Consider the following 72089-nt stretch of genomic DNA (forward strand, 5'->3'; position numbering starts at 1 on the left):
TGTGTCTCCCCTTCCACAAGGGATAGGGGGGAGCAGAGGAGAAAAGAAAAGAAACGGCAGATCAACTGGTCTAAAAAAAGGGGGGCTATTCAAAGGCTAGAGTATACAAATGAGTTTTGAGATGGGACTTAAATGTTTCTACTGAGGTAGCATCTCTAACTGTTACCGGGAGGGCATTCCATAGTACTGGAGCCCGAATAGAAAACGCTCTACAGCCCGCAGACTTTTTTTGGGCTCTGGGAATCACTAATAAGCCGGAGTTCTTTGAACGCAGATTTCTTGCCGGGACATATGGTACAATACAATCGGCAAGATAGGCTGGAGCTAGACCGTGTAGTATTTTATACGTAAGTAGTAAAACCTTAAAGTCGCATCTTAAGTGCACAGGAAGCCAGTGCAGGTGAGCCAGTATAGGCGTAATATGATCAAACTTTCTTGTTCTTGTCAAAAGTCTAGCAGCCGCATTTTGTACCAACTGTAATCTTTTAATGCTAGACATAGGGAGACCCGAAAATAATACGTTACAGTAATCGAGACGAGACGTAACGAACGCATGAATAATGATCTCAGCGTCGCTAGTGGACAAAATGGAACGAATTTTAGCGATATTACGGAGATGAAAGAAGGCCGTTTTAGTAACACTCTTAATGTGTGACTCAAAGGAGAGAGTTGGGTCGAAGATAATACCCAGATTCTTTACTGAGTCGCTTTGTGTAATTGTTTGATTGTCAAATGTTAAGGTGGTATTATCAAATAAATGTCGGTGTTTAGCAGGACCGATAATCAGCATTTCCGTTTTCTTAGTGTTGAGTTGCAAGAAGTTAGCGGACATCCATTGTTTAATTTCATTAAGACACGCCTCCAGCTGACTACAATCCGGCGTGTTGGTCAGCTTTAGGGGCATGTAGAGTTGGGTGTCATCAGCATAACAATGAAAGCTAACACCGTATTTGCGTATGATGTCGCCTAGCGGCAACATGTAAATACTAAAGAGTGTAGGGCCAAGAACCGAACCCTGGGGGACTCCGCACGTTACCTTAACATAGTCCGAGGTCACATTGTTATGGGAGACGCACTGTATCCTGTCAGTAAGATAAGAGTTAAACCACGACAAGGCTAAGTCTGACATACCAATACGTGTTTTGATACGCTCTAATAAAATGTTATGATCGACGGTATCGAAAGCAGCGCTAAGATCAAGAAACAGCAACATAGATGACGCATCAGAATCCATCGTTAGCAATAGATCATTAGTCATTTTTGCGAGGGCTGTTCTCCGTAGAGTGATTTGCCCTGAAACCGGATTGAAAAGGTTCACAGAGATTGTTAGACACTAAGTGTTCATTTAGCTGCTGTGCGACAATTTTTTCGAGGATTTTCGAGATAAACGGAAGGTGGGACACCGGCCGGTAGTTTACCATGAGGTCAGGATCGAGGTTAGGTCTTTTGAGCAAAGGATGAATAACCGCTTTTTTGAATGCTAGTGGAACAATGCCAGAGGAAAGTGATAAGTTTATAATATTTAGCACTGATGGACCTAATAATAAAAAAAGCTCCTTAATAAGTTTCCCAGGAAATGGGTCAAGTAAACATGTTGTTTGTTTTGTCCCCTTAACACATCTTAACAATTCCTCTAATGTTATTTCATCAAAGAGAGAGAAACTATTTTGGAGGGCGGTATCCTTCGTAGATACAGTCGTATCTGTGTTAATAGAACCCAGTTGTAGCTGCGATGCATTGTCTTTAATCTCCTTTCTAATGAGTTCAATTTTTTTATTAAAGAAATTCATAAAATCATCTGCTGAGTGGGTGGAGCTACTGGGAAGAGTCCCTTGTTGGGTTAGCGATGCTACTGTACTAAACAAAAATTTCGGATCATTTTTGTTGAGGTGGATGAGATTTGAGTAATATTTAGCTTTAGCTAGGGTAAGCATGTGTTTATAAGTTATTAAACTATCACTCCATGCTTGATGGAAAACCTCAAGTTTAGTAGCGCGCCATTTGCGTTCCAGCTTTCTACATGATAATTTATGGGCTCTAGTTTCTTCTGTAAACCATGGGGTGCGCCTTTTAGGGGCTCTTTTAAGCTTTAGCGGTGCTATACTATCAATGGTGTCGCGCAGGGCGTCGTTAAAGTTGTTAGTGAGGTTATCAATAGAGCCGACATAATTTGGGAATGGTGCCATTACCGAAGGCAGTAGGCCAGCAAGAGTCATCGTTGTGGCAGCATTAATGTTGCGGCTGCTATAGTAGTTATTATTATTAGTTTGTTGACAATGAGTCAGAACTTCAAATTTTATAAGGTAATGATCGGACATTACTTTAGTATACGGGAGTATCGTAACTTTGGAGGTGGTGACACCCCTGACCAGCACTAGATCTATCGTATTACCGTTGCGATGCGTAGGTTCATTTATTATTTGTGTAAGACCACAGCTATCAATTATAGTCTGGAGCGCCATGCACTGAGGGTCCGATGGGGTATTCATATGGATATTAAAGTCCCCCATTATGATTATATTGTCGGCGTGCGTCACTAAATCAGCAACGAACTCTGAAAATTCACTGATGAAGTCCGAATTGGGTCCTGGGGGGCGGTAGATAACAGCCAGGTGGAGAGGCAGCGGTGTGACAAACCTCATAGTAAGCACCTCAAACGAGTTATATTCATTATTTAGGTTCGGGGTACGATTAAAGTTTTTGTTGTGTATGAGTGCTACTCCCCCACCCCTTTTAATGGGACGGGCAATATGCGCTCCCGCATAGCCAGGAGGAGACGCCTCACCCAGCGCAAAGAAATCGTCTGGTTTGAGCCAGGTCTCGGCGAGACCAATGACATCAAGATTATTGTCTCTAATGACTTCATTAACTAATAACGTTTTGGTAGATAATGATCTTATGTTTAAGAAGCCCATATTATAGGTAGTGGGCTGTTTTGAGGAGTTTTTGTTGAAATTATCCGTAGTAGCAATATTAATAATGTTGTGTTTATTATGTGTAGTGCCCTTTAAATAATTTCGACCATATCTAGGAATTGATATGACGGGAATTTTCCGATTGTTTGCTTGATGTTGTGATAAACCGAACGCATCATAACTTGCCACCTCAGTAGAGTGCATGTCTACTTCTGACACAGAAAAAACATTTTTTGAGTTGTGTATTGTTCTAAAATAGTTGCTATGTGTGCAGGTATTATCCAGCCTGGCGCTGGCTAGTTCTATTTTAACAAACTTCTCACCCGGACTAGCGCTTCTTTGAGGATTAGCCTTTCGCTTTGTTGTTAGCCCCGCTCGGCATCCCCGCTTCTGCTTCCGCTCACACCGCTTACGTGTCTTCCGTTGACGGTCCCCGCTGGCACTTAACTCCGCTGCTTCAGAGGCCGCTGGATGTAGCCAGCGAAGAATCCCCATGCTAGCGAGGAGGTCGAAAGTCCACGCATCTTTCAGCCTATAACGGCCCGATCTATCCACATCCAGAATCGTCTGTCGGTCGTATCTGATCACAAAGTGTCCACGCTGTGAGCCAGCCATGAAATAGACAGAATTGACGGGTATTTTTGCCAAATCGCTCTACACTTCCAAGAGCGTCTGCAAGCCGCTGCCATCAGGGCGCCGCCATCTTGTCCATCCATTTGTTGCAGGCATCAAATTCCAAATGAGCTAATATTTGCAAAAAATGACAGTTTTCCAGTTCCAACGTTAAGTATCTTGTCTTTGCAGTCTATTCAATTGAATATAGGTTGAAAAGGATTTGCAAATCATTGTATTCTGTTTTTATTTACCATTTACACAACGTGCCAACTTCACTGGTTTTGGGGTTTGTAAACAAGTTTCACTTTTTGAATGAAATTACTAAGATGAATCAACACTGAGGTCATGTTGTAATTTATTGAGCAGCACTTGTAAGTGTAACACAAAAATGAACCATTTTTAATATTAATGCATGTGGTGACATTCAAAGGGCCTGACAGAAATGTTTCCCCCTTTTAACAATAATGGACTGATCAGCCAGAGAGTTAGATGCAAGTTTGATTGATGTCCCCGTGGTTGTCATTAACCATGCTTTTTCTCTTCTCCATTACTAGTAATACCCTTGTGTAGTGCAAAATACAAACAAAAAAGCTATATGTCAATAAAGAGGTATTTTTCCCAGAAAATGTTGGTATAATCCAGATTTGAATGACTAAATATTTTAGGGTTTTCGAAAGGTTTTAGAAATATCCAACGGTGTTAGTGAAACAATTCTTAATTCCTTATTCCTGTAACTGGATGATTGATTTTGGATATGGTCTAAAAAATATGGTGTTATGTTTTATCTAAAGAACAAACACAGTCATACTAATTTATCTTAATACAACACACATCTTCACTGTCTTGATGATTTGTCCCAGATGCCTAATTAAGTCGCAATCCGGGCACAGTTAACACAAAGGTTCCTGTTGAGGCTGGGAAGTTTTTACTAGCACAATCCATCGAATCTGTATAAAATTATTTTTAAATGAATTGTCTGAGATAATGTTATTTTGTCTTTAAAGGTCAATTTTGGATGATGCTGGAATGGCTGCAAGTCATTAGATAAAGGTGTAGCCAAAGTTTAGAAGAAACTGGCCCCTGGAGGGTTGCCAGTTGTTTCATATCAGGGCGGCGTCCATGTATGCTCTTCAATATTTACGATAGTGAAGATTGATTTAATTAATTTTTCAAGTGAATCCAAAATACCTCACATTATCTCGACTGGGAGAGTATTCGGGGCAGGTCAAAGATTAGAGAAGATAACAAAATACCATTCTAGGCGTTATTTTGAATAGACCAAAAAGTTAGGGAGTAGAGGGCCCACGCTGAAAAAAAGCTAACTAAATGCAGTAATTAAAAAATGGAATAAAGTTATGTGAAAGTCTAAGTCAGGGATGCCAAAGTGGGGCCCCTGGGCCCAATTTGGCCCAACGTATCTTTTCGACTGGCCCGCAAAATGATGGATACCAAATGTATTACATATTTATACTGACCAATTTCAAGCTAAACAATCATTGATTGCATGTCCGCAAGGCTATACTGTAAAAAAATAAAATAAAATTAAAAAAAAGTCTGGTAAAATCATCACCTGTAGCATTTTCCCATTTACAGTATTGCACTGTAAAAACAATGGATGTAGATTTTACAGCAAAAAAAGTAGCTGCTCAATCACCAGAATTTTACGATAAAATTAACAGGGGTACTGTTTTTCAGTAAGGCACTGTAAAAAAAAAAAGATCCTGGATTTGCTGGGAAAAAAAACTGGCAGCTAAGTCGCCAAACTTTTACAGTAAAAAGAACAGTGGTACAGTTTTTTTATTTATACTATAACATTGTGATTTTTTCTTCCTCTCGATTTGATGATAAAACGCTGGCATTTCATTCACTTTAATGTAATACATCAGAGGTACAGTTTTTTTCAATTTACAGTAATTTGGTGTAAAGCCACTGAAAATTCCACTGTAAAATTCTGGTGACTGAGCTGCCAGTTGTTTACTGTAAAATGTATCGATTTTCCTTTTCCAGGCTAACTAATCGCTATTTATTGAACCTGACAATATTTACTAATTTATTCTTATTTATGAGGCTAAATTCCTCACTCCTGGTGCTGTTGCATGGTAAAAATCGCTGTTTGACTCTTGGACCATTAGCACATTTTCACTTTGACCCTTGGAGACAGAAAGTTTGGGCACCCCGGTCTAAATGAAACAAGAAAAAAGTTGGGGATGGTATGAGAAAGTCATTAGGTTACGAGAATAAGTTGTCAAAGGAGCTGTTTGCAATCTTTACGCAGATACTTAACTTCTTTATGTGTTTTTAAGCATTAAATTCCGCCCTTGCTCGACTTTTAGTACCTCATAAAGATCTTATATACAAAACCCAAAACCAGTGAGGTTGGCACGTTGTGTAATTCGTAAATAAAAACAGAATACAATGATTTGCAAATCCTTTTCAACCTAACTTCAATTGAATACACTGCAAAGACAAGATATTTAATGTTCGAACGGAGAAACCTATTTTTTTTTGCAAATAATCATTAACTTAGAATTTAATGGCAGCAACACATTGCAAAAACGTTGGCACAGGGGAATTTTTACCACTGTGTTACATGGCCTCTCCTTTTAACAACACTCAGTAAACGTTTGGGAACTGATGAGACCAATTTTTGAAGCTTTTCAGGTGAAATTATTTCCCATTCTTGCTTGTCCGGGGTCTCCGTTGTCGTATGTTACGCTTCATAATGCGCCCCACATTTTCAATGGGAGACAGGTCTGGACTACAGGCAGGCCATTCTAGTACCCACACTCTTATACTACGAAGCCACGCTGTTGTAACACGTGGCTTGGCATTGTCTAGCTGAAATAATCAGGGGTTCATGATAATGTTGCTTGGATGGCAACATATGTTGCTCCAAAACCTGTACTCGTCAGACCACAGAACACTTTTCCACTTTGCATCAGTCCATCTTCGATGAGCTCGGACCCAGCAAAGCCGGCGGCGTTTCTGGGTGTTGTTGATAAATGGCTTTCGCTTTGCATAGTAGAGTTTTAACTTGCACTTACAGATGTAGCGACGGACTGTAGTTACTGACAGTGGTTTTCTGAAGTGTTCCTGAGCCCATGTGGTGATATCCTTTACACACCGATGTCAGTTTTTGATGAAGTACCGCCTGAGGGATCAAAGGTCACGGGCTTAGCCGCTTACGTACAGTGACCTTTTGATGATATTCCGGACCGTAGATGGTGAAATCCCTAAATTCCTTGCAATAGCTCGTTGAGAAATGTTGTTCTTAAACTGTTCGACAATTTGCTCACGCATTTGTTCATAAAGTGGTGACCCTCGCCACATCCTCGTTTGTGAATGACTGAGCATTTCATGGAAGCTGCTTTTATACCCAATCATGGCACCCACCCGTTCCCAATGAGCCTGTTTACCTGTGGGATGTTCGACATAAGTGTTTGATGAGCATTCTTCAACTTTCTCAGTCTTTTTTGCCACTTGTGCCAGCTTTTTTGAAACATATTGCAGGCATCAAATGATCTAATATTTGCAAAAAATAACAAATTTTTCCAGTTCGAACGTGAAATATAATGTATTTGCAGTCTATTCAATTGAATATAGGTTGAAAATGATTAGCAAATCCTTGTATTCCGTTTTTATGTACCATTTACACAATGTGCCAACTTCACTGGTTTTAGGGTTTGTAGTTATGTTTCTGGGGTTTGAAAAATTTAACAATGAGCAAATGACAAGCAGCCCATTTAAGTTAGGAGATAACATTTCATTGAAAAATTAGACAACTTTTATGATGCCCTCATATTGATTTTATGTATTAATATTACCAGAGATTAACTTTTAATCTTATATTTGTTTGGCAGTTAAAGTACGAGGCGATGGTGTGTCAGAAAAGTTCCAGGAATGGTGTCACAAATCGAAGTAATCCCTATGGACTCCCAACGCTTTCCCTACTTACTGCGCCACGTCTTCATGTGCCCCCGGAGGGATTCTTCATGGATCCATGTTTGTTGACATCTTCAAAACGGGTCCACTTAATGACCATCCACCCCCTGAGCTTGGGATAGAGGAAAAAAAATCAACCGCAGCCGCGTCAGGTGAGTAGGGGGGAGTTGTCTTGTAGGCAGTCATGGTGAAGTCGTCTCGCCTCTTCTCGCACACTGAACATGCAAACGGCACGGGATCTCCTTTGTAGAGATACCGGCTGATGATTGTCTGGCCCCATGGCAGTGAATAATGCGATAAAAATCAGCAATGCTGCAACTTTTCTGACACATCTAGTTTCATTTAAAACTGTATCATTGACGATTTTAGCGTTCTGTAAACAATGACGTCAGACAGGGGTCCCCAAACTACGTCTCGTCCGCGTCCAAAATCCGGCTCGCGGGAAGTCTGAAGTTTTTTTTTTATTTGTCTGACCGCTTCTATGTTAGCTATACATCTCTCAGTGTTTATAGTGTCTATTTTCTGCTGAATCTACTCTCTATTTTATGCTGCCCCTTTTTTTTTGTGCTGCAGTTGTTACGTATACTGTACTGTACATCAGGGGTGTCCAACTCATTTTAGCTCAGGGGCCGCATGAAGGGATAAATCTGTGCACACTATTAAACTCATGGCATTAAAACTAAAACATAAAGACAACTTCAGATTGTTCTTCTTTATCTTACTTTGGCCAAAAATAGAACAAACACATTCTGAAAATTTTACAATAAAATTATTATTTTTTTAAATACTTGGCAGCGGTAAAGTTTAGATCAGCGATCCCCAAACATCACATGGACGAAGATAAGACCTTCTGGAGGAAAGTTCTGTAGTCAGATGAAACAAAAATTTAACTGTTTGGCCACAATACCCAGCAATATCTTTGGAGGAGAAAAGGTGAGGCCATTAATCCCAGGGAAACCACTCCTACCGTCAAGCATGGTGGTGATAGTATTATGCTCTGAGCCTGTTTTGCTGCCAATGGAACTGGTGCTTTACAGAGAGTAAATGGGACAATGAAAAAGGAGGATTACCTCCAAATTCTTCACGACAACCTAAAATCATCAGCCCGGAGGTTGGGTCTTGGGTGCAGTTGGGTGTTCCAACAGGACAATGACCCCAAACACACGTCAAAAGTGGTAAGGAATGGCTAAATCAAGCTAGAATTAAGGTATTAGAATGGCCAACCCAGAGTCCTGACTTAAACGTGTGGACAATGCTGAAGAAACAAGTCCATGTCAGAAAACCAACAAATTTAGCTGAACTGCACCAATTTTGTCAAGAGGAGTGCTCAAAAATTCAACCAGAAGCTTGTGGATGGCTACCAAAAGTGCCTTATTGCAGTGAAACTTGCCAATGGACATGTAACCAAATATTAACATTGCTGTATTTATACTTTTGACCCAGCAGATTTGGTCACATTCTCAGTAGACCCATAATAAATTCATAAAATAACCAAACTTCATGAATGTTTTTTGTGTTTTTGTGACCAACAAGTTTGTGCTCCAATCACTCTATCACAAAAAATAAGAGTTGTAGAAATAATTGGAAACTCAAGACAGCCGTGACATTATGTTCTTTACAAGTGTATGTAAACTTTTGACTTTTTGGAGGTGTTTGAAAAACACTACACACACACACACACACACACACATACACACACACACACACACACACACACAGCCCGGCCCCAGGCCATATTTTTTTAACCCAATGCGGCCCCCGAGTCAAAAAGTTTGGTGACCCTTGACCTAAGACAATCCACACTTAATAAATCTATGACTCTGCCTTCATAGTTTCGTATTCCCGTCCGTAAGTGAGAAAATAACCCAAAACAATGGGAACAGAACTTAACAGTTACATAGCTTCAGCATCTGCTAACATAAAAAAAACAAAAAACTGTTGCATTAACAAGCATAGCAATTAAACTAAACAATTTTAGTGCAATAACAAGCTGACTGCAATGTCCTTCCAAAGAAAACAAATGGAGTCCCACACTCAGTGTAGCCTACACAAGTACTGTATATTCCCAACAAAGCCTTTTGAGGACGTAATTCTCAAATGACCCCAATGAATAAACATTTGGGTTGTCATTTTGTGTGTGTGTGTGTGTGTGTGTGTGTGTGTGTGTGTGTGTGTGTGTGTGTGTGTGTGTGTGTGTGTGTGTGTGTGTGTGTGTGTGTGTGTGTGTGTGTGTGTGTGTGTGTGTAGTGTTTTTCAAACACCTCCAAAAGCAGTGCTTGGTTGACTTGCCCTGACATGGCGTTCTCTTCTTAAGAGGCTACCACCTCCATGCTTGGCCTGGCATGGCTCGGCCTGTCATGTGCTCCTCAACATTCCACCCCTTGAGACGGCAAAGCAGCACAGAGAGCATTACTTTTTTGTACCAATTGTATAATTTATTTAAATATATTTTGTTTTATCATATAGTACAAGCTGTATAACGCTGTGCCTCACTTAATTTATCGTAGATCTTATGGTTTTACACTATGTACAGAAACATGGTCGCGGTCTACTGTGGAGTGATGATTCAAATACATAAATAAAGGCTTTCTCGGGAGCGTCTGGGACTTCCCGCTGTCGTCATCTCCGTGTCGCCGATAAAACGTCTCGCTAGGCGATCAATAGTTTAGACACAGTTGTCCATTTGCAAGCCAAGCAGCAGCCTCATTTGACATTTAGAGGTTGGGAGGAGGAGGGGGGGGGGGGGTCCTTGCACCATCCATTATGATCCATGTCAAGAGTAGAGCCAACTTCAGTAGAAGGACGCTTGTGTGCTTGATCTCAATCAGAGCTGGTCTCAGTATTTTAGGGCGCTTTTCCAAGAAGTCCAAGCCACTTTTTCCCCCTTTTGAAAAACATTCTGGATAGCGGATGTTGAGGCGTCAACCTTTAAAAAAAAGAACAAAGGCAAATTCACTGCTTTTTTTCTTTGACTTGGCAGTGGATTTCAGAAAATTATTTGGTTTCCTTAGATAATTAAAAAAAAAAAACATAAATTTTCCAGGGATGTGCTATGCTGCTCCTCTACGCACATTGCTGCCTTGAAATATTTTATGCTTTTTTTCCCTTTTTTTTGTCCTGTCCAGCTACTCAGGCAAATCATACTGTTGATGTAGATGCCCATATCGGCTGTACAAATGTACTTTGCAAAAGAGAAGTGTGGGATACTTCTCTTGTTTCCTTATTTCTGTTTGACTTTATTAAAGGGATTTATATTATCATTTGGTGCAGGGGATAGGAAGACAGAGGGGGGAAATTGCGGGGACAAGAGGGGGATAACACAGAGAGACAACAACAACAGCAAACACAGAAAATAACAACAACAACAACAGAATAACATCAGGATATGTACAAATATGATGATGAAAGTGATAGCAAAGAAGCAGTTAGTGAAATAATATTAATAACACATAACTGACAATGAGCATTATTACACTGCAAATGGAGCAATACAAATACCAATAGAAATAGCACTATTGTTAATGAATAATACAAATGATTACCTCTATTATCAACAATACAATTGTTTCAAATGCAACAATACATATACAGTCGCGATCAAAAGTTTACGTAAAGAACATAATGTCATGGCTGTCTTGAGTTTCCAATACTTTCCACAACTCTTATTTTTTTGTTATAGAGTGATTGGAGCACATTCTTGTGTTGTTTGGCCACAATACCCAGCAATATGTTTGGAGGAGAACAGGTGAGGCCTTTAATCCCAGGAACACCACGCCCACCGTCAAGCATGGTGGTGGTAGTATTATGTTCTGGGCCTGTTTTGCTGCCAATGGAACTGGTGCTTTAAATGGGACAATGAAAAAGGAGGATTACCTCCAAATTCTTCAGGACAACCTAAAATCATCAGCCCGGAGGTTGGGTCTTGGGCGCAGTTGGGTGTTCCAACGGGACAATGACCCCAAACACACGTCAAAAGTGGTAAAGGAATGGTTAAATTAGGCTAGAATTAAGGTTTTGAAATGGCCTACCCAAACTCCTGACTTAAACGTGTGGACAATGCTTAAGAAACAAGTCCATGTCAGAAAACAAACAAATTTAGCTGAACTGCACCGTTTTGTCAAGAGAAGTGGTCAAAAATTCAACCAGAAGCTTGTGGATCACAAAAAAATAAGAGTTGTAGAAATTATTGGAAACTCAAGACAGCCATTACATGATGTTCTTTACAAATGTGTGTAAACTTTTGACCATGACTGTATGTAATGATAACTTGAAATACAAAAGAAAGCAGATAAATGGAGGGGATCCTTTGCACTTTGTTTGCAGTGCCACATAGTGTTAAAGCTCGTCAAAATTGTAAAGTGGCACCGACATTACATGTTGCAATATGGAAATATGAGCAAAACTAGCTTCCGCATATCTATAGTAGCCTACTGGAGATTGTGAGCATTTCATTATCAGGGTTATCACCACCAAAACGATCACAGTTATCATTTTTGTCGCGGAATTGTTGAACGTGCTCAAAAATTACTTATACATACACTGAAATTGTTGACCAGATTATTTTTCTTAATTAATAAAAATAAAAAGACAATGTTAGAAAACCCACTATTTCATATTTTTTTGGGTTTCTTATGTTTAATGATAGTGTTTTAGTCTTGGTAGGTTATAGTTTTTTTTATCACTTAACACTTTTAAGATTTACTTAATTGAAAACTGTTATTATTTCTGGTGGGCGTTTACTTGTCCTACCCTGTTCAGCGGTCCTTGAACGCAGTGGAAAGACACTTCTGTGCCGTTTTCCTCTCAGTACAGATCGATCTGTTCTAAGAAAACATGCTTTTAGATTCATAGTCCACATTTACTGTAAATATATTCGCAAGCGATGTGTGATTCCATTGATTCTCTCTTGATCCGATACCGAGTAAGATACAGACTGATATCGGCGATACCGATCAGATACTGATACTTTGTGCAAATGTACCTAATGTGTCTGTTAAAATGGAAAAAGTTGCATATTTCAAATAATAATATATCTCATAACATATAAAAATACAATACAATATTTACAAACCCCGTTTCCATATAAGTTGGGAAATTGTGTTAGATGTAAATATAAACGGAATACAATGATTTGCAAATCCTTTTCAACCCATATTCAATTGAATGCACTGCAAAGACAAGATATTTGATGTTCAAACTCATAAACCTTTTTTTTTTTTTTTGCAAATAATAATTAACTCAGAATTTCATGGCTGCAACACGTGCCAAAGTAGTTGGGAAAGGGCATGTTCACCACTGTGTTACATGGCCTTTCCTTTTAACAACACTCAGTAAACGTTTGGGAACTGAGGAGACACATTTTTTAAGCTTCTCAGGTGGAATTCTTTCCCATTCTTGCTTGATGTACAGCTTAAGTTGTTCAACAATCCGGGGGTCTCCGTTGTGGTATTTTAGGCTTCATAATGTGCCACACATTTTCAATGGGAGACAGGTCTGGACTACAGGCAGGCCAGTCTAGTACCCGCACTCTTTTACTATGAAGCCACGTTGATGTAACAGGTGGCTTGGCATTGTCTTGCTGAAATAAATAAGGGCGTCCAAGGTAACGTTGCTTGGATGGCAACATATGTTGCTCCAAAACCTGTATGTACCTTTCAGCATTAATGGCGCCTTCACAGATGTGTAAGTTACCCATGCCTTGGGCACTAATACATCTCCATACCATCACAGATATTGACTTTTCAACTTTGCGCCTATAACAATCCGGATGGTTATTTTCCTCTTTGGTCCGGAGGACACGACGCCCACAGTTTCCAAAAACAATTTGAAATGTGGACTCGTCAGACCACAGAACACTTTTCCACTTTGTATCAGTCAGTCCATCTTAGATGAGCTCAGGCCCAGCGAAGCCGACGGCGTATCTGGGTGTTGTTGATAAACGGTTTTCGCTTTGCATAGGAGAGTTTTAACTTGCACTTACGGATGTAGCGACCAACTGTAGTTACTGACAGTGGGTTTCTGAAGTGTTCCTGAGCCCATGTGGTGATATCCTTTACACACTGATGCCGCTTGTTGATGCAGAACAGCCTGAGGGATCGAAGGTCACGGGCTTAGCTGCTTACATGCAGTGATTTCTCCAGATTCTCTGAATCCTTTGATGATATTACGGAGCGTAGATGGTGAAATCCCTAAATTCCTTGCAATAGCTGGTTGAGAAAGGTTTTTCTTAAACTGTTCAACAAATTGCTCACGCATTTTTTGACAAAGTGGTGACCCTCGCCCCATCCTTGTTTGTGAATGACTGAGCATTTCATGGAATCTACTTTTATACCCAATCATGGCACCCACCTGTTCCCAATTTGCCTGTTCACCTGTGGGATGTTCCAAATAAGTGTTTGATGAGCATTCCTCAACTTTATCAGTATTTATTGCCACCTTTACCAACTTCTTTGTCACTTGTTGCTGGCATCAAATTCTAAAGTTAATGATTATTTGCAAAAAAAAAAATGTTTATCACTTTGAACATCAAAAATGTTGTCTTTGTAGCATATTCAACTGAATATGGGTTGAAAATGATTTGAAAATCATTTACATCTAACACAATTTCCCAACTCATATGGAAACGGGGTTTGTATTTATTTTAAACTATATTGAGGTAGTGGCGTGAATAACAGTAGAGCCAAGCTCTTACAACAGAAAAAAACAGGACAAGTACATGAAAATGGTGTTTCAAACCATAAACAAAGGAAATAAGTAAAATAATGAAAGCATTAAAATAAGTTTATTACTAAGAAATACTATTAGAATAAATTATGTTTATTCATAATTCAGTTATTGTACATGAACATGTTAACGTCAAAATACTGAACATGTAAACAACACTCAACAAAAGTGAGCATTCAACATTGACACATTCATGAGTTTACCTACTCTTTTACACTGTTCCTGTTAGTCAGATACATGATCTCAAATAACTAAAATATCAGAAGTATTGCTACTTTGATTTGAGAATCGATATAAGAGCCTAAAATCTGGTATTGATATTTCTGTATCGATCCACACTTCACTGATATTAGATGCTCAGACAGCAAAATGTTTCTTCAACTTTAGATTGGGGTTATGTTGTTTCTTAATGGGGAAATACGTTATTGTCGCTTGTATTCATTCATGTTACCATTTTTAAGCTAGCGAGCTGGCACCACTCAGTCCGTGAGTTTGTCAAAGTGCAGTTATCGACTACGGTGTTTCGATCATTTTAATGTAAACACTAACCGCCAGAAGTATTACCATGGTTATCATTTTTACCGTTACTTCCCTATAGCCTACTAAGCCTGAAGAAATGTAATTTTCAGCATGTATAGCTATTGAATACATGTAGTACACGTGTAGAAATATGCAAATAAGTAAAACTAGTGTGCTCGGTGGCCTTGTGGTTAGAGTGTCTGCCCTGAGATTGGTAGGTCGTGAGTTCAAACCCCAGCCGAGTCATACAGAAGACTATAAAAATGGGACCCATTACCTCCCTGCTTGGCACTCAGCATCAAGGGTTGGGATTGGGGGTTAAATCACCAAAATGATTCCCGAGCGCGGCCACTGCTGCTTCTCACTGCTCCCCTCACCTCCCAGGGGGTGGAACAAGGGGATGGGACAAATGCAGAGGGTAATTTCACCACACCTAGTGTATGTGTGAAAAAAAAAAAAAGACAGCTCTGTTGCTTGAATTTTACTGCTAAAAACAGTGGTATTGTTTTTCCATTTATTCTATTTTTTTATATGCTGTAGAAAAACACTGTTTTTACTGAAAAATTCTGGTGACTGAGCTGCCAGTTTTTAAAGTAAAATTTAAATATTTTTTTTGCAGCTTATGTAAAAAAATATTGTTAATGTATTATATATATATATGTACTGTATATTCATATATTACTCATTGTTAAAAGCGGCCCTCACAACCATAACTGCGATGTGGCCCTCAATGAAAACGACTTTGACACCCCTGGTCTACATGGTTAAAGAATGATTCCTTCAAAAGGGATGCACATTCAGAGAGAGACAATTGTGTTTTGGGATTTCTTGTTACACAGTTTCACAAATTCCTGTAGGCTGCGTTTCTTGCCAGAACACCGGCTCAAATTTGAGAGCCGGTCGACAGTGCGAAGCTGCTTCTAAGATATGACACCCTCATGGTAGGAAATAAACTAAGGTTATTCCAAGTACTGTAACATTATCACGAGTGGAAAAGGAATGGCTAAGTATTAAACACACACACACATTCTTGTATTTGTTACCTTCTTTAGACCTCTGAAAAATGCCTACCTCCTCAGGACCACCCTTTCTAGCTATATAAAGATTTGTATTTACAACATTAATAATATATACATACTATGCAAATATAAAAAAGGCAAGCTTTTAGTTTGTTTTTATTTTTTGAATTTTTTGTTTGTAATTGGTTTTTAATCTTCATTATTTACTTCAAGTTATTACAGTATGTCTCTATATACATATTTATTTTATTTTTTTATTAATTTTGGCCAAAGGGGGCACATTTCAATTTCTTACACACACTTTTTATTACATATGTTGGCCAGCGGGGGAGCACTTCACATTTTTACACATACTTGTTATTTCATATGTTGACCAGAGGGGGAGCACTTTTAAAACCAACACATCGTCAATTTGAAAAATCTCTCCTTTTTGGGACCACCCTAATTTTGATAGATTTCACCACCAGGTGTGCAAATGAGACATTTTCTTTTAGATGCAATGGTTTTCAGTATTGGGACCATTATTCATGTCCTAACTTGTTCACCGGTCCTCATATGGAAGGTACTTTTCCTTGTTGATGTCTCAAGAAGGGTAGAAATACAAGAACACACACACACACACACACACACACAAACACACACACACACACTGCGCAGGGCGACACAAGAAGCTAACCGCTAAATGTTAACATACCAATGATTGTCACACACACACACTAGGTATGACGAAATTATTCTCTGCATTTGACCCATCACCCTTGATCACCCCCTGGGAGGTGAGGGGAGCAGTGAGCAGCAGCGGTGGCCGCGCCCGGGAATAATATTTTGGTGATTTAACCCCCAATTCCAACCCTTGATGCTGAGTGCCAAGCAAGGAGGTAATTGGTCCCATTTTTATAGTCTTTGGTATGACTCGGCCGGGGTTTGAATTCACGACCTACCGATCTCAGGGCGGACACTCTAACCACTAGGCCAACCGCTAAATGTAAGTAGAAGTGATCGATTCAGATGTCAATACTATCGATACGAAGTCTAGTATTAGTATATGAACGACACTAAAGAGATTAGATCAATTTTTTTTTCTATCATCTTGTTCTTATTATCAAAACAATTTTTTTTGGTCGTTTTTGTTATTGTTTACAAACTCAGGGAGTAAGACTCTGGATGCTGGAAGGCCTAACGGGAAAAACCAAAATGATTTAAATGGGAGCCAATGATAGTTTAGTTATTGTGCATTAGCCACTTTATTTTGTTAAAAAAAACATTGGATGTAACATTCAATCGACATACTATCTTCAAAATGTGTTATTGTGTTTATTTTAGTTACTTGCTATAAAACATTTTCAGTTCTATAATCTTTTGTCAAGTATCGAATCAGGACGTGAAATCAGATCGGACCTGGGGCCAAAACATTGGATCGGGATAGGAGGCCAAAAGTGCTGATCGGGACACCCCAAGTGGGGTTTTTTTGCAGGGTTTGATATTTTGTTGTAGCACGAGTAAACTGACTTTGGCCGTACTTACGCAGGAAAATCGGGCAGTCTATTCCAACTATAGATTTTTTATAACTTCCTGCTAAATCCTCACACATGGTCGTATTTCTTTTCTAACGTCATCAATCAATATTGAAAGTTGAGTATATATCAGTAGTACCTGTTAGGATGTGTTAGCCTCCCGTGCACTGCGGGCTGCCCGCTAGCCGCGTGAGAAGCCGTGCGCATCTTTTGAAATCTGGAATAAAAAAAGAAGAAAAAAAAAGAACAAAACAGGATTGGCCTTAATGACTTTTCATTGAGATACTGTCTGTGGTTCTTGGGAATGGTAGCATGCGTCGAACGATGAGAAGACATTGTTGGCTTGCTTACATGCCGGTATCGTGCAATCTCTCTGGTGGTACAGTTTGTGCACGTGCTCCCTGCACTTGGGACTGAAGTAGAGCGGACCTGTAAGACAACATGCAAGACACATATTTCAAACATCTGTTTCAGATCTCAGAGCCAATATTTCTTAGCGCTCAACCATCGCCCGCCATCAATACTGCGTCTTTATAAAAGCCCACTCAGACATCATCACACTATCTGACACATAGTGTAAATCTTACCTGTTCTGTGTTTCAGGTATTTTTCCTTTTTTCTAAGATCTTGGGGGAGTAGGGCTGTCGAAGAAGAAATACAAGGAGTGTCAGCTACACATTACAATACAATATGATAACTTACAGTATATGGTACTTTTAAGGGGAACACCTGACAACATACAGTACAGGCCGAAAGTTGGGACACACTTGCTCATTCAATGTGTTTTCTTTATTTGCATGACTATTTACATTGTAGATTGTCACTGAAGGCATCACAACTATGAATGAAAAAAGGTGAAATACCTGAAAACAAGTTTTATATTCTAGTTTCTTCAAAATAGCCACCTTTGCTGTGATTACTTTTCCGCATTCTCTCGATGAGCTTCAAGAGGTGGTCACCTGAAATAGTTTTCATTTCACAGGTGTGCTTGAAGCTAATCGAGAGAATACCAAGAGTGTGCAAAAGCAGTAATCAGAGGAAAAGGGTGGCTATTTTCAAGAAACCAGAATATGAAACATGTTTTCAGTTATTTCACCTTTTTTTGTTACATGTGCTCATTCATAGTTTTGATGCCTTTAGTGACAATCTACAATGTAAATAGTCATGAAAATAAAGAAATTGCATTGAATGAGGAGAAGGTGTGTCCAAACTTTTGGCCTGTACTGTACCTGCACACTAGTCGTAGTATGAAGAATAATGTACTGTATATAATATACATAAATGGCACAAACAAACAACATAGAGGCCAATTATTTGCTTTAAGGATTACATCTGGTGTAAATAGTCGAGGTGTCCCAATCTGATATCAACCAAAAAAACATGTATCGGAATATATCGGCATATTTCAGGCTATGCTCCAGAAATTCTATTTAGTAGTAACTGGAGCCAGCCACCAAAGTGGTGCTAAAAGTCTTCAATTTGACTTGTTGAAACCTGCAGAGACCTTGATTACAAAATAAACATGATATGTATGGACTGAAAGCATATTGGATTGATATCGGTATTGGTCAATAATCAAGGCTGCAGTATCGGTATTGTGTCGGAAGTGAAAACGTTTTTGAAAGTTGTGAGCGCTTTTTGTGAGCCAGTGAGCTGAAACACCAAACTGTCAACTTTGGTTCTGGTATAATTCTGTTTGTGTCGCACCTTTTGGAACAGGTCACCAACAACTGAGGAACCTCTGTAGTTGAATGTTCTGAACTCCTGTTTCTATGCCAGTGTCGTGTTGATCAGAATAAAGCTGCATGAAGTTGGTATACAGTAGTGTCCACGTAGCTCGACTTGCCATATAGCTGACGTCATGTTCTTGTACTTCCTTACACAGCAAAGTCATTACTGCTTTTAAATCAACAGCGCCTCTGCTGACCACAGCCAGTAAATGCACGCCATCTATTCCTAATTGCATTCAAGACAGCGCTGAACAATCATTCCCACTCAGTCGACTGAATTGGTTACAATTGAATATATTGATTTAACGTAGATGATACCTCGTACTGCTCGTTAGCGTAGCTCTAACTTTACTTTAACCCTATGGCTGACTTTTTTGTAATTTCAGTACATTTTTTGCCCATAATTTTTGTTGTGTTACTCCATTGTTCATGATATTTCCCTAGAGGGTTTTTTAACGTTAAATTCTTAAATTTCCGAGTCGAATTCACAGGTGAACAATAGACTGGCGTGTACTATAATTTGGACTGATATCGGTATTGGCCAGAACCCACTGACTTTGTTGTCCTTTCAGTAGATCTTAGCTGCATATGTTGACCATAAATGTTGTTATTACTCCATTATACATGAATTTTCTAAGAGAGTTTTTTTCACGTTAGATTTAAAAATGTCCATGTAAAATTCACAGATGTACGATACACTGGCATGTGCTATGACTCTGGCTGATATTTTATGGATTAATATCGGGATCGGCCTAAACTCACTGACATTTTTGTCCATTAATTACATATTTGCTATATTTTGGCCATCATATTAGTTGTTACTCTTTTATACACGATTTTTCCTAAGATAATTTTTTTCACGTACATTTTTTTAAATTTCCATGTCAAATTCACAGGTGTACGATACACTGACTTCTATGATTCGTGCTAATGTCGTATCAGATTAATATCGGTATCGGCCAATACCCACTGACTTTTTAGTTTTTTTAGTAAATGTTTGATATATTTTGGCCATATTTTTTTGTTACTCCATTTAACATGATTTTTCCTAAGAGGGGTGTTTCACGTTCAATTTTTAAACTGCAATGTCAAGTTCACAGGTGTTCGATACACTGTCATGTAGGGTTCTATGATTAGTGCTGATATCGTATCGGACTATTAGCCAATACTCACTTACTTTTTTTGTCCTTTCAGTAATTTTTGCAGTATTTTTGCCATAGTTTTTGTTGTGTTACTCTATTTTACATAATATTTCTAAAGAGGGTTTTTTTCACGTGGCATTTTTCAATATCCATGTCAAATTCCCAGGTGTACGATACACTAGCATGTATTACAATTTGTGCGGATATTGTACAAGGTTAATATCGGTATCGGCCAATATTCGCTATCCCTTTATTACATTTTTGCCGTATTTTTTTCACGTTAAATTCCAAAATGTCCATATCAAATTGGTGTAAGATACACTGGAATGGACTATAGTTCATGCTGATATCATATCGGAATAATAACCGTATTGGCCAGGGCTGACATTTTTTAGTCCTTTCGTATATTTTTGCTGTAAATTTTCGGTTGGATTTTTGATGTGTTACTCCATCATACGTGATAGTTCCTAAAAGCAAATTGTTCATTTAACATTTTAAAAATTCAATGTCAAATTCCCAGGTGTACGATACACTGGCATGAATTATGATTTGTGCGGGTATCGTATCAAGTTAATATCGGTATCGGCCAATATTCGCTGACTTTTTTATCCCTTTATTAAATTTTTGCTGTATTTTTTTTAAGTTAAATTCCAAAATGTTCATGTCAAATTGGTGTACCATACACTGGAATTCACTATAATTCATGTTGATATCGTATCGGAATAATAACTGTATTGGCCAAGGCTGACTTTTTTAGTCCTTTTGTAAATATGTTGCTGTATATTTTCAGTGAGATTTTTGTTGTGTTACTTCATCATACGTGATAGTTCCTAAAAGCATGTTTTTCATTTTAAATTAAAAAATTCAATGTCAAATTTCCGGGTGTAAGATACACTGGCATGTTACTATGATTCGTGCTGTTATCATATCAGGTTCAAATTGGCCAAAGTGCAAAAGTTGTATTGGGACTAGGGTTGTACGGTATACCGGTATTAGTATACAAACCCCGTTTCCATATGAGTTGGGAAATTGTGTTGGATGTAAATATAAACGGAATACAATGATTTGCAAATCATTTTCAACCCATATTCAGTTGAATATGCTACAAAGACAACATATTTGGTGTTCAAACTGATAAACTTTTTTTTTTTTGCAAATAATCATTAACTTTAGAATTTGATGGCAGCAACACGTGACAAAGAAGTTGGGAAAGGTGGCAATAAATACTGGTAAAGTTGAGGAATGCTCATCAAACACTTATTTGGAACATCCCACAGGTGAACAGGCAAATTGGGAACAGGTGGGTGCCATGATTGGGTATAAAAGTAGATTCCGTGAAATGCTCAGTCATTCACAAACAAGGATGGGGCGAGGGTCACCACTTTGTCAACAAATGCGTGAGCAAATTGTTGAACAGTTTAAGAAAAACCTTTCTCAACCAGCTATTGCAAGGAATTTAGGGATTTCACCATTTACGGTCCGTGATATCATCAAAGTGTTCAGAGAATCTGGATAAATCACTGCATGTAAGCAGCTAAGCCCGTGACCTTCGATCCCTCAGGCTGTACTGCATCAACAAGCGACATCAGTGTGTAAATGATATCACCACATGGGTTCAGGAACACTTCAAAAACCCACTGTCAGTAACTACAGGTGGTCACTACATCTGTAAGTGCAAGTTAAAATTTTCTCTATGCAAGGCGAAAACCGTTTATCAACAACACCCAGAAACGCTGTTTGCTTCGCTGGGCCTGAGCTCATCTAAGATGGACTGATACAAAGTGGAAAAGTGTTCTGTGGTCTGACGAGTCCACATTTCAAATTGTTTTTGGAAACTGTGGACGTCGTGTCCTCCGGATCAAAGAGGAAAATAACCATCTGGATTGTTATAGGCGCAAAGTTGAAAAGCCAGCATCTGTGATGGTATGGGGGTGTATTAGTGCCCAAGACATGGGTAACTTACACATCTGTGAGGGCGCCATTAATGCTGAAAGGTACATACAGGTTTTGGAGCAACATATGTTGCCATCCAAGCAACGTTACCATGGACGCCCCTGCTTATTTCAGCAAGACAATGCCAAGCCACGTGTTACATCAACGTGGCTTCATAGTAAAAGAGTGCGGGTCCTAGACTGGCCTGCCTGTAGTCCAGACTTGTCTCCCATTGAAAATGTGTGGCGCATTATGAAGCCTAAAATACCACAACGAAGACCCCCGGACTGTTGAACAACTTAAGCTGTACATCAAGCAAGAATGGGAAAGAATTCCACCTGAGAAGCTTAAAAAATGTGTCTCCTCAGTTCCCAAACGTTTACTGAGTGTTGTTAAAAGGAAAGGCCATGTAGCACAGTGGTGAACATGCCCTTTCCCAACTACTTTGGCACGTGTTGCAGCCATGAAATTCTAAGTGAATTATTATTTGCAAAAAAAAATTAAAAATTATGAGTTTGAACATCAAATATCTTGTCTTTGTAGTGCATTCAATTGATTATGGGTTGAAAAGGATTTGCAAATCATTGTATTCCGTTTATATTTACATCTAACACAATTTCCCAACTCATATGGAAACGGGGTTTGTAGTACTGCGATACTAATGAATCATATTCGGTACTATCCCGCTTCTAAAAAGTACCGGTCCGTCACAAGTAGATCAATAATTCATTTTCTACCACTTGTCCTTAATAATGTTGACACAATTATAGAATGATGAATAACACAATATGTTACTGCATACGTCAGCAGACTAAATTAGGAGCCTTTGTTACCTTACTTACTACTAAAAGACAAGTTGTCTTGTATGTTCACTATTTTATTTAAGGACAAACTTGCAATAAAAAAACATATGTTTTATTCAAATAAAACCAACCAAACAATTTTGTGGTCCCCTTTATTTAGAAAAGTACCAAAACTATTTTGGTACCGGTACCAAAATATTGGTATCGGGACAACAATAATTGGGACAGCCCTTATGTTTAATTGTGTATAATTGATAGTTGCCCCATGCCATGTCCTTTTTGTTCAAAGGGCTCAAAAGCATTTTGGATTTTTTTTGTTGTTGTTGTTCAAATCTCCCAATCAACGTCAGATTTAAATAAAAATACCAAGCATATAATGTGTTGTTGTTTTTTTTTTTTTTGCTTATTTCTTATTTAACTCTTTGAAGTCATTTTTATCAAGTTATCTCACAGTTGTATAAATATAAATTTGCATGAGTTTTTTTTTTTTTTACCAATTTAAACTTGTCAATCAATCAATCAAAGTTTATTTACACAGCCCTTAATCACATGTGTCTCAAAGGGCTGCACAAGCCACAACGATTCCTAAACTGTGGTTCCTGTCTAGTGATACGCCAAAGAATCACTCGATAAAAGTAGTGTTTTAAGTTAAGTTAATGTACCAATGATTGTCACACACACACGAGGTGTGGCAAAATTATTCTCTGCATTTGACCCATCACCCTTGATCACCCCCTGGGAGGTGAGGGGAGCAGTGAGCAGCAGCTGTGGCCGCGCCCGGAAATCAATTCCAACCCTTGATGCTGAGTGTCAAGCAGGGAGGTAATGGGTCCCATGTTTATAGTCTTTGGTATGACTCGGCCGGGGTTTGAACTCACAACCTACGGATTTATTTTCCTATATTCAAACACAGTGTTACTGTTCAAATTGTATGTAATGTTACAGTGGCCAAAAATATTAAATATACTTGTTAAAAAAAAACTCTGCTTTGGTTTTTAATTAATACTTAGGCCTACTGCGCTACTGTATTTTAATATCGGTCATTATAGTGGTACTTGAAAAGCCAAGTGTTACTGAGGTGGTACATTTTTGAGAACCACTGCCTTAATTAAAATGTACACTAATGGAAAAAAAAAAACATTTGAGCCTACAAAAAACTAATTAACTTCATGTAAATTCATATTGGAAAATGTGTTTTCAAATTAGAACTTCGAAGTCAACTCATGTCACAGAACACATCAAGGAGTTTTCACTGTACATGAAATAAATGTTCATTGAATATTAACCGCAGCAGTATAAAAATTTGATGTAGGTGTATGGTGTATATTATATTATCTGAGCAAAAGGCCTTCAAAGGAGTAAAGAAAAGTTAATTGTACAATTTCAGCAAAAAAAGTAAAAAAAAAAAACAAGTGGAAGCGTTAACTTCTCAAACAACGTGACCACTATGCAGACACCACACGTAAGAGACTTAACAGCTTTGCCCGCCTGCACTCACCGACAACCTGATCCCCTTTGTCTGTTTTCAATCTGTGGAAATCCCTCTGGACCACGAGAGACGTCCTCCCTCGGCTTCTCCACGGGGCCTCGCGTCTCGCCGGCTCCGACGCTCTCCTCGAGGCGCGGCTCGCGTTCCTCCCGGGCGCGGAGGTCTGGGTGCGGGTGGGCGTCGCCGTGACGAGCGTGAACCACAGGAGCACCAGTCCCACGGTGGCGTGCATGTGCAGTCCCTTCATAGCTCTCAAAGAAAATAAAAATAAAAAAATGCACCTCTTCTCCCTCTCTTTTTTTTTTTTTTTTTTTTTGTAGCTGCAAAACAAGATGATAAAAGTGCTTCACATTGACTAAAACTTTCACTTTCTTTACTTTTTTCAACACAAAGTTTGTCCCACAGGTTCAAACTTGGAGAATTTGCTCTAACTTTACGTGGCTTTTAATCCTCTTTGGTGAATAAGTCCACTGCGTCCGTTATGATAATTAAAATTCCCACACGAAAAAAAAAAAGAAAAAGGGGAAAAAAAGTCCCTGTTTAAAGTATCCACGCATGGAAAGTAGCGCAAATCATAAACCGGACATCCTGTGATCCGACACAAGTGGACTCGAGTCTCCCGTGCTCCATGTCCGGATCCGAACGCTCCAACAGCGCGTGTCGAGTTGAGCCCCCTCTTTATTCTGCCACGCAGCGCCTTGTCCCGCCGTGGATGACTCACTCCGCGCTGTCCACGATCCCATTAAGACGCACGGTGGATTGGCACTTGAGGTTTGCTGACCATCACTCGAAGCGAGTCGTCCTCCTCCTTTTCTCTTCTGTATCTCTCACCGGAAGCCCATTCCCATACTAATATTTCCACGGAAAGTGGGTCTAATTGCCTCATCTGGGTCGTCGAGGAACAGAAGTCGCGGGTGACGCACTGTTCGCCAAACTTGATTACGCACGGGGCGCGCGCGTCTTTGGACTTTTCCTGTCATTATTGAGACTGCCCCTCCAGCCCACTCCCCTTAAAAAAAAGTGTCTGCAGGCGGTGCTCGTGAGAATGACACGACAACAATACCAAAAAAAATATGTAATTTTTCCCCCAAGTATTTTATGTAGCATTTAGTTTTTTAAATGCGTAAAGGCTGTGTGACCGGGTCCCTTCCACCTGTGAGGTAAGCATAGGGCCGTGCGTAAAAAGGCTTGGTGCTGAAAGGACAGCGCGCTCTTGTCGCTCCCTTGCAATGCGGGCGTGCGTAACGGCGGAAGGTGAACCTTTTGTATTTTATGAGGTGTAAGAATGCTCAGAGGCAAGTAAGGGGGGCAGGATACATCTAATCCAGGGGTGTCAAACGTAAGGCCCACGGGCCGGATCAGGCCCACGGAACAGGTTTTATCCGGCCCGCGGGATGAGTTTGCTAAATATTAAGTTAAGTTAAAGTACCAATGATTGTCACACACACACACACTAGGTGCGGAGAAATTTGTCCTCTGCATTTGACCCATCCCTTGTTCACCCCCTGGGAGGTGAGGGGAGCAGTGAGCAGCAGCGGTGGCCGCGCCCGGGAATCATTTTGGTGATTTAACCCCCAATTCCAACCCATGATGCTGAGTGCCGAGCAGGGAGGTAATGGGTCCCATTGTTATAGTCTTTGGTATGACTCGGCCGGGATTTGAACTCGCGACCTACCAATCTCAGGGCGAAAGTGTAAAAAGGAGCCGAAATTTTGAATGAAAGAAACTGCTGTTGCAAATGTGTCCAGTAGATGTTGCGATAGCAATTCTTTGTATCTATGTAGATTATGCTATATACAGTCGTGGTCAAAAGTTTACATACACTTCTAAATAACATAATGTCATGGCTGTCTTGAGTTTCCAATAATTTCTACAACTCTTATTTTTTTGTGATAGAGTGATTGGAGCACATACTTGCCGGTCACAAAAAAAACATTCATGAAGTTTGGTTCTTTTATTAATTAATTATGGGTCTTTTAGAAATGTGACCAAATCTGCTGGGTCAAAAGTATACATACAGCAATGTTAATATTTGGTTACATGTCCCTTGGCAAGTTTCACTGCAATAAGGCGCTTTTGGTAGCCATCCACAAGCTTCTGGCAAGCTTCTGGTTGAATTTTTCACCACTCCTGTTGACAAACTGGGTGCAGTTCAGCTAAATTTGTTGTTTTTCTGACATGGACTTGTTTCTTCAGCATTGTCCACACGTTTAAGTCAGGACTTTGGGAAGGCCATTCTAAAACCTTAATTGTAGTCTGATTTAGCCATTCCTTTACCATTTTTGACGTGTGTTTGGGTTCATTGTCCTGTTGGAACACCCAACTGCGCCCAAGACCCAACCTCTGGGCTGATGATTTTAGGTTGTCCTGAAGAATTTCATTTCCTTGACCACTTCCTTGAAGACAGCAGGAACTTCACTCGGTGACAGAAAATACCGTGAGTATGGCTCCCTGTGCTTCGTGCACCGTTCTCATGGATAGGCTGGCTCTGCTAGAGGGCCGTGTCCGCCAGTAAGAGCAGAGTAATCTCGTAACTTTAGATGTTGCGGACACACCTGCTAGCGTTAGCTGTAGCAAGCTAACTAGCCCAGCTTATAGCAGCCCTAAGCGGCCTATAAGCAACGGTGAACCGGTTGAGACGCATAATAGATTTAGCCCTTTAGCTAGTCCTACACCCCAGTCTACCGGGCACCACACCTTAGTCATAGGGGACTCCATCACCAGAAACATGAAGCTTAGCAAACTAGCCACAACTAAGTGTATTCCCAGGGCCAGAGCACCTGACATTGAAGCTAATCTTAGGGAGCTAACTCGCAACAGGCCTAGTAAACACGTACGACAGGCTAATCGCACCACTAGTTATGCAAACATAGTTGTACACGTTGGCTCCAATGACACTAGGATGAGACAGTCAGAGATTACAAAGAGAAACATAGCCAGGACTTGTGATCTCGCTAGAAAGATGTCCAAGCATCGAGTAATTGTCTCTGGGCCCCTGCCTGCGAGAGGCAACGATGAGAGATATAGCAGATTAGTCTCGCTTAACAAGTGGCTGGCTAGCTTCTGTAGACAACAGGGACTAACGTTTATTGATAATTGGCCCTCTTTCTGGGGAAAACCAGAACCAAACCCAGCCCCCCAAACCCCGCCCGCCTCAACCGACGCACGGAGGGAGGGGGGGGCGGGTTTGGTGGTAGCGGGGGGTGTATATTGCAGCCCGGAAGAGTTAGGCCTGCATGGGATTCTGGGTATTTGTTTTGTTCTGTTTATGTTGTTACTGTGTGGATGTTCTCCCAAAATGTGTTTGTCATTCTTGTTTGGTGTGGATTCACAGTGTGGCGCATATTTCTAACAGTGTTAAAGTTATTTATACGTGCACCGTCAGTGTAACCTGTATCGCTGTTGGCCAAGTATGCATTGCATTTACGTGCGCGCATTGCATTTACGTGTGTGCGCTGAAGTCGCACATAGTTTGTGATCGGGCCGGCACTTTGTTGGAATGGATGAAAAGCAGACGTGACCACAGCTCGTGGAGGACGATAAACGCAATGCCTTTAAAGCACGCCCCCAAGACTGTGGTCCGGGTGGACTACTGATGAACAACTTTGTTCGATAATGAAAGATGCCTCAGCTCAAAGCCTGAGCCCCGACATTAATGAACTAGCATCCAAGAAAAGATGGCAGGTAACTGGCTTGGGCACATCAGATTAGATCAGTGTGTTGCAAACTGAGCAGTTTAAAATCCTGAATGGTTGGTTTATTCATTGTTATTTTACTTTCTAATTTATTAGCCTGTGGGAAAATGTTAATTTAACTCAGAAGGCTGCAAATAGAAAAGAGGCATTAAATTTTTATTTAAATTGTATTTGATATGCCATTGATATTTTTTAATTATTATTATTATTATTTGGAACTCGATTTTGCATGTCACTATAAAGTTATACAAGCCTTGCTTGTTCAATATTCAGTGCAAAACTTGTTTGGGTCCCTATTAAAAGGTTAATTTGTTCAACCTTGGCCTGCGGCTTTGTTCAGTTTTAAATTTTGGCCCACTCTGTATTTGAGTTTGACATCCCTGCAGACCCACTCGACGTCCATTGCATCCGGTCTCCCCTGGGGGCGCGGGGGTCACCCACATCTGCGGTCCTCTCCAAGGTTTCTCATAGTGATTCACATTGACATCCCACTGGGTTGTGAGTTTTTCCTTGCCCTTTTGTGGGCTTTGAACCGAGGATGTCGTCATGGCTTGTGCGATTCTTTGAGACACTTGTGATTTAGGGCTATATAAATAATCATTGATTGATTGGGTTGTAAGGCGCATTAAAGGAGTCATTTTATGATTTATTTCTAAATTTAAAAACACTATCCTGTGGTCTACATAACATGTAATGGTGGTTCTTTGGTCAAAATGTTGCATAGATTATGTTTTACAGATCATCTTCAAGTAGCTTTCTGAGCGACTTTTCAGGATGCCCCGTTTTGTGGGCGGTCTTATTTACGTGGCTCACCTTCGACAGCGTCTTCTCCCCGTCATCTTTGTTGTAGCGGTGTAGCGGGCAAGGACGGGGGATGGAGCTAACTGTTTTAATGACTTTAGACTTTACTTCAATCAATAACGGAGCAGCATCTTCTCATCCGTGGCTCAATAATTGTCATGTTCTGTGGTCATGTTTTGTTTGGTTATGTGACTCACGCACCTGTGGTTAATCAACTTTAATATTTAAGCTTGTAGTTGCCAGGCAGTCGGCCTGGCGACATTACCTGATGATACCCCTGTTACTCCTGATTACGCGTTCCATGCCATAGTTCCATGCCTTGCCAAGTGAGTTTGTGTTTGTTCATGTCACTTTTAGCGAGTTTTGTTTCATATCCATAGTTTACGTTTAAGTGTTAGTTTTGTGTTCCCTGTGTTTAGTTGTGCCTCCGCCTTGTGCGCGCCTTTTGTTTGTTCTTTTTATAGTCAAAGAATAAACACTTATTTACCTTCAAGCCATGTCCAGTCAAGTTCGTTTGCGTCTCGGGAAAGCAATCCTCGCAGTCATTTGCAAAATAGTCCACGCCATGACAGAATGTCGCCAGCATTCCGTTTTCCCGCAAACGACTGGAGGAAGGTGGGAGGCGTTAGGTACCATGGAGTACCAAGATCTTATGTGGAGTCCAAGCGGAAAACTGATCCCGATGAGCTCCGTGTGGCCCGGGGACGTTGGTGCGTCGCCCCAGTCCCGGAAACGCCGCCAAAGACGAAGGACGTCAGGGAAGGCTTCCGCGAGCGGACAGGATGCGTCGTTCCCACAAGCTCCTCCTCCTCCGGGCGGAAACAGGCTGCAGCCTGCCCGGCTTCCCCAGGATGACGTCACACCGCCGCCAGCGGATGACGTCACAGACCAGGATTTTTTTTTTTCTAAATAATTTTTCTTTTGATCACCCGCATCCAACAAAAGACTCCATGTCCATGATAAGGCATTATCAGGACATGTTTTTGAAAATTAGATCTTGTCAAACCAAGCCACCCAGTAAATTTCATGCTCCGCCCCCCCAAGACTCAAGCCACATCACAAGATTTTTCTTTTTTTCCGTCCACACAATCCCAGGTGGGGGATAAAGAAAGACAATTTAGAGGGGAGGATTCTGCCCCCCTCCTGACCTTCCTCCACCGACCCCTAAAGACGATTCCAGACCGCAGGTAGCGCATCTGGTATCCACTCCTTGAGGGGGGGGGGGGGGCTAGGGCCATGAGCTGTGCTAGTGGGGGGGCTCAACTGCACCCAGCCAGGCAGCAACCTCCGGCCCGGCCACCACCACCAGTTTTTCGTCATGCCAAGCCGCAGCCTCCAGCCTGGCCACCACCACCAGTTTTTCAGCGTACCAAGCTGCAACCCCCAGCTAGGCCACCTCCTCCTGCGCCAAGGCTAGCACCAGCTCTAAGGATAGCACCAGCTCCGCCACGCCAAGCTCCACGGCAGGTTCCAGTACCTGCACCACGGCGGGTTCCAGTACCTGCACCACGCCAAGTTCCAGTACCTGCACCACGGCGGGTCCCAGTACATGCACCACGACAGGTCCCAGTACCTGCACCACGAGAGGGCCCAGTATCTGCAGCACGACAAGTCCCAGTTCCTGCACCACGACAGGTCCCAGTACCTGCACCACGGCGGTCTCCAGTGCCTGCACCACGACAGGTTCCAGTACCACGACAGGTTCCAGTACCAGCTCCAAGGCAAGCTCCGGTACCAGCTCCACGGCAAGCTCCGGTACCTGCTCCACGTCACCAAGTTCCGGTACCTGCTCCACGTAGCCAAGTGCCAGTAGCGGCCCCTCGCCAAGTGCCAGTTGCGGCCCCTCGCCAAGTGCCAGTAGCGGCTCCTCGCCAAGACCCAAGCCAAGACCCAAGCCGCCAAGCTTTGCCGCCTGCCGCATCACGCCAAGCTTCGCCGCCTGCCGCATCATGCCAAGCTTCGCCGCCTGCCGCATCACGCCAAGTTTTTCCGCCTGCCGCACCACGCCAAGCTTCGCCCCCTGCGGCTGCACCCACGTCTGACTCATCTGCGGCTGCACCCACGCCAGACTCGTCCGCTGCTGCTTCCACGCCTGACTCGTCGTCTGCTTCCACGCCTGTCTCGACGTTGTCTGCTACATGCACGCCTGCATCCACCTCCTCCACGGCCACGGATGTGGCCGTTCCCGGGTCGTCCGCCACGCGAAGTACGCCGACCTCCTCGTTGGCCACGGTTGTGGCCGTTCCAGGGTCGCCCGCCTCATCAGGTGCAGCGGCGTTCTACGCGTCGCCACCACCTGACTTTCCCTCGGTGGATTCGGGGACACTTGGTCTGGCGACCCACCGCCATGTCCCACTCCCGCCCTCCCATGACTCTTGATCCTGCTTTGTTTTTGTTTTTTGTTTTTTTTGGACATCTGGGATCTGTCCTTGAGGGGGGATTCTGTCATGTTCTGTGGTCATGTTTTGTTTGGTTATGTTTTGTTGGTTTTTGGACTCTATTAGTTCCTGTTTTGTGTGCACTCTGTTTGTTTTGTCACCATGACGACCGATTAGTTCACCTGTCCTCATGTGACTCACGCACCTGTGGTTAATCAAGACTTTATTATTTAAGCTTGTAGTTGCCAGGCAGTCGGCCTGGCGACATTACCCCTGTTACTCTTGATTACGCGTTCCATGCCTTGCCAAGTGAGTTTGTGTTTATTCATGTCACCGTTAGCGAGTTTTGTTTCATGTCCATAGTTTACGTTTAAGTGTTAGTTTTTTGTTTCCTGTGTTTAGTTGTGCCTCTGCCTTGTGCACGCCTTTTGTTTGTTCTTTTTATAGTCAAAGAATAAACATGTATTTACCTTCAAGCCATGTTCAGTCAAGTTCGTTTGCGTCTCGGGAAAGCAATCGCAGTAATTTGCGAAATAGTCCACGCCATGACAATAATGCAACATCAACGCCGGAAATGTGTCCCGTGAAAAAACGTCCGACCGGAACCCTCTAATAACTAAAGTTCCGTGGGTGAATTATGTAAACCCACAACAGTTTTTAGCGCTTTGACAGCTAGTCTACTGACAGATATAAGTAAGAACTTTACACTACTTTATATTAGAAATGGCATTAGCGGAAGATGAATGTTACATAACAAGAAGATAGAGAAAAATAAGAAGCTTATGACTACGGTGTCAGCACGGACTACAATGGCGGACACGCGCACATTTTTAGGACTTACGTAGATCTCAAATACAAATCAGCAGGTACCAGAAAGTAAGAAAAGTTGGTTTTGCATAATATTGCGAAACAAAACGGCAGATAATGTCTAATAACAGGTGCCATTTTGCGGTCCTTATACACGCACCATAATAATACTTGTATGTTTAATGCGCCAACAATCCATCAAGCGGTGCGGCTTCATAGCTTACCGAAGTTGTACTAAAAACATTTTGACCGATTTTTGAGCGCCGTGTGTAATGTTCTATATTCTCAATGGAACATTTAAAGTGTTGGTGTTGTTTACTGGCGTCATCTTGCAGTTTACACATATCTCTTATGTATGACTGCCATCTACTGGTCACACTTATCATTACACCAAGTACCAAATAAAATTGCTTCGAGGTCGGTAAGCACAACCAGAAATATGCCGTACATTAGGCACACTGTCGATTTTTGAGAAAATGAAAGGATTTTATATATATATCTTATAGTCCAACAAATACGGTACTCTCTTTTTCATCAATTTGGCTATTCAACTAATGGCCTGTGAGTTGATTTAAAAAAATTAAAAATTGTTAGAATCCCTTCTTAGAATCTCTAGAGTGTTGTCATAGAGATGATCTTTGCCTAGGTCGTAAAAACAGCAGAGCGCTCATGTAAAATCAAATGTCTATTGGTTCTCCAGAGTAGAGAAAATAAGACCTATAGTGAAGGGAGAAGTCCGGCCCCTCGGTCCTTAGCTTTCTAAAAATGTGGACCCCAACAATTTAGTTGAAAAACCCTGCCCTACTGGGAACACACCGTTTTGTGTCTGTAGCTTTAATGCTCATGAGCTGTGTTTGTCCATGCCTGCAAAACGCCATTGTGCACATTTACATATACCGTATATCACATGACAGAACTCCAGGCTTTATTTTAAGATGTGTAACGAAGCCTGCTTTATCCAGAGCTGCCCTTTATGAAGTGGTGTGTGTAGCCACTTCACTTTGTATAAAGGGAAGCCTTCGACATGTAACATTTCGTCTTTTTGTGTCAAATTGATCGACTTTCATGGCCATTTGGCAAAGCCTCCTATGTCTATTGCTTTTCTCCAAGTTCAGGGTAGATAATGGTTACATGCTACCATCATCACTCATGGCGTTATCTCCATTTGGTGTATTCTGGACTGGTCGCTGAGGTAAATTGGCACATCCCTACGCCTCATTTCATCCAGCTGGAGAAGTCCAAAGTAGCAATATCATACTTCAGCTTTGGGAAAGGTATTTTCACTGGTCAGGAATGTAAGGTTAGATAGTTCTTGTTTGGCGTAGGATTTATTTGGAAAACAACTTTGTATAATTTGACATGTTGATGATGTGTTAGAAGACGGTCAGCAGAATTATTGTTAAGAACCGGCTGCAGCTGTGATGAACGGAACGTGTTTATTTTCTGCATGCCCATTATGTTCTTATTGGTAATCCTGTTTCTGCTCTGCAAGAAGTGTGGATGGCCAATAAGGTGTCTGTGGTTAGCGTCACAATGTTACAACTGTGAAGCAGGCCGGTCTTTTAAAGGGGACTGTTCATTTGGTTAGTGTTCAAGGAAGATGTTCAGTGAGTGTTTGCGCTTTGTGGCTGGATATGGAAATCGATTAATCAACATCCCCTTTTTAGCTGATTCTCTTCCTAAAAGTGCTAAAATATAAATTGCATCTATCAAGTGTTTGCTTTCTGATTCTACAAATCTTTCATTAGGTGGCTTTTCAAAAATCAGATAAAAATAATATGACACATTCAGTAGATATGCATTTTTTTTTTAAATACAAATTCGTAGTATCTTGTCAGGAGACACGATCCCGGACTCAGCTCAGATGTGGGATGGATTTTTTTTGTATTTGCAAAAAGTGGTGTTTTTTTTTCATCATCCCCAATACCTATGTGAGACAAGAACACACGTCTATCCCTTTTCTGTGCGTTTAAATAGTGAAAAACTGCTATTTCAAGGCAGCTAACAACACGAGTAATGGAATTCATCTACCCTTCCTGTAAGGCCCTCTTAAAAAAAGTTTTAAAACAACAACGCTCCATTTACGTGATGTGACCTGCATATTAAAGGGGGTCTATAATGCTAAACCAATTAACTATTTCTTGTATTGGGTCACGTGACTTCTTCCCCCACATGAAAAACAAGATAAGCTGCATGCAAATCTCTCTGAGTATGCAAGGGCCCTAGATCGTCCTGCAAAAAGCGGATACGCACAAAAGATCGAACTATGCAATAGAATGGATCCCTATACTTTATTAAAAAAAATATTTGTCGAGTGATATCAAACATTATCCGTCGGAGTTCCCAGACATTTAAAAATATCAGACTGTGACGATCTGTCACTTCACGTCTTGTTATGTTTCCTTAGTTTGTGTTTATTTCCTGTCAACGCTCTTATTTTAGTTCCACTTCCTGCATATCTCCCTGAGCGCTTGTTCCCTCACCTGTCGCTGATTGGCAGCCTGACACACCAGTTGCCAATCAGGCTGCTATTTATGCCTGCCTCGCCCTCCAGTCAGAGCTCGAGGATTGTTTCTTTGCAAATGTTACTGACTTCTAGCTGCATGCTGTGTGCATGACTGCTCCTCCCTTGGTTGATAATAAATACTTGTCTTACCTGTACGTCATCATCCTGTCTCTTGCATCTTGGGTACCTCACAACTACCGCAGCCATGAGTGTCCCTGATATAATCCACGAGCCCTGACTGGAGGGCGAGGCAGGCATAAATAGTAGCCTGGCATACCTGGTTGCAGTGAGGGAACGAGCGCTCAGGGAAACATGCAGGAAGTGGAACTAAAATAAAAAGAGCGCTGACAGGAAATAAACACAAACTACGGAAACATAACAAGACGTGAAGTGACAGATCGTCACACAGACTTCATTCTACACGACAAAACAGGTGAAAACTTGGAAAAGCATGGAGGTCTACAACTTTTTTGTGTGTGGCTGGGTCAAGGACATGGGCATCAAGACTCTCACGGAACATTATGCATCGTTTTTTCTTGGTAAGGCTGTATTTCATGATTTAACTTTGCGTCTTGTGAGGACGCGTCCATGTAAACAAACTACGTACGACGACTAGCCCCCGACAGCTGACACCCGTGACTGCATATCACCATATTTGATAGTTGTCCTGTTGTCATATGTACTCTGACATACACTATATTGCCAAAAGTATTTGGCCACCCATCCAAATGATCAGAATCAGGTGTCCTAATCACTTGGCCTGGCCACAGGTGTATAAAATCAAGCACTTTAACTGTTTCTACAAACATTTGTGAAAGAATGGGCCGCTCTCAGGAGCTCAGTGATTTCCAGCGTGGAACTGTCATAGGATGCCACCTGTGCAACAAATCCAGTAGTGAAATTTCCTCGCTCCTAAATATTCCAAAGTCAACTGTCAGCTTTATTATAAGAAAATGCGAGAGTTTGGGAACAACAACAACTCAGCCACCAAGTGGTAGGCCACGTAAACTGACAGAGGAGTCAGCGGATGCTGAAGCGCATAGTGCAAAGACTTTCTGCACAGTCCGTTGCTACAGAGCTCCAAACTTCATGTGACCTTCCAACTAGCCCACGTACAATACGCAGAGAGCTTCATGGAATGGGTTTCAATGGCCGATCAGCTGCATCTAAGCCATACATCACCAAGTCAAATGCTAAGCGTGGGATGCAGTGGTGTAAAGCACGTCACCACTGGACTCTAGAGCAGTGGAGACGTGTTGTCTGGAGTGATGAATCACGCTTTTCCGTCTGGCAATCTGGTGGACGAGTCTGGGTTTGGAGGTTGCCAGAAAAACAGTACATTTCGGACTGCATTGTGCCGAGTGTGAAATTTGGTGGAGGAGGAATTATGGTGTGGGGTTGTTTTTCAGGAGTTGTAGTTCCAGTGAAAGGAACTTTGAATGCTCCAGGATACCAAAACATTTTGGACAATTCCATGCTCCCAACTTTGTGGGAACAGTTTGGAGCGGGCTCTTCATATGTGTCAAGGCAGGTGGCCAAATACTTTTGGCAATATAGTGTATTTGTGTACAAAAAAAAGACGCACAACCTTTTCTGACAAAGTATCTGATATTAGTATCTCTTTGTTACATATTAAAATACAAATAATATTAAGATAATAATTCAATGGTAATCACTAAAGAAGTAAAGTACATAAAAAATATATCAACCAAACCTTTAACGAAGTGATTACTGTAAACTTGTGCGTTCTTCGACTCTGCTTGCCCCCTTGGGCTGGAGTGCGTGCCACTTTGTCCTCGTCACTGTAAAATCTTGCACTTTTCTACCCTTCTTGATTGCCTCTCGAGGAACTCTGAAGAAACGTGTATCCTTTTTGCGATTTGAACGGTTCGTACAGCCAAAAACAATGAAAGCATCGAAGCGTTTTTCTTTGAGAAAGGCTAAATGGCGCCTAGTACCCATTGACAACAGACGCCAGCATGACTACTACGCATATTTATTAGCCGGACGTGTCATGTAAATCCAAGCATTTTGAACCTGTTTTTGTGTACTTGAGATCTGCATTGAATCCATTGAAATCTAAATCTATTAATAATTTCGAAGAATCAATAAAACAAAATTGTTGAATACATTTTTGAGATTACATTTCATTTACCCGCTGCGTTTGTACGACATATGTCAGCAGCCGAGAGGAGGTTTTGTAACCTGTAACCTGTTGCGAAATATTTTATTATAATTCCTTTACCAAATAATACATTGCAGGAATCTGTATGAAACGAGAATCGATTCTGAATTAAATTAAATTAAATAACCCCAAGAACAAAATCACATTGAAACGTCCATCCATCCATCCATCTTCTTCCGCTTATCTGAGGTCGGGTCGCGGGGGCAGCAGCCTAAGCAGGAAAGCACAGACTTCCCTCTCCCCAGCCACTTCGTACAGCTCTTCCCGGGGGATCCCGAGGCGTTCCCAGGCCAGCCGGGAGACATAGTCTTCCCAACGTGTCCTGGGTATTCCCCGTGGCCTCCTACCGGTCGGATGTGCCCTAAACACCTCCCTAGGGAGGCGCTCGGGTGGCATCCTGACCAGATGCCCGAACCACCTCATTTGGCTCCTCTCGATGTGGAGGAGCAGCGGCTTTACTTTGAGCTCCTCTCGGATGACAGAGTTTCTCACCCTATCTCTAAGGGAGAGCCCTGCCACCCGGCGGAGGAAACTCATTTCGGCCGCTTGTACCCGTGAGCTTGTCCTTTCGGTCATAACCCAAAGCTCATGACCATAGGTGAGGATGGGAACGTAGATCGACCGGTAAATTGAGAGCTTTGCCTTCCGGCTCAGCTCCTTCTTCACCACAACGGATCGATCCAGCGTCCGCATTACTGAAAACGCCGCACCGATCCACCTGTCAATCTCACGATCCACTCTTCCCTCACTCGTGAACAAGACTCCGAGGTACTTGAACTCCTCCACTTGGGGCAGGGTCTCCTCCGCAACCCGGAGATGGCACTCCACCCTTTTCCGTGCGAGAACCATGGACTCGGACTTGGAGGTGCTGATTCTCATCCCAGTCGCTTCACACTCAGCTGCGAACCGATCCAGCGAGAGCTGAAGATCCTGGCCAGATGAAGCCATCAGGACCACATCATCTGCAAAAAGCGGAGACCTAATCCTGCAGCCACCAAACCGGATCCCCTCAACGCCTTGACTGTGCCTAGAAATTCTGTCCATAAAAGTTATGAACAGAATCGGTGACAAAGGGCAGCCTTGGCGGAGTCCAACCCTCACTGGAAACATGTCCGACTTACTGCCGGCAATGCGGACCAAGCTCTGACACTGATCATTCAGGGACCGGACCGCCAAAATCAGACAGTCTGATACCCCATACTCTCTGAGCACTCCCCACAGGACTTCCCGAGGGACACGGTCGAATGCCTTCTCCAAGTCCACAAAGCACATGTAGACTGGTTGGGCAAACTCCCATGCACCCTCAAGGACCCTGCCGAGAGTATAGAGCTGGTCCACAGTTCCACGACCAGGACGAAAACCACACTGTTCCTCCTGAATCCAAGGTTCGACTATCCGGCGTTACGACAACTCACATTGAAACGTGAGTTGTTGTAAAATTCCTATCCCTAATTATTATTAATATTATTATTATTATTACTATTATATCAACCGAAAGTTGACAGAACATGAGGGGAGGCATTCAGATGTTTTGTTAAATTTAACTTAAATCGCCCTATAATATATTAATTTATATTTTCCAAGCTATTTTTGGTTCTCAAGCGTGTCTTGTCTGCAGCGGCTTGTCCCTGGACCGGCACAGGAGAGTTGAAAACAACCCATCAACCCAAGTCTAGACTACTTTACGAGACCCAGAGCCAGAGCAACCGTCTCGGTGTCCGTGTTCTCTGCATGCAGTGATGTAGCCTACATGCCATGGTGCATTCGATGGCAACTAGGAAATATGAGGCACAACCTGTTACAATCAATTTAACGTTATCCAACTCGGAATTACAGGCTAGAAAAGTGCAAGGTACAGGAAGTGTGCAGCCGCGTTCGCTACAGGTAAGCACGTATGTAACATTGTCTAAATATCATTCCCTTTCTTTGTATATAACTTTACTGATAGTAAGCTAACTTTGAGCAAAGCACTTTTCAAAGATCCTACGCACTTGAATCATCACCCGTTCCATCACAGCAAGCGTTGTTTAGCTATCGCTGTACTTTTTTAATGAGAAATTGGAAATAAGTGATGTACCATATTGTAATTGTATGCATGTTTGAAATAATTTGCAAATAGCAGGCCGCGTAAGAGCTTCTTCTTCAGGTAGTCTCGGCGGAGGCTGTTTATAGGCTCCTTTACGCAACTGCTGTCTCTCTGTTGGACTCCAGTACTGCACGTTACTTCCAAAAGTTTTTTTTGTCTGCCCTCAAAAGTAAAATTCAGATTTGGGGTTTATCAGAAAACATTCGGGGTTTGAGCAAAAATAGCCATCCCCTAACGCCGCACTGATTGATTGATTGATTGATTGATTGATTGATTGATTGAGAAGTTTATTGACATCTTAAATAATTGAATCCATGTAATGCTTTAAAAAGGCAAATGGATGGCACAAAAAGCCAAAAGGCTTGTTTCCATTGTAGTCCATTAAATATGTATCACATTTGATGCATTCAATAATAAAAGTTGTATAACCTGTAACATGTATATAAAAAATTACGTTAAAAAAATTGATAAATTATGCACATATACACAGTATACATGTCAGGTGATTTGAAAAACCATATATACAAAAAATAGGGGTGGGGGGTATATACACTATGTACATGACACTATGTACATGACTATGCACATGTTGACTCCAAGAGTGTGCAAAACAGAATGAGAAAAGATATATACACTATAACCACATATAAACCTGCTTGATGCTTCGGAAAGTTGCTGGGGATCAATTTTGGTTCAGATCAGGTAGAGGTTGAGCTGAGCCATGATTTTATGGCAGTTTTAAAATTTAGTAGGGAAGTTCAGATTTTAAGGTCTGTTGGTAGGGCATTCCACTGTGTGGTGGCAAAATAGTAGAATGCATTTTTTTCCATGAGAGTCTTGAATTTGGGGGGGGGCGAGGTCTGAGGAACTCCCTCTCGTGTAGTACCTGTGAGCATCACTTACTCTGGTGAAATAGTTGGACAGGTACTTGGGGACAGCTTCTCTGCATATTGTGAATACCAGGCACATTGCGATTTGGTGTACTCTTTCCTCAACTCTAAGCCATCCTGAACTGAACTTGGATATACAGTGAAATCTCGATATACGAACTTAATTGTGTCACGACCAGAATTGGACTCTAAACACAGGCGCAGGATATCAAAAGCAGTTATTTATTTTGACAAGGGAAGGGATCCAAAATCGGGAGAAACAAAACAGGCTATAAAAGCAGATCTAACCTGACCACTAAATTTACAAAATTATTAACAAACACAAAATGCTCCAGCTAAGGAGGGAAAAAGGTTCTAAGAAATAAAACTACCAAATACAACAAAAGGCTCTCCAACGGACGCGATACAAGGGAGCTAACCTTACCTGAAAACGTTCCAGAGGATCCAAAAGGTAACACAAAAACCTATGGCGGTGGACAAGACTGTGGCAAAGAAATGCTGGAGGTATGCACACAGAGATACGAAAACACTCTGGAACAGGACAGAGAGAGGAAGAGACACTTAAGCATGGGAGAACAGGTGAAATCAATCAGGACAAACGATGACACACGAGGAAGGGCAAGTAATCTGAAACGAGAAAGAGAGTTGGCTTTTCAAAATAAAACAGGAAGTGACAAGACAACATGAAACCAGACAAAACCCAGACAAGACTTCACCCAGGTGTGACAAATTGGTTCTTGAACAGGGTTGCCAGTGTCGACAACGCTGGGGACACTCTTTGAACATTTCAAACCTCACATCGCTTGTACGTTGCTTTTTTTCCAGAGCTAGCCAAAGTAGAAACGTTTTGTATAAAGGCTGAAAAACAAAGTAGCTTTTAGCAAAGTAGCTAACGACAACACTGCTCTGCTGACTGAATAAGCAATCAGCCTGCACACCATGGATGTGCTGCCTGGCACAAAATGGCTGCGCTGCAATCGAAATTGAAAAGTTTGTATAGTAAGGGGTTCATAAATAGAGGTTTCACTGTACCTTATAGGAGTCAGTGTACTGCTTGTATTGCAAAATAGTCGTCGTCATGTCTTGTCATTGCTGGTTTACGAGCAGACAAGCGTGTTCGGCAACGCACACACACGGAGTACTTACAAGCAGACACAGTGTGTAGACAGAAAAGGGAGAACAGACGCATTTTACCTTAAAAACTAACGATAAAGGTGAAGTTATAACACTAAAACGCCCACCAGAAGAGGTGCTTTAAGACATGAGTAGCTAGCTAGCAGCTAAAATCCATCCACAGTCTGCAGTGTTGTAGCTACTTCTAAATCACTAATCCTTGTCTCCATGGCGACAAATAAAGTATGTTTCTTACAAGTATCATCCCTGCAGAACGAGAATATCTAAACATGCTTCACTACACACCGTAGCTCACCGGCGTCACAATGTAAACCAACGCCATTGGTGGATCTACACCTGAAATCCAATGTAATGATACCAAATACAGGAGCGTATCGAGTCGATACTACTATGATTACGTCGATATTTTTTGGCATCACATCTTCTTTCGTTTTTCAAAAAAATGATATTATGTTTATAAACTCAGGAAATACGTCCCTGGACACATGAGGACTTTGAATATGACCAATGGTAATGGTAATGACTTGGTATCGGATTGATACCCAAATTTGTGGTATCATCCAAAACTAATGTAAAGCATCCAAACAAGAGAAGAATAAGTGATTATTACATTTTAACAGAAGTGTAGATAGAACATGTTAAAAGAGAAAGTAAGCAGATATTAACAGTAAATGAACAAGTAGATTAATAATACATTTTTACAGTTTGTCCCTCATAATGTTGACAAAATAATAGAATGATAAATGACACAATATGTTACTGCATACGTCAGCAGACTAATTAGGAGCCTTTGTTTGCTTACTTACTACTAAAAGACAAGTTGTCTTGTATGTTCACTATTTTATTTAAGGACAAACTAGCAATAAGAAACATATGTTTAATGTACCCTAAGATTTTTTGTTGAAATAAAGCCAATAATGCAATTTTTTGTGGTCCCCTTTATTTAGAAAAGTATCGAAAAGTACCGAAAAGTATCGAAATAATTTTGGTACCGGTACCAATACCAAAATATTGGTATCGGGACAACACTAATTACCACTGAGCCCGCACGGACCACGGCTTGCAAACAGGTATTTTTTTTGGACGCTTGCCCTTTGGTCAAGACACATTTGTCAACACCCATCCATCCATCCATCCATTTTCTACCGCTTGTCCCATTTGGGGGCGCGGGGGGTGCTGGAGCCTATCTCAGCTACAATTGGGCGGGAGGCGGGGTACACCCTGGACAAGTCGCCACCTCATCACAGGGCACATTTGTCAACACGATAACAAGAATTTCGCCTCCTGCACAGGCAACTTGCGGACAATATATTTGTGTTTTTAATCACCTGACACGTATTCTAGCATGATCAGCGCCCTAAGTCATCATTCCTCCGCAGCAACTCGACGCATCACCGCCACAAATATGCAGAAAAAAGATCCTCATTCACCACAATAACACATTTGAAGACACTCTGCCAGCTTAATTTGCATTCACTTTAAAGAGACGGTTGCAAATTGTTTCAGGACCTATCTCGAGCAGGATTCATCGTAGATGTGCTATATTTCCCATTTTCCTCTAATTGCAGTCTCTCTCTAACACGCACGCACATCCTGACGGCAATACTATTAAGGGAATGAGTCATGGAGTCCTGTGTGTAAACCTAATGACTCACGGTTATTCACAAGCCATGCTGTCTGCACATCACACAAGCTATTGATCTACACTGGAAGCTCTAAAGTCGTACATTCTGGAATTTCATCCCGACATTCTTCAACTAACATACCTCTAAAGTTGCGAGCTTGAGGCCTCCGTTGCAGCTAGCATTAAAAACTGTACCAAGGGCCTGATTGACTAAGATCTAATTACCACGCACTAAACGGCGTGTGCAATCTATAAAATTGCGGGTACTATTAGTGGGCGTGTTGCATGTGATTCGCTAACACTGCGTGTGCAACTGCCAAGTGGTACTAACCGCCTTTGTTAAATGAGGATTTTGCGTGTACTAGGGTTGTCCCGATACCAATATTTTGGTACCGGTACCAAAATGTATTTCGATATTTTTCCAAATAAAAGGGACCACAAAAATGGCATTATTGGCTTTATTTTAACAAAAAAATCTTACGCTACATTAAACATATGTTTCTTATTGCAATCCAATAACTATTTTGTCCTTAAATAAAATAGTGAACATACTAGACAATTTGTCTTTCATTAGTAAGTAAGCAAACAAAGGCTCCTAATTTGGGTGCTGACGTATGCAGTAACATATTTTGTCATTTTCCATTCTATTATTTGTCAAAATTATTAAGGACAAGCGGTAGAAAATTGATTATTAATCCACTTGTTCATTTACAGTTAATATCTGCTTACTTTCTGTTATAACATGTTCCATCTACACTTCTGTTAAAATTTAATAAACACTTATTCTTCTCTTGTTTGGATGCTTTAGTTTTGGATGATACCACAAATTTGGATATCAATCCGATACCAAGTAGTTACAAGATCATACAATGGTTATATTCAAAGTCCTCATGTGTCTAGGGACGTAATTCCTTAGTTTATAAACATAATATACATTTTTTTTAAATGAAAGAAGATTTTGTGAGGCTAAAAAATATCGATGTAATCATAGTAGTATCGACTAGATACGCTCCTGTACTTGGTATCATTACAGTGGATGTTAGGTGTAGATCCACCAATGGCGTTTGTTTACATTTTGACGCTGGTGAGCTACGGTGTGTAAAGCATGTTTTGCTATTCCTCGTCCTGCAGGGATGATACTTGTAGGAAACTTCCTTTATTTGTCGCCATGGAGGCCAGGATTAGTGATTTAGAAGTAGCTAAAACACTGCAGACTGCGGCTGGTCTTTAGCCGCTAGCTAGCTAGCCATGTCTTAAAGCACCTCTTCCTGAGGGCGTTTCAGTGTTATAACTTCACCTGTATCGTTAGTGTGTGCGCTGCTGAACATGCTCTTCTGCTCGTAAAACCAGCAATGGCATGACGTGACGACGACAGGGTGCGGGGGCGTGGGAGACAGGTACTTTTTAGAGGCGGTATAGTACCGAATATGATTCATTAGTATCGCGGTACTATACCAATACCGGTATACCGTACAACCCTAGCCGATACCAATACCGATCACATGTATTTATGGTGAGTGCTGTTGACAGTTTAACAATATCAAAACAATATTTAAACAAGTTCTTTATTCTAATTTGAGCTAGTCAAAGTCAATAGTACACAATAATTAAACCAAATCAAAAACTATTATCTGCTACTCATTCAAACTCTTTGGTTTTTGCCCTCGGAGTCCTCCTGTGTCCAGAGAATTTTTCTTTGAGTTTGTAAACGTAAACAAAAACGACACAAAAAACATTTTGAGGAAATGAAAATATCAATCTGATCCCTCTGGAATCGATCCACCTTTAATACCTTTAATATCAACACCACCAATTTACAGAGCAATCCAATCCTCCTCTTGCGTGTTGTGTCCTGACTTGCAACAGAGCTGACACATCAACATTGTTGTTATGCAATCCTCTTTCCAACTCTTATTAATCTACTTGTTCATTTCCTGTTAATAACTGCTTACTTTCTGCTGTGACATGCTTCCATCCACATTACTTCAACTTATAAGCACTTATTTATTGGTGTTGTTTAAAGCTACCTCGGCTTTGCTTTTATCATGTCTGCGCCTGGCTTGCTCTCGGTGTGTAACATGTTTCGCTTTGTCCTCCAGTGACAATGCTACTTGATAATGATACTTAAATGTAGTTTATTTTGCCGTAATATAGGTGATCATTATTGTTCCACTCTGCATATGGAGACACATAATTAGTTGCTGGTTGCTTGAGGAGGATCTGCGTTTGTGACCGGCATTAGAAAGCAATGACCAATAACATACCGAGACGCCTCTGCCTCTAGATTCGCCCAAAAAATTTGCTCGTATTCTTCGTCTCCAAAATCACATGGTCGGGACATTCTGTCAAGCGGTGACAAGCGGTGCGTCATGGAAGACGCAAGAGGTTGTTGTGATTTTGAGGATGCAGGCGAAAAAGGTAGCAGCGTGAGGTAAAAAAAAAAAGGGGTATTTAAGGCATTGCATGGCATCTCTCGCCATCTGTGTGTGAATGGGTGAATGTGGAAATAGTGTCAAAGCACTTTGAGTACCTGGAAGTTAGAAAAGTACGGAGCCTCTAAAGCAGGGGTCGGCAACCCGCGGCCATACTTGCCAACCTTGAGACCTCCGATTTCGGGGGGTGGGGGCGTGGTCGGGGGTGGGGCAGGGCGTGGTTAAGAGGGGAGGAGTATATTGACAGCTAGAATTCACCAAGTCAAGTATTTCATACATATACATATATGTATATATATATATATATATATATATTTATATATATATATATTATCTACATCCTGAAAATATGCAAACAAAACTGTGTTTAGATAATTGATACTTCAAACTTGCATAAATAAATATTAAGGAATATAACATAACTTGGCTTCTGAGAGCTTCAAAATGTAATGAATAAAATGCTAAAGTCTTTGATAAACAAGCAATTATTTCAATAATTAAATATGGTCATTTTAAATGAATTATTAGGATAATTTAAAATTAATTATTTCAAATATGTTTATTTTAATGTATAATTCTAATGCCTGGATGTAATAAGGAGTCAGAAAAAATACAATTAATTTTGATGTTTTTAGCAAAATATAGTAAAAATGTATTTCATTTTTTTTTAATTATTATTAATAAATATATTTATTTGTAGGTAAGATAAACATAATAATACAATTTATCTCTAGTCTGGATGATTTATTTCTTGTCACCCAGTTGTCCTCCCGTCGTGAAAAAAGGCTGTCCTCACTCAGGTCCGCATGGAGCTGTAGGGGGCGTGGCCTCCAGCTCCGGCTGAAAATCGGGAGATTTCCGGGAGAATATTTGTGCCGGGAGGTTTTCGGGAGAGGCACTGAATTTCGGGAGTCTCCCGGAAAATTCGGGAGGGTTGGCAAGTATGCCCGCGGCTCTTTAGCGCCGCCCTAGTGGCTCTCTAGAGCTTTTTCAAAAATGGATGAAAAATGGAAAAAGATGAGGGGGAAAAATATATATTTTTTGTGTTAATATGGTTTCTGTAGGAGGACAAACATGACACAAACCTCCCTAATTGTTGTAAAGCACACTGTTTATATTAAACATGCTTCACTGATTCGAGTATTTGGCGAGCGCCATTTTGTTCTACTAATTTTGGCGGTCCTTGAACTCACCGTAGTTTGTTTACATGTTCAACTTTCTCCGACTTTCGGGGACGTGTTTTATGCCACTTCTTTTTCTGTCTCATTTTGTCCACCAAACTTTTAACGTTGTGCATGAATGCACAAAGGTGAGTTTCGTTGATGTTATTGACTTGTGTGGAGTGCTAATCAGACATATTTGGTCACTGCATGACTGCAAGCTAATCGATGCTAACATGCTATTTAGGCTATTCCATCATTATGCCTCATTTGTAGGTATATTTGAGGTCATTTAGTTTCCTTTAAGTCCTCTTAATTCAATTTATATCTCTTGACACGCTATCTGTATGTAATATGGCTTTTAATTTTTTGCGGCTCCAGACAGATTTGTTTTTGTATTTTTGGTCCAATATGGCTCTTTCAACATTTTGGGTTGCCGACCCCTGCCCTAAAGGGACATGGATGTTTTGCAAGATCTCGCAATACTTTTTGCGAGATCTCGCAAAATGTTTTTTTCCTACATCAGTAAGTAAAACAGACTCAGCGATGGTAGACTCCGTAGAAAAGTGCTATACAAGTATAACTCATTTACCATTTTACTCATCACCAGCTGACAACGGGCTCGCTAATTGCTAGTTGACGACTGGCACATTCATCGCTAGCTGACAACTGGTGCGCTAATCACTAGCTAAAAATAAAAACCTAACACGCTAATCGCTAGCTGTCAACTAGTGTCCTAATCACTAGCTGAAAATAAACACACTAATCGCTAGCTTACAACTGTTGCGTTAATCGCTAGCTGTCAGCTTGTGCGCTAATAAACTCCTTGCCACTGCTATTTCTAAACTTCTACAGGGTGTTATAGGGTTGTACGGTATACCGGTACTAGTATAGTATCGCGGTACTAATGAATCAAAAACGGTACTATACTCTGTTTGAAAAGTATCGGTTTCCAATTTATTTATCTTTTTAAAGGGCATGGCGGCGCGCTGTCACGTCATGATTGGTTTACGAGCAGACGAGCATATTCGGCAGCGCACAATCACGGAGTACTTACAAGCAGACACAGTGTGTAGACAGAAAAGGGAGGGCGGACACAGTTTGGCCTAAAAACTGACGATAAAGGTGAAGTTATAACACTGAAACGCCCTCAGGAAGAGGTGCTTTAAGACATGGCTAGCTAGCTAGCAGCGATCATCCATCCGCTACTTCTAAATGACTAATCCTCGCCTTCATGGTGACATGTTTCTTACAAGTATCATCCCTGCAGGACGAGGAATAGCTAAACTTGTTTCGCTACACACCAAAAGTGTGAGTTTAGAATACATTTTTTATGCTGTTAGCGCTAACAGCATGATTCCAAAGTGATGACAATGCGAGTCATTCATACAAGCTAAATAATTTCTTCATGAGCTGTTATGATGAACAAACACAAAGCTATGCAATGTGTTCCTAATACTGGATACTTCTGGTAGTAAATTACACATAGGCCAGAAACTTGTTCCCTATCAATAGCGAACAACAACATTCTCAGAAGGTGAAAGTGTTTAAACGGGGGAAGGCACCAGCTTGGTAGTCACCCTGTGGTATTCAAACCATTTTTAGCACAGCTCATTGTTTTCTGGCTGCAAGCCAAGACTTAGCCAGCATTTCCTTAAAAGGCTCACATGTGCTTTGATTTGAAACATCTATGAAAAACTTTTTAGGGCACAGTAAAAAAAAAAAAAAAATCATGTTTTTCCCCCCAATTACAGGTATCAACAAATATGGTTGTTTATTGACATGTTTACTGTTTGCCTCGATAATAATGTTATTTTTTTTATTTTTTATTAATCAGTCCAACAAAATAACACACAATAATACCATAATAATATAATTACAATTCCGAAACCAAACCCGGCCCAGCAACATTCAGAATAGCAATCAACAGAGCAATTAAGAGGACACACAAGCATGACACAAAACAATTCAAAAGTAGTCAAACAAAAATGAATAATATCAACAAACAGTATCAATATTAATAAGAATTCCAACATAGCAGTGATTAGAAATCCCTCATTCACATTATCATCACAGCCATTTTTAAAATTAAAATAAAAACATAAAAAAAATGAACAATAGTGTCACAGTGGCTTATACTAAGCTTGACAACACATTGCGTTCAATATTTTCCACAAAGACAAAATAAGTCATATTTTAGGTTCATATAATAGTTCAAACAAATGTAAATAATGGGTCCCATTATCCTCATTATTGTCTAAACTAAATGCATTTTTTTCTACTGACATCATCTCCATAGTGTGTGTATACCAGTCAGTATGAGTTGGACTGTCAACATCTTGTCACGGCGCGGTCTCGAACCCCCAATTCTCCCGCAGCAAGATCCTTCAACACTCTGTCTGGCAGCATGCCAGGACATGCCCCAGCACGCGCCGAACGCATCACGCCCACGCTTCGCCACAGCTGCAGATTGTCTGCGATCAGCGCACCTGGCAGCAATCAGGAGGACAGCATAAAGACCAGTCGCTCCGAGGAACCTACGCTGGAATGTCGTTAACTCTCAGTCATACTTGCCAACCCTCCCGAATTTTTCGTGAGACTCCCGAAATTCAGCGCCTCTCCCGAAAACCTCCCGGGACAAATATTCTCCCGAAAATCTCCCGATTTTCAGCCGGAGCTGGAGGGGGCGTGGCGTGGCGTGAGGACAGCCTTTTCTTTATGACGGGAGGACAACAGGGTGACAAGAACTAAATCACCCAGACTAGAGATATATTGTATTACTATGTTTATCTTACCTTAAAAAAATATATATTTATTAATTTAAAAAAAAAAAAAAAAAATGTTTACTATATTTTGCTAAAAACATCAAAATTAATTGTATTTTTATTTGTATTTTTTCTGACTCCTTATTTCTTCCAGCCATAGAATTATACATTAAAATAAACATATTTTAAATCATTAATTTTAAATGATCATAATAATTCATTTAAAATGACAATATTTAATTATTAAAATAATTGCTTGTTTATCAACAACTTTAGCATTTTATTCATTACATTTTGAAGCTCTCAGAAGCCAAGTTATGTTATATTCCTTAAGATTTATTTATGAAAGTTTGAAGTATCAATTATCTAAACACAGTTTTGTTTTCATATTTTCAGGATATATATATATATATATATATATATATATATATATATATATATATATATATATATATATATATATATATGTGTATGTATGTATATATATATATATGTATGTGTATATATATATATATATATATATATGTATATGTATATATACATATATATATATATATATATATATATATATATATATATATATATATATATATATATATATATATATATATATGTATATGTATATATATATGTGTGTATATGTTTGTATATACACTGTATGTATGAAATACTTGACTTGGTGAATTCTAGCTGTCAATATACTCCTCCCCTCTTAACCACGCCCCCACCCCCGACCACGCCCGCCATGCCCCCACCTCCCGAAATCGGAGGTCTCAAGGTTGGCAAGTATGCTCTCAGTAGTAAGCATTACGTCTCTGGCTTCCCTCTTGTTGTCCTCGCCCTTGCTCTCCGTGTCCTTTTGTCTTTTTTGACTCATGTCCCTTGTCTCCCTCGCAGTACCCGCCTTGTTCCGTGTGCTCGAGCTCTGTGCCTCGACCTCCATCCGGATTTTGGACTGCCTCCCTCGATCCTCGACCCTTGCCTGGACACGGACCTTGTCGCTTCTCTCCTGCCCTCGACCTCCTGCCTGTCCCCGGACTTCCTTTGTGCCTCGCCCTCTTGGACTGACGAAGAATTCATCCATCACGCACGTACAACATCCTCTGGTATTATTTACATGGTTAATTCCACACTTAGTCCTGCAACCAACACGTAGAGTAGCATACACCTCCAACACAATCATCAAAGGTTACAATAAACCTGGTAACCTGAGGTTCTTCGTGGTGTCGTCTCCTTCCACCCCTCACGTAAATAACACATCTATCCATTTTTGTTATGATGCATATTGAAATAAATGCATTTTTACTCTTTGATGACACGTTACTAAATTGGTGCAGATCACCAAGAATACAATTTAATAATAATAATAATAATAATTTATAATCAAGTATCAAAAACACAAAACTCTCAACTTTGTTGCCAGAAAATATCCATTGACTAATGACTCATCTTTGAAATGGAGAAGTTTGACTGTGCTTAATACATTTTCCTGTGGATAGCCATACAAAAGGTCTTATGAGTTCACAACTGGATCATATATGGTTTCCAGCTGCTCCAACAGTTGCTGCTTTCTTTTTTTTTCATTAGCTACTGAGTATTTTATTGATTATTAATAGATCAGATAGTTCATGACCACCTCAAATGACTCCATGTGGAAGTGTTTATGTGCATGTTGACAGGGTAACATCAGTCCACAAGTCAAAGCATATGCAGATTGCCCAGCAGGTGGCGTTGTAAAGAGACCAGTGTCGCCAATCAGAAGCCCTGAGAATACAATATCCGAAAAGAGCACTAATACAACAAAAAGTGTGAAATGATGAATATGACACTCCAATGAACAATATACGCAGTTGATGGCTGGATGGATGGAGCGATACTAGGGGTGCTCCAAAAAATGGATCTATTTGGTCGTATTGTTTCTAGCCTCATACTCACCAATTGGTCATGGAGAGGTGGCATATTCAAACAAATGAAGCATTATGGAATTAAGAGGACAGTGCTGAGTTTGTCAATTAAATACAAAACCCAAAACCAGTGAAGTTGGCAGGTTGTGTAAATGGTAAATAAAAACAGAATACAATGATTTGCAAATCCTTTTCAAACTATATTCAATTGAATAGACTGCAAAGACAAGATATGTAACATTTGAACTGGAAAACTTTGTTTTTTTTTGCAAATATTAGCTCACTTGGAATTTGATGCCTGCAAACCATATTTGCCAACCCTCTCGATTTTTAAAGTGACTGCAAGACATACTTGATCAACAGCCACACAGGTCACACTGAGGATGGCCGTATAAACAACTTTAACACTGTTACAAATATGCGCCACACTGTGAACCCACACCAAACAAGAATGACAAACACGTTTCGGGAGAACATCCGCACCGTAACACAACATAAACACAACAGAACAAATACCCAAAATCCCTTGCATCCCTAACTCTTCCGGGCTACAATATACACCCCGCTACCACCAAGCCCCCCCCCCCCAAAAAATTGGTCTCCTCAGTTCCCAAACGTGGGTTAAAAGGAAAGGCCATGTAACACAGTGGTAAAAATGCCCCTGTGCCAACTTTTTTGCAATGTGTTGCTACCATTAAATTCTAAGTTAATGATTATTTGCAAAAAAAAAATTTAGTTTCTCAGTTCGAACATTAAATATCTTGTCTTTGCAGTCTATTCAATTGAATATAAGTTAAAAAGGATTTGCAAATCATTGTATTCTGTTTTTATTTACAATTTACACAACGTGCCAACTTCACTGGTTTTGGGTTTTGTAAATCCCAGGTCATTTTCAGAGCATGTGCAGTCCGGGATGACCTCAAATCGTCTGAGCTGTCCTTCACCCAAAGTACAGATGTCAGATTCCCAGTGCGGCGCGACTGTAACAGCAAACGGCTGTTTTGCCTTTTTCATTGGATACGTTTACAAAAAAGCTCTTCCCAGATGTCAGGCCTCCAAAGAGCAATCGATAAGAGCATGCTTTCCTTGCAGGGCCCAGATCGCACCACAGAAGACAGAGAGAGAGCTTTACCAGCTAAAGACACCCAGGGAATTCTAAGCTATGCGTTTACATCGGAAAATCGGCTTTCAGGGCTGGTATGAACGAGAATGGAGATCACACTTCCACCGAAATGTGAAACATTTTTACTGTTACATTTTACTATAGTTAAGGGTCACATATTATACTATTTTTCAACAATTGAAAAAGGTCTGAGAGGGCAAAGCGTATTGTCCAAAATCTATCTTTGATGCTGTTATTTAGACATTTAAAAAGTGCTTTTTGAGAGGCCAACTGGGAACCTGCTGTTTTGTGTGTCTGTAGCTTTAATGCCAATGAGCTTGTCCACATCTCCAAGAAGCGCTACACTTTGCAGAAACAGTAATCCCTCGTTTATTGCATATAATTGATCCCAGGGGTGACTGTGGTAAATTAATTTTTGCGAAGTAGGATTAGTATCTAAATCAAACGTTTTTAATTGTTTAAGCATAAAAAAACTTTCAAACATGTCTATCTGTGTTGGCCCTGCGATGAGGTGGCGACTCGTTCAAGGTGTACTCCGCCTTCCGCCCGAATGCAGCTGAGATAGGCTCCAGCACCCCCCGCGACCCCGAAAGGGACAAGCGGGGGGAAATGGATGGATGGATGGATTATTACAGCCCTCTAGACATGAAATACCACCCATATAAAACACCACCCATATACAGTCGTCCCTCACTATACAGCAAATAAATAAAAAATAAAAATTATTAAAGCATATTCTACATGTTTTTGGCCTAAGTTATACTACCGTAGTTTCCGGACCCTAGGGCGCACCGGATTATAAGACGCACTGCCGATGAGTGGGTCTAGTCAGGTCTATTTTCATACAAAAGGCGCACTGGGGTGCAATAAAGGAGTCGTATTATTTTATTTTTTTTCTAAATGGAAAACACTTCCTTGTGGTCTACATAACATGTAATGGTGGTTCTTAGGTCAAAATGTTGCATAGATTATGTTTTACAGACCATCTTCAAGCCGCTTTCTGACAGTCGCTTCAGGATGCACCGTTTTGTGGGCGGTCTTATTTACAACTCACTACATCGGTATGTTTTAACGCTTTCATGGCGAGTTTACTGACAGATTTAAGTAAGAACTTTACACTACTTTATATTCGAAATGGCAACAGCGTAGGATGAATGTCCCATAACAAAAAAAAGAAAAAGCTTATCGACTATGGTGTCGGCAGGGACTACAAAGGTGGACTCGCGCAAATTTTCAGGATTTATGCAGATCCCAAATACAGATCAGCAGGTACCGGAAGGTAAGAAAAGTTATTTTGGCATAATATTGCAAATCGAAACGGCAGACAATATGTCTTACCTTATTCATATTGTGGTGTGTTGTCAAAGGCAACACACCACTGTATTGCCTATGCGAGCGATCTAAAAAAAGACAACAGAGACGGCGCAACACTTCATGCTAGCAAGACTGCTATACTGTAAACAATCAACTATCTGTAGCTGTCCCGGTCATAGTGGAGATAAACTCTTTTGAGGCGCATCATTTTCGACATTAGTAACACAGCTTCCGGCGTGCGCGATGTGGAACGATGACGCAGACACGCGATGTTAACACGGAATGTTAACACAGCTACAGATCGTAGCTGCGACTGTCAAGTTGGCCCAGCGTTTTGCAGAAAAACACCCATGGTTCCGACACCTGGAAGCCCCGTTCTAACTTCGAGGATGTGTCAAAATATTTCCACGTCGTAGCCATGTTGTGGTGTCCGGTTGACGGCCATAGCAATGACTAGTGGAGGATTCTCCTGGCTACCGTTGAATACTGTAACCTATAGTAGAACAGTCAAGGCTCCTATATTGGCTGAAACAAGTGTAAAGGTGGGTGTTATTTCATGTTTACAGGGCTATAGTAATGTTAAAAAAAATGTAGGTCGTAAAGGTTTTTTTTTAGTTTTTCAGTTGGAAAAGGTGCCAGCAAGTGTGGCTGTGCGAGTGTATTTCATGTAAACCTTACTCCCTGATACCCTGAAGCTCAGGTGTCCAACTCAAGGCCCCCTGGGTCTATTGCTAAATGTATTTGTTGTCTACGCAATTTGTCAATTGCATATTTTCTAAACTTTATAATTATTTGATCATGCAGCAACATACTTCAAACATTTTTTGTTTTCAAAATATAAATACCTAAATTAAGGTTGCCGCGATACAACTTTTTCATTTACAAAACGATACCATTATTGGCGTATTGGCCGATATTAATATTAACCCGTTAAAATATTCGCACAAATAAAAGGACATGCTTGTTTTGTAGTGTGGAATATTAGAAAAGGTTTGATCAAGCAAAATGTGTCAAACTGAGAACAATGGTAGTTATTCAAAATACTAACTTATTTATGATAGCATACCTATGCTATCTTTAACTTGAAGTAGAGTGGCAATTGTTTTTTTTACCTAGTAGCCACTATTATTCATGAGGCAGTACAATGAATGATGCAGACACGTTTGTTACTGGATCTAATACGTTCGGAGACTTTGTATGTGTAAGTAATATGCAACTATAGTTGTTTGATACGTGTGTATATTGACACATTGACTTGTTATCCATCAGTAAAAAAATATACTACCTATGAGACAATTATACATTTCCACTCATGTAGAGTATATAATCACCCTTTGAGTGCAGCCTTAATTGGGATGTGACCCTTAATGAAAACGAGTTTGACGACAACTTGACAGCCAGAGCTTTTAGCTCATTGATTAGCACTTCTCGACTTACTGTAACTCTCATTCAGTCAGGATTTGTGGTCTCCGGTTCGAGTCCAGTGAGTGCAGGGTTATGACCACTGTTATACAATGTTGACAGAACATTAAAAATAAAACAGATTTTATTGAATTATATTTTCAAGAAAAACATTTTTATTGTTGTCATATTCGTTTGAAGACATAAATATCTTATTGGCCCTGTAACCATTTTGATACAGCATAATCTCAAAATGTCTTTCTGAAGTATGCACGCATACCACATCCCTTGCAGCTCATATATGCTCAGAGAAAGCTGTAGCGTGAAATCAGTTTTCCAGGGAAAGGCCTTATTTTATTTGCTGCACGGAAACGGGCACTCAGGCAGCCTTCAGCAGAGTTCTTTGGAAGCACTGCAACGCTTACAGTAGGCCATTATCTATGACGCAATCAAAACTCTCTCTCTCTCTGTGATGTACTTCGTAGTAAAAATCATTCCAGGCGTTTTGTTGACGTCCAATGCATTTAATGTTTCATATTCCTACTCGTGAGGACGTCTATAATTTTTCTAGACGATTATTTTGCCACCTTTTGCTGTCAAAACGCAGCCGGAGGGCAGTGAACATGTAAGCAGGAAGCATGCGCTTGTCGAGAGTAGGCATTTAAGGTAAACGCCACTATTAAAAGTGAAGGTTTCTAAAACCACAAAAATGTGTCTTCTTATTGACCGTATGGTATAAGAAAAAAAGTGACTGTTTTATCCATCCATCCATCCATCTTCTTCCGCTTATCCGAGGTCGGGTCGCGGGGGCAGCAGCCTAAGCAGGGAAGCCCAGACTTTCCTCTCCCCAGCCACTTCGTCCAGCTCTTCCCGGGGGATCCTGTGGTGTTCCCAGGCCAGCCGGGAGACTTAGTCTTCCCAACATGTCCTGGGTCTTCCCCGTGGCCTCCTACCGGTCAGACGTGCCCATAACACCTCCCTAGGGAGGCGTTCGGGTGTCATCCTGACCAGATGCCCGAACCACCTCATCTGGCTTCTTTCGATGTGAAGGAGCAACGGCTTTGAGCTTGTGGAGGGGGGCGTGGTCGGCGCGCTTGCTGCAGGAGCGGGGTGTGCCCTTTGAAACACAGCTGGCAGGTGATTTGATTGCCCAGCTGGGGCTAGTTGTCTAATCACCTGTTATTCTTATCATTAGCGGCCTGAGCAGGAGGAGGAGGAAGGGCTTGGAGAGACGGAAGCACGCGGAACACGGAGGAGTTGGACTGAAAAGTCGAGTGTCATGCTCGAACTTTGATTCAAAATAAAACTTTGTTGAACCTGGAACGTCCGGTCTCCAGCTCACGTATGTGATCAGCAAGAACCCACTGGGAGGCAACCTCCACATCTGGCACCCAATAAACAAACTGATCACAGATGATGACAACACCTCACCCGCTAGCAGCGTTGGGGCAGGTCCTGGCGGAGGTGGCAGCGGCCAGCCAGCAGCAGATGGAGGAGGTCCGTGTACAGGTGGCGCAGCAGAGCCAGATCCTCCAAACATTGGCGAAGCGCGTCAGAGCAGCAGCACCTACGACAGCGGCGCCAACATCAACGGCCATGGTCGTGCAGCGAATGTCGGAGGCGGAGGATCCACAGGCATTCCTGGACATATTCGAGGCCACGGCGGTAGCATGCACTTGGTCGGAAGAGGAGTGGTGCTTTCCCCGGTAGCAGCCGCTGCTGCGGCAGCTACCGGGGAAAGCACAGCGAGCGGCGCTCAGCCTGCCGCCATCTTCACGGATGAGGTTCCGGGACCTGAGGCGGGCAGTGTTGGACCGGACGGGGTGTTCCAGCGAAAACCACAAGCGCCGGTTCCGGGCGCTACATCTGGGCCCGGAGGATCGGCCTTTCGTGCTGGGGAAGCAATTGCGTGACACGGCGGTGCGCTGGCTGTAGCCGAGGGAGGCCGACGGCAGGGTGATGGAGCTGATCCTCCTGGAGCAGTTCCTGGAAGCAATCCAGGCGCGGACATCGGCCTGGGTTCAATACATCCGCCCTCAAGACCTGGCAGCGGCGATAACGTTGGCAGAGGACCACTTGTGCCGACGCCGCGCAGGCTGCGTGCGCCGCCGGCCGAGGGGGGCCCGCCGGTGCCACGGCCCCGGACCACTAACTTTCCTGTTTTTCATGGCCCTCAGGTCCCGGCCGCGTGGTTCCCCGCAAACGGCTCCTCGAATGCCTGGGCCGGCATGCTGGAAGTGTGGGCAGCCCGGTCAAGTGCGGCGGGAATGCCCACTCATGGAGGTGGGGCAGGTGATCCGGATTGTCGGCCCTCCGGCGCCCTCCCCCGGGCCGGGAGAGAGGTACTATGTACCGGTAAGGATACAAGGGAGTACACACCGGGCGATGGTGGATTCGGGCTGCGAGCAGTCCATGATCCACCAGAGCTAAGTTCGACCCGGGACGTTGAGGAAGGATACACGGGTGAGGATTAAATGTGTGCATAGGGATATTCACGAGTACCCTATTGTGCCGGTGGAAATTTTTTTCAAAGGGAAAAAATATAGTGTTACATCTGTAAGTTCGCACCTGGCGCACCCCTTAATCTTGGGGACCAATTAGGTGGGGTTTAATGAGTTAGTGCAGCAGTGCGCAGGGGTGCGCTCACGACCGGTAGGGAAATGGGATATCTGCGCTGTTCTCAGCGGCGACGCGAGGTCATCCGACGCTGCCGAAGGGGAGAGTGAACCGGCGGAGGTTTCGCAAGACGATTTTCCACTGGAGCAGTCTCAAGATGACACTCTGCGCTCGACCTGGGACCAAGTGATAGCAATTGATGGGCAGCTGGTGCGCCGGGAATAGCGCGGGTATTTCCCCACTTTGCATTAATCAGGGACAGATTATACAGAGTGAGTCATGACACTCAGACGGGGAAGAAATCACCCAGTTGTTGGTGCCTAAAAGCCGTCAGGAAATGGTTTTCCAGGCGGCGCATTTTAGCCCCATGGCCGGTCACATGGGGTATGATAAGACACTTAACCGGGTTATGGTCCGGTTCTATTGGCCAGGCATCCGGGCAGACGTGCGCCGCTGGTGTGCGGCCTGCCCGGACTGCCAGCTAGTCGATCCAGCGGCCACCCCTAGGGCGCCTTTACGGCCATTACCACTCAGGGAGATCCCGTTTGAGCGGATTGGAATGGACCTCGTCAGACCATTTCTCCCGAGCACCCGGGGATATTGTTTTGCGCTAGTTCTGGTGGATTACACAACTCGCTATCCCGAAGCAGTGCTGCTGCGGTCCATCTCTGCAACGAGTGTAGCGCAAGCGCTGTTTCAGGTCATCTCCCTAGTCGGAATCCCAAAAGAGATTCTGACTGCCCAGGGCACGTCCTTTAGGTCACGCACGATAAAGGAGCTGTACGGATTATCGGGGATCAAATCCATTCGGACCAACGTCTACCACCCGCAGACCGACGGGCTGGTGGAGCGGTTGAATAGGACATTGAAATCCATGATCCGTAAGTTCGTGCACGAGGACAAACCAAATTGGCATAAATGGTTGGATCCCCTGTTAATTGCAGTGCGGGAGGTTCCCCAGGCCTCCACGGGATTTTCTCCCTTTGAATTATTGTTCGGCAGAAAGCCGCACGGGGTGCTGGACCTAGTTAAAGAAAGCTGGGAGGAAGGTCCAAGCCCCAGCAAAAATGAAATTCTATACGTCATGGACTTGAGAGCAAAACTCTACACATTGGGGCACTTGTCACGTGAGAATTTGCTCCGGGCCCAGGAGCGTCAGCAGCGCCTGTATAACAGGGGGACGCAACTCAGACAATTTTCACCGGGAGATAAAGTACTTGTAATACTCCCAACATCCAGCTCCAAATTACTCGCCAAGTGGCAAGGACCCTTTGTGGTCACACGACGAGTGGGTGACGTGGATTATGAGGTCAGGCGTTCTGACCGGGGTGGAGCAACACAAATTTACCACCTCAACCTCCTAAAAATATGGAGGGAGGCAGAGCCTGTCTCCATGTTGAAGGCGATAAAGGAGAGCGAAGAGCTGGGGCCGGAGGGTCCCCCGCTCCACCCGGCCCTCTCCTCTCCTCTGTGATAATCAGCTCATGTCGTCCCAGAGAGCAGATGTTGCCAGGTTGCAGCAGTGCTTTGCTGATGTGTTCTCTCCCCTGCCAGGCCGCACGAGCCTCATTCAGCATCACATTGAGACCAGCCCAGGCGTGACGGTGCGGTCTCGGCCCTATAGGTTACCCAAACACAAGCGCAAAGTGGTTCGGGAAGAATAAAAACTATGCTGGAACTGGGAGTGATAGAAGAGTCACACAGTGCGTGTTGCAGCCCCATAGTTCTGGTAGGCAAGAAAGATGGGTCTGTGCGGACTACGGCAAGGCAAATGAGGTGTCACGCTTCGACGCCTACCCAATGCCCCAGGTCGGCGAGCTCCTGGACGGCTGGGCACTGCTCGTTTTTTTACCACACTGGATTTGACCAAGGGCTACTGGCAGATTCCCTTGTCTCCAGAGTCCAAGGAAAAAACGGCGTTCTCCACTCCAGAAGGATTATACCAGTTCGTGACCCTTCCGTTCGGCTTGTTCAATGCGGCCTCCACATTTCAGAGACTCATGGACCGGGTACTGAGACCCCACGCTGCATATACTGCCGCCTACCTGGATGATGTCATCATCCAGAGTGGTAGCTGGGTGGAGCATATACAGAGGGTGGGGGCAGTCCTCGAGTCCCTGAAGCGGGCAGGGCTCACCGACAACCCGGCGAAGTGCGCGGTTGGCCGGAGGTAGGTACAGTATCTGGGGTACCACTTGGGAGGAGGGAAGGTGCGCCCACAGGTAGTTAAACAGCCGCAATTGCGGCCTGCCCGACTCCCAAGTCAAAAAAAGAGGTGAGGCAGTTTGTAGGGCTGGCAGGTTACTACCGGAGGTTCATCTCCCGGTTTGCGGACCTGACCAGCCCACTAACTGACCTCACCCAAAAAGGTGCTTCAGAACTGGTCCAGTGGACGGGGCATTGCCAGCAGGCATTTGAGAGGGTTAAGAAGGCCCTTTGCAAGGAGCCGTCCTGCGCATGCCTGATTTTTCCCTCCCATTCTGTTTGCAGGCAGACACGTCGGGCAGAGGGCTCGGAGCCATTTTGTCCCAGCAAGCGGGGGGCGTTGACCGCCCTGTGCTATACATCAGCAGGAAACTGTCGGACCGGGAGGCAAGGTACAGCACGGTGGAGAGGGAGTGCCTCGCCATCCGGTGGGCGGTCGGTGCCCTAAGGTACTACCTGCAGGGGCGCTCGTTCGGCCTCTGCTTGGACCACAAACCCCTCCAGTGGCTCCACCGCATGAAGGATGCCAACGCGCGGATCACCCGTTGGTATATAGCTTTGCAACCCTTCAACTTCAGAGTGATTTACAGGCCGGGAGCACAGATGGCCGTGACTGACTTTCTCTCCCGCTCCCATACGGCGGGGGGAGTAGGCACGGCCAGACGGCTTCCTGGCCTAAGTATGGCAGTGGAGGTATGTAGAGGGGGGTGTGGTTGGCGCGCTAGCTGCAGGAGCGGGGTGTGCCAGGGCCAATGACGTTAAGATTGTTGTCTCTAATAAACTCGTTAAATAATAATGTTTTGGGAGACAATGATTTGATGTTTAAAAAGCCCATAATATAGGTAGTGGGCTGTAGAGACGGCATTTTTGTTAATGGTATCCGTAGTACTGAAATCAATAATTACATCTATTTTGCGTAGTGCGCCTTAAATAATTTTGATCACATATAGGAATTGATATGGTGGTGATCTTGAGATTATTTGCTTGTTGCTGCGATAGATATAACGTGTCATGATTTGCAACCTCAGTAAAATGCATGTTCACCATTGGCGCAGTCACTACAGAAAAAACATTATGTGAGTTATGTATTATTCAAGAAATTCTATAATAATAATAATAATAATGGATTAGATTTTATATCGTGCTTTTCTATTATTAGATACTCAAAGCGCTCACAGAGAAGTGGGAACCCATCATTCATTCACACCTGGTGGTGGTAAGCTACATTTGTAGCCACAGCTGCCCTGGGGTAGACTGACGGAAGCGAGGCTGCCAGTTTGCACCTACGGCCCCTCCGACCACCACCTATCAGTCATTCATCATTCATTCACCAGTGTGAGCGGCACCGGGGGAAAGGGTGAAGTGTCCAGCCCGAGGACACAACGGCAGCGATTTGGATGTCAAGAGGCGGGGAGCGAACCTGCAACCCTCAGGTTTCTGGCACGGCCGCTCTACCCACTACGCCATACCGCCCCTATGTGTGCAGGAATTTTCCAGCCTGGTACTGACTCCTCACCCGGGCTACCAGACACTGTAATTGCCTGTGTCTGAGCTTGCTCTAGTGTTGCTTGACTCAAATAGTGATCTATATTTCTGGAAAGAGTGATGGGGCCTTCTTGGTTAGGGTGAAGGCCGTCCCTTGTCAGCAAGCCTGGTTTGCGGGCCAATTATCACTAAACATTAGTGCCTGATCTCTACAAAAACTAGCCAGCCACTTGTTAAACGAGACTAATCTGTTATACCTCTCATCATTGCCTCTTGCAGGCAGGGGGCCAGAGACAAGTACTCTATGCCAAGACATCTTTCTATCGAGATTACAAGTCCAAGCTATGTTCCTCTTTGTAATCTCTGACTGTCTCATCCTAGTGTCATTGGAGCCAAAGTATATAACTATGTTCGTGTAGCTAGTGGTGCGATAAGCTTGTCATACGTGTTTAGTCGGCCTGTTGCGAGTAGACTCCTTAAAACTAGCTTCAATGTTAGTTTGGTCCCAGGAATATATTTAATTAAGTTTGGTTTACTAAGATGTATGTTCCGGGTGATGGAGTCCCCTATGACTAAGATGTGGTGTCCGGTAGACTGGAGTGTAGGACTAGCTAAAGGGCTAAATCTATTATAATACTAATAATAATAACTGGGATTTATATAGCGCTTTTCTAAGTACCCAAAGTCGCTTTACATGTAGAACCCATCAATCATTCACACATGGTGGTGGTAAGCTACTTTCATAGCCACAGCTGCCCTGGGGTAGACTGACGGAACCGTGGCTGCAATTTGCGCCAACGGCCCCTCCGACCACCACCTATCATTCATCATTCAATTCACCGGTGTGAGTGGCACCGGGAGCAAAGGGTGAAGTGTCCCGCCCAAGGACACAAAGGCAGCGATTTTTTTTGGATGGTAAGAGGCGGGGAGCGAACCTGCAACCCTCAGGTTTCTGGCACGGTTGCTCTACCCACTACGCCATGCCGCCCTATTATTATGCGGCCTCAACCAGTTCACCGTGGCTCACAGGCCGCTTTGGGCTGCTACAACCTGGGCTAGTTTGATTGATTGATTGAAACTTTTATTAGTAGATTGCACAGTACAGTACATATTCCGTACAATTGACCACTAAATGGTAACACCCGAATAAGTTTTTCAACTTGTAAATCAATTCATGGTACAAATATATACTATCAGCATAATAAAGTAATCACAATTTACAATCCGGGTGTGGGATGTGTAAGGGGGGGGGGGGGGGGTTGGGGCAGGAGGGTTAGGTTTGGTTGATATCAGCACTTCAGTCATCAACAATTGCATCATCAGAGAAATTGACATTGAAACAGTGTAGGTCTGACCTGGTAGGATATGTACAGCGAGCAGTGAACATAGTGAGTTCAGAAAGCATAAGAACAAGTATATACATTTGATTATTTACAATCCGGGGAGGTGGGATGTGGAGGGGGGAGGGTGTTAGTCTAGGGTTGAAGTTGCCTGGAGGTGTTCTTTTAGTGCGGTTTTGAAGGAGGATGGAGATGCACTTTCTTTTACACCTTCCTGGTGATAATGTCACCCACTTTTATAGTGAAGTCACTGACTTTCTTAAGGTTGATTTGGGACCCAAATAGGTTGGATTCCGTTTTACCTAAGTGTATGGATAGTTTATTGTCAGCGAGCCAGGTGCAAATACTACGGAGTTCAGCACTGAGGATTTTTTCCACCTGTGACTTGTCCTTGCCGGATACCAGCAGGGCCAAGTCATCCGCAAACAGGAACAATTCACAGTCGCATGCTGATGACATATCATTTACGTATATTAGGAACAGTAAAGGCCCTAAAATACTGTCTTGGGGGACAGCTCTACCACCTTTTTTCTGCCCTCCAAGTAAGATTGCATCCAGCTCGATGAGGTTTTATCAAATCCGATTGCTCTGAGCTTATCCAACAATATAGCGTGGTTAACGGTGTCAAAGGCGCTCGCTACAGCGGCTGCCTTGTGTTGGAGGTAGCAGTTCATGCAGAGGGTGTTGCTCATCATGCATATCCCTGACCAGCTTCACTGCAGCCTCCTCTCTCCTGGTCTGGAGTGATGGTAGGGGTTGTGAGATGTTTCCAGCTCTCCTCGTAATGATTTTACAGGCACGTTTCTGGACTCGCTCTAGCTCTGCCTGTTGTTTTTTGGAGCAGCCCACTAAGAGCACTGAGCTATACTGCAGACACGGCCTGATGAGAGTGGGGTAGATGGTAACAATGTCGTCTGCAGGTAGTCCATGTCTCGCCATGACTGTGAGGTAGTGCAGCCGCTTGGAGGCGGTTTTTATTGCCTTCTCGATGTGCACATCTCCAGTCAGGTTTTGATCGAGGTGGTAACCCAGGTACTTTGTTGTTTCCACGACAGGGACCTCCTGTCCCCCCAACATCAGTGCAGGAGGTTGTGATGGATTTCGGGCAAAACATATCCGGAGTTCTACCGACTTCTTCCCATTGAGTATCATTTTCTTATTTGCTGACCATTCGTCCAGCCTTTATGTCGTTGTGTCTGACATGATGCTGGATATGGGGATCGCTCTCGATAGCCTGATGTCGTCTGCATATCCGACATCAAGGGTGTCCTCAAACACAGCATCCTGGTGGCCATGTAAAGGAGAGGGGAGACAACACACCCTTGTGGCACCCCAGATGTAACTTCAATCCAGGGGCTGTGAGCTCCATTTGCCACCACTCTCTGTCTCCTTCCTGAGATGTAACTATGTAGCCAGGCTGTCAGATATGGGCACAGTCCTAAGTCCAGTATGTTTTGCATCAGGGTCCCATGGTCAATTACATCAAAAGCTCTCGACATATCTGCCAACAGTACTCTCACCATCATTGGTTTGGAGTCGGTTTCGGTAAGCCAGGTGTGCATTGCCCTGACTAGAGCCGTTGTAGTACTGTGCTTAGCGATGAAAGCAGCACGTTTACGTGCCCTCTCGCGTCGCCGCCTCCGATGCCACCCTGCCCGACGGAGAATTCTGATCTTTTTCCAAAGGATGCACATCAGCTGGGCCAGGCCAGTGCGTTCCTCATGTCCTGCCGACTTGTACTGGAACTTCAGCGCTTTCATCTCCTGCCTAATGTTGTGGATCCTTACAGCTCTGTGGTTCTTTGAGTACGTGGTTCCGGAGCTTCTCTTCTCCTCCTTGCCGAACCGTTCAGCTGCGATGCTGACAATGATTGTTGTCATAGCTTGTAGCTTTCCGTCGGCTTCTCCCTTCGCCATTGCCTCCATTGGTCGACAACGTCATCGAGTTGCTTCCAGAGTGAGGTCATGCTAGGCAGGCCACTTGATCCGCCTCTGTTCAGACTTGATGCTCGAGGAATTAGTTTGCAACACATGGAGGTTCTGGGCACTATGGGGTGACTCTGGGCCTGGCACCTCCAGAGTCTCACCAGGTGTAACACCTGTGCATTGTGTTGCTTCTGCTCCCAACAGGAACTTCTTCCTCGCTTGGTGGATCTTTAAGGCCTGGATGTTCTTGCAGTTTACCGCATGTACACTGCACGCTCATAGTCGTCTTGTCCGTTGCCCAGGTCTGTTAACGTTAAGTCCGTCCGACTGGGGTGCTCATCCTCCCCCCTGTCGGGCTCCCCTGGGGGTATTTTTCCTTTAGGTTCATACATATATATTTATATATATATGTATGAACCTAAAGGAAAAATACCCCCATATATATATATATATATATATATATATATGTATACATATATATATATATATATATATATATATATGTATAGTCGTGGTCAAAAGTTCACATACACTTGTAAAGAAAATATATACTGTATGTCAGCAGCTAAATTATGAGCCCTTGTTTGCTTGCTTACTTACTAATAAAAGACAAGTTGTCTTGTATGTTCACTATTTTATTTAAGGACAAACTTGCAATAAGAAACATATGTTTAATGTACCCTAAGATTTTTTCTTAAAATAAAGCCAATAATGCCATTTTTTGTGGTCCCCTTTATTTAGAAAAGTATCGAAAAGTATCGGAGTTATTATTTTGGTACCGGTACCAAAATATTGGTATCGGGAGAACACTGATCAAGAAGCGTAAAAACTCAGCCAAGTCAAACATGTGATTGACTCGCTGTGGCACCCCTGATTGGAACAAGCCCAACAAGAGAACAAAACACATTACACCGTTTGTATCAGATTTGCAGACGAGAAAATTGCTACATTTTTCTTTCTCACTACAAAAGTAATCTTTCAAGGATTGCACTTGATTTAGGAATTCCCTAAATGATTATAACAATGTTTCGGTTAGCAACTACATATGTTCTGTAGCTAATCTCCTTAATCTTACCATTCCTTGACTAATTGTTACTTAAGCTTTTCAGATCGACAGCAAGGCTTGGCCGTGCCTAAATTGGAAAACAAATGTTGCAGCGAGTTTTGTTATTTATTGCCTCGGTGGGATTATATGACTGATTAACCGACTATTGAGGTCATCGTTTTACCTTTTGACTTTGCAAACAAACGGTCTCACTTCTCATGCTGGGAAAAGTGAAAGTTTGCTTCTTTTTTTCTTACTTTTTTCAGCTCATTAAGCCGATTGTGACTTCAAAGAAGCAACACATATTTCCTATCATCCTTGAGTACTATTCTACTTTTCATTATTGTGTGTGTGTGTGTGTGTGTGTGTGTGTGTGTGTGTGTGTGTGTGTGTGTGTGTGTGTGTGTGTGTGTGTGTGTGTGTGTGTGTGTGTGTGTGTGTGTGTGGTGGATCTGATTTCCTGTTACGGCCATCGTCCTGATGACCAAGCGGGATAACCTTACTCTCGCAAAATAAAGACGATATTCTGACTGAAATCCTTCCTGGAAAAACAAATAGTCACCTCTTTTGTCATGCAAGTGTTATTGAAATTAATTGTAAAAGTGACCGATTTATTGTATGTGTAAGCATCTACTTCTGAACCGCTGCACACAAAAGTGTGAACAAATAGAGCAATTGGCTGTGCTATTATTATTCTGACAGATATACCACATGGTGGCGCTGTTCTTAAACACCATAAATCAGATTAACTTGAAATTTCTCACAAAGCGTCGATGTAATTTTTGGATGTTTAGCTGAATCCGGCACGCTCTTTTCGGGGTTTACCAGGCAACCCGAAAACCAGTGACGTTGTGTAAATCGTAAATAAAAACAGAATGCAATGATTTGCAAATCCTTTTCAACCTATATTCAATTGAATAGACTGCAAAGACAAGATACTTAACGTTTGAACTGGAAAAATTAATTATTTTTTGCAAATATTAGCTCATTTGGAATTTGATGCCTGCAACATGTTTCAAAAAAGCTGGCACAAGTGGCAAAAAAGACTGAGAAAGTTGAGGAATGCTCATCAAACACTTATTTGGAACATCCCACAGGTGAACAGGCTAATTAGGAACAGGTGGGGGCCATGATTGGGTATAAAAGCAGCTTCCATAAAATGCTCAGTCATCCACAAACAAGGATAGGGCGAGGGTCACCACTTTGTGAACAAATGCGTGAGGAAAGTGTTTAAGAACAACATTTTCTCAACGAGCTATTGCAAGGAATTTAGGGATTTCACTATCTACGGTCCGTAGTATCATCTAAAGGTTCAGAGAATCTGGAGAAATTACTGCACGTAAGCGGCAAGGCCGAAAACCAACATTGAATGCCGTGACCTTCGATCCCTCAGGCGGTACTGCATCAAAAACCGACATCAGTGTGTAAATGATATCACCACATGGGCTCTGGAACACTCCAGAAAACCACTGTCAGTAACTATAGTTTGTCGCTACATTTTAAGTTAAAGTTAAAAGTTAAAGTACCAATGATTGTCACACACACACTAGGTGTGCCGAAATTATTCTCTGCATTTGAACCGTCACCCTTGTTCACCCCCTGGGAGGTGAGGGGAGCAGTGGGCAGCAGCGGTGGCCGCACCCGGGAATCATTTTTGGTGATTAAACCCCCAATTCCAACCCTTGGTGCTGAGTGCCAAGCAGGGAGGTAATGGGTCCCATATTTATAGATCTGTAAGTGCAAGTTAAAACTCTATTATGCAAAGCGAGAGCCATTTATCAACAACACCCAGAAACACCGACTGCTTCGCTGGGCCCGAGCTCATCTAAGATGACTGATGCAAAGTGGAAAAGTGTTCTGTGGTCTGACGAGTCCACATTTCAAATTGTTTTTGGAAACTGTGGACGTCGTGTCCTCCGGAACAAAGAGGAAGAGAACCATCTGGATTGTTGTAGGCGCAAAGTTCAAAAGCCAGCATCTGTGGTGGTATGGGGGTGTATAGTGCCCAAGACATGGGTAACTTACATACCTGTGAAGGCACCATTAATGCTGAAAGGTACATACAGGTTTTGGAGCAACATATGCTGCCATTCAAGCAACGTTATCATGGACGCCCCTGCTTATTGTGTGGCGCAATGTGTATCATGTGTAAAAATGTGTGACGCAATATGATGATGATGAACAACTTAAGCTGTACATCAAGCAAGAATGGGAAATAATTCCACCTGAAAAGCTTCAAAAATTGGTCTCCTCAGTTCCCAAATGTTTACTGAGTGTTGTTAAAAGGAAAGGCCATGTAACACAGTGGTAAAAATGCCCCTGTGCCAAGTTTTTTGCAATTTGTTGCTGCCATTAAATTGTAAGTTAATGATTATTTGCAAAAAAGAAATACGTTTCTCAATTCGAACATTAAATATCTTGTCTTTGCCGTCTATTCAATTGAATATAAGTTGAAAAGGATTTGCAAATCATTGTATTTTGTTTTTATTTACGAATTACACAACGTGCCAACTTCACTGCTTTTGGGGTTTGTATGTAAAGTTTGAGCAAGATTAGTTCAGACATCAGGCAGAATGTATTTGCGACTTTGAGACTTACCAACTATCCATCCATCCATTTCTACCGCTTGTACCTTTTGGGGTCGCGGGGGGTGCTGGAGCCTATCTCAGCTGCATTCGGGCGGAAGGCGGTGTACACCCTGGACAAGTCGACTTACCAACATATTAATCGTAAATGATTGACTTTTTGTCTAATAATCATACAACTTTGAAAATATCTGTATTACATGTATGTTTGCATGTATTCCGATAACTTTTGAGAAGAACCCGCCTTATGCTAATAGTCAATGTTATGTGTTGTATTTTTATTTTTACATTAGCTAGAACAGTGTTTTTCAATCACTGTGTGCCGCGAGATATTGTTTGGTGTGCCATGGGAAATAATGCAACTTCACCTAATTGGTCCAAAAAAATATTTTTTGAAAATCATTAATTACAATCTGCAAATAGTGTGCCGTTGTTTAGTGTCTGTGCTGTGTAAAACTCGGCAGGTTAACCACGTAATACTCCATGCCAGTAGGTGGCAGCAGGTAGTTAATTGCTTTGTAAAAGTCGGAATGTGTCGGGTGAGACGAGGATGGTTTGTTGTGATCCCAATATGCAGACCACAGCGGGAGGCACTGTGCAGGTAAAAAGGTATGTAATGGTTAAACCAAAAATGAACAAAAGGGAAAGGAAAAGGCAATGGCTATGCAAAACGAAAGTAAAACAGAACAGGCTACAAAGTAAACAGAAACAGAATGCTGGACGACAGCAAAAACTTACGGCGTCCAAAAAGTACATTCGTACATGACATTACAATCAACAATGTCCACACAAAGAAGGATAGCAACTACGTAAATAGCCTTGCTTGCTAACACAAAGCAAGGGCGCGGATTAGCGCTCAAAGGACGACATGAAACTGCTACAGGAAAACACCAACAAAATAGGAAGGGCCACCAAAATAACAGCGCAAGACAATTTGATTGATTGAAACCTTTATTTGTAGATTGCACAGTACAGTACATATCATACATACAATTGACCACTAAATGGTAGCACACTAATAAGTTTTTCATCTTGTTTAAGAGGGTCCACGTTAATCAATTCATGGCAATGGTAACAAGAACCAAAGCACAGGAAAACACCAACAAACTCAAAATAAGGCACGACGACCTGGTGGAGTTTCATTTTTTAACATTTTCTGCTGGTGGTGTGCCTACGGAATTTTTCATGAAAAAAATGTGCCTTGCCTCAAAAAAGGTTGCAAAACACTGAGCTCGAAAAGCTAACACACAAGTGAACTAAATATCTTATCCTTAGTAGTTGGGAAAAAAGTAAGCATAACTGACTCCATAAACTTTAGCTAGACAAGCTAACGCACAAGTAAACTAAATATATTATCCTTAATAGTTAGGAAAAAAATAAGCATAACTGACTCCATAATCAACAGTTTTGCTGAAGTGGCGCAAAGAGCTAACAATTGTTAGCGTCCTACAAAATAAACTTGCAATAGTGGCCATTCTATGGACTATTAAAGGCTTTGCTTTGGATGGAAACTATCCCATGAACTCTGGCCAAAAGTGACTCCTTGTCATAAAGAAGATAAATATTTGGAGAGACCCTAAAACAGCAAATGGGGAAGGGGAAAAATGTTGCTGAAAACAAAGATTGGTAATGAAAACAAGACTGGAATGACAAGCGAGAGGTACAGTAATAATTGTGTGTGGCTACTTTGACAATTAATGTTTGACAAATGGCTCCAGTTTAGTGCTACAGATGCACTCTTACGGCCCACATACTAGCAACATGTTGGGGCTGCTTGCACAGAAAGGAAGGGCGAAATGTGAAGAGTTTATTTTGCGGCAATGATAAATGGTGTGTTCTAGGAGGTCAGACGTTTGCAAAGTGCGCCTGCTGGGAAGTGGGATTTATTTGTGTGAAAGTGTGTGTTGGCCTCCTTGACCACACGCCACCCAGGATGTCCACATGCGTTAGGACGCATGTGCACACACACTTTACCATCATAAATATGTCAAAACGTGTTGTGTGAGGTTTCTTCCGTCTCCTTCAGAGATTCATGAGCTCAAACCCATCTTGTAAATTTGAACGCAATCATTTACACTATGCTAGTATTTGTTCATAGTCAAAACAATTCTGTTTACACCCAAATTAGGGTTGTACGGTTTACCGGTATTTTAAAGTACCAGTCCTCCACCCCCACACGCCCCTATCGTCGTCACGTCTTGTCATGGCTGATTTACGAACAGAGGAGCATGTTCGGCAGTGCACAATCACAGAGTACTTATAAGCAGACACAGTGTGTGGACAGAAAAGGGAGAACGGACGCATTTTGGCTTAAAAACTAACGATAAAGGTGAAGTTATAACACTGAAACGCCCACCAGAAGAGGTGCTTTAAGACATGGCTAGCTAGCTAGCGGCTAACGGCCATCCGCAGTCTGCAGTGTTTTATCTACTTACCACTAATCCTCGCCTCCATGGCAACAAATAAAGTAAGTTTCTCACAAGTATCATTCCTGCAGGACGAGGAATAGATAAACATGCTTCACTACACACCGTAGCTCATCGGCGTCAAAATGTAAACAAACGCCATTGGTGGATCTACACCTAACATCCACTGTAATGATACCAAGTACAGCGTATCTAGTCGATACTACTGTGATTACGTCGATATTTTTTGGCATCACATCTTCTTTCGTTTTTTTTTTATTTATATTATGTTTATAAACTCAGGAAAAATGTCCCTGGACACATAAGGACATTGAATATGACCAATGTATGATCCTGTAACGACTTGGTATCGGATTGATACCCAAATTTGTGGTATCATCCAAAACTAATGTAAAGTATCCAAACAACAGAAGAATAAGTGATTAATACATTTTAACAGATGTGTAGTTAGATCATGTTAAAAGAGAAAGTAAGCAGATAATAACAGTAAATGAACAAGTAGATTAATAATTCATTTTCTACCGCTTGTCCTTAATAACTTTGACGAAATAATAGAATGGAAAATGACACAATATGTTCTGCTAATGTCAGCAGCTAAATTAGGAGCCTTTGTTTGCTTACTCGAAGACTTCTATGGAATTACAAAAAACGAGACTCCGATTTCCCTCTCCCGGACGCGGCTAACCGGGGCCCCCATCTGGAGCCAGGCCCGGGGTTGGGGCACGATGGCCCATGGGGCCCGGCCGGGCACAGCCCGAAGAGGCGACGTGGGTCCCCCCTCCAATGGGCTCACCACTCATGGGAGGGGCCAAAGAGGTCGGGTGCGTTGTGAGCAGGGCGGCAGCCGAAGGCAGGGCACTTGGCGGTCGGATCCTCGGCTACATAAACTAGCTCTTGGGACGTGGAACGTCACCTCGCCTGAGCTATTGCGCGAGGTTGAGCAGTTCCGGCTGGATATAGCCGGACTCACTTCGACGCACAGCAAGGGCTCTGGAACCAGTTCTCTCGAGAGGGTTTGGACTCTCTTCCACACTGGCGCTGCATGCAGGCGACGGGCTGTGGTAGCAATCCTTGTTGCCCCCCGGCTCAAAGCCTGCACGTTGGAGTTCAACCCAGTGGACAAGAGGGTAGCTTCCCTCCGCCTTCGGGTGGGGGGGACGGGTCCTGACTGTTGTTTGTGCTTACGCACCAAACAGCAGTTCAGAGTACCCACCCTTTTTGGATACACTCGAGGGAGTACTGGAAAGTGCTCCCCCGGGTGATTCCCTTGTCCTACTGGGAGACTTCAACGCTCATGTTGGCAACGACAGTGAAACCTGGAGAGGCGTGATTGGGAAGAACGGCCGCCCGGATCTGAACCCGAGTGGTGTTTTGTTATTGGACTTTTGTATTCGTCACAGATTGTTCATAACAAACACCATGTTGAAACATAAGGGTGTCCATATGTGCAGTTGGCACCAGGACACCCTCGGCCGCAGTTCCATGATCGACTTTGTAGTTGTGTCATCGGATTTGCGGCCTCATGTTTTGGACACTTGGGTGAAGAGAGGGGCGGAGCTTTCTACCGATCACCACCTGGTGGTGAGTTGCCTGCGATGGTGGGGGAGGATGCCGGACAGACCTGGCAGGCCCAAACGCATTGTGAGGGTTTGCTGGGAACGTCTAGCAGAGTCTCCTGTCAGAGAGAGTTTCAATTCCCACCTCCGGAAGAACTTTGAACGAGGGAGGTTCTGGACATCGAGTCCGAGTGGACCATGTTCCGCACCTCTATTGTCAAGGCGGCTGATTGAAGCTGTGGCCGCAAGGTAGTTGGTGCCTTTCGTGGCGGTAATCCTAGAACCCGTTGGTGGACACCAGCAGTGAGGGATGCCGTCAAGCTGAAGAAAGAGTCCTATCGGGTTCTTTTGGCTCATA

General features: G+C 42.4%; 1 protein-coding gene and 1 long non-coding RNA gene across 3 annotated transcripts; one reads left to right on the forward strand and one right to left on the reverse strand.

The window, feature by feature from the left end:
* The first annotated feature begins 6658 nt into the window (after positions 1 to 6658).
* LOC140679840 (uncharacterized) lies at positions 6659 to 50018 on the forward strand. Its single transcript, XR_012051176.1, has 2 exons — positions 6659 to 7624; positions 49704 to 50018. It is a non-coding gene; the product is annotated as an uncharacterized lncRNA (long non-coding RNA).
* On the reverse strand, positions 9886 to 40208 carry alkal2a (ALK and LTK ligand 2a). Of its 2 annotated transcripts, XM_061987295.2 has the most exons (6): positions 40116 to 40208; positions 24353 to 24594; positions 17835 to 17888; positions 17599 to 17676; positions 17387 to 17464; positions 9886 to 10398 (listed from the first exon to the last, which is right to left on the reverse strand). In XM_061987295.2, exons 2-5 carry the CDS (start codon positions 24588 to 24590, stop codon positions 17400 to 17402), a joined length of 435 nt encoding a protein of 144 aa, XP_061843279.1. In that variant the 5' UTR covers positions 24591 to 24594; positions 40116 to 40208; the 3' UTR covers positions 9886 to 10398; positions 17387 to 17399. The 2 variants fall into 2 exon arrangements, with proteins under 2 accessions (XP_061843279.1, XP_061843278.1); XM_061987294.2 differs by lacking the exon at positions 40116 to 40208 and having other exon boundaries at positions 24353 to 25465.
* Positions 50019 to 72089: the final 22071 nt, after the last annotated feature.

Source organism: Nerophis lumbriciformis, linkage group LG26 (assembly GCF_033978685.3).
Source record: "Nerophis lumbriciformis linkage group LG26, RoL_Nlum_v2.1, whole genome shotgun sequence".
NCBI classification, from domain to species: Eukaryota; Metazoa; Chordata; class Actinopteri; order Syngnathiformes; family Syngnathidae; genus Nerophis; species Nerophis lumbriciformis.

Excerpts from the sequence above, each read along its gene's own strand:
- alkal2a (XM_061987295.2), bottom strand. The coding sequence starts at position 24,590 with ATGAAGGGACTGCACATGCACGCCACCGTGGGACTGGTGCTCCTGTGG. Across the intron at positions 17,889-24,352 it reads CAAAGGGGATCAGGTTGTCG|CCCTACTCCCCCAAGATCTT; the intron begins GTGAGTGCAGGC and ends CTTCTTCGACAG. Across the intron at positions 17,677-17,834 it reads ATACCTGAAACACAGAACAG|GTCCGCTCTACTTCAGTCCC; the intron begins GTAAGATTTACA and ends GTTGTCTTACAG.